This window comes from Lathyrus oleraceus, chromosome 5 (assembly GCF_024323335.1).
Source record: "Lathyrus oleraceus cultivar Zhongwan6 chromosome 5, CAAS_Psat_ZW6_1.0, whole genome shotgun sequence".
Lineage (NCBI taxonomy): Eukaryota > Viridiplantae > Streptophyta > Magnoliopsida > Fabales > Fabaceae > Lathyrus > Lathyrus oleraceus.
Window position 1 is genome coordinate 515,046,095 of NC_066583.1, and position 72,089 is coordinate 515,118,183.

The 72,089-nt window shown below is 36.5% G+C and overlaps 2 protein-coding genes across 2 annotated transcripts in view; one reads left to right on the forward strand and one right to left on the reverse strand.

The window, feature by feature from the left end:
• The first annotated feature begins 38,034 nt into the window (after positions 1–38,034).
• Positions 38,035–43,311, forward strand: LOC127082952 (uncharacterized). Its single transcript, XM_051023182.1, has 5 exons — positions 38,035–38,105; positions 38,506–38,564; positions 40,300–40,552; positions 40,774–42,056; positions 42,502–43,311. The coding sequence occupies exons 3-5, from the start codon at positions 40,305–40,307 to the stop codon at positions 42,993–42,995; spliced, it is 2,025 nt and encodes a 674-aa protein (XP_050879139.1). The 5' UTR covers positions 38,035–38,105; positions 38,506–38,564; positions 40,300–40,304; the 3' UTR covers positions 42,996–43,311.
• Positions 43,312–71,014: 27,703 nt separating this feature from the next.
• The window catches only part of LOC127082954 (uncharacterized), a 1,463-nt gene continuing 388 nt past the window's right edge, over positions 71,015–72,089 (reverse strand). Inside the window, exon 1 of the mRNA XM_051023184.1 lies at positions 71,015–72,089. This exon is cut by the window's right edge and continues 388 nt beyond it. Coding sequence (XP_050879141.1) covers positions 71,213–72,089 — 877 coding nt within the window. The 3' untranslated portion in view covers positions 71,015–71,212.

Here is a 72,089-nt window from a genome sequence, read left to right on the forward strand (position 1 = left end):
AAGAATCCGTCTGGTACGGAGAAAGTCGGCCTGAATACCGAATAGAAATGTTGACCTGGATACCAAAATAAATGGTAAGACAGGGATAACCATGGCCGGAACGCCGCTCATTAGTCTGAATACTGAGCATCAGAATATGAGAGTATTGATATCGGTCTGAATACCGGGAGATTGGCCTGAATGCCACTTCGGTCTGGATACCACTTCGGTCTGAATACCAGAAAGCTGGCCTGAGTGCCGCAAGCTGCATCAATATGAACTTCGGAAGCTTCTTCGATCTGAAAATCGGAAACTGGCCTGAATGCCACCTCGGTCTGAATACCGGAAACCTGGCCTGAGTGCCACAAGTTACATCGACCTGAGCGTCGGAAACTTCTTCGATCTGAAAATCGGAAACTGGCCTGAGTGCCACAAGTTCTTCGACCTGAACGTCGGAAACTTCTTCGATCTGAAAATCGGAAACTGGCATGAGTGCCACAAGTTCTTCGACCTGACCGTCGGAAACTTCTTCGATCTGAAAATCGGAAACTGGCCTGAGTGCCACAAGTTCTTCGACCTGAACGTCGGAAACTTCTTCGATCTGAAAATCGGAAACTGGCCTGAGTGCCACAAGTTCTTCGACCTGAACGTCGGAAACTTCTTCGATCTGAAAATCGGAAACTGGCCTGAGTGCCACAAGTTCTTCGACCTGACCGTCGGAAACTTCTTCGATATGAAAATCGGAAACATCATGCCTGTCAGCATCGGCAGAGATAAGGAATAGCTATAACTAAGGCGGCATGCGTGTCAATGACCCAATGCTGGGGATAACCAGCCATGAGCATGCTATCCTCTCTTCAACCCTAGCAAACGAACAATTTGCGCTCAGCTGGGGATTATTCTCTCTTTACTTTTCTTTTTGTTCTTTTCTTGGACCCCGAAACTTTTGTGATTAGCATTTCCATCTTCGCACGACAGAAACCCTTCCTCCAATATCGCACTACTGGGGAATACTGTTGATTCAAAATCACGATGCCAAACTCCTCGGAGTAACATCTTTACCTTCTGGCGAAACCACCTCTCAAACAATAACCACGGCTTGAGACTAGCTTATGCTTGCAATGCTTATGCATGATGATGATTTTTTAGCGTAATGCTTTATAATCATGGAAATGCCACGCAATTAGCTATGCAACATGCTATGATTATCTAAATGATGAATGCATAAAAAATATCCCCCTCAAGGGACTCCTCTGTGGAGCTCGAGGCACTCTGCTGAGGACCCCACTAACACTCCAACCTCCACCCTGCTGGGGAATAGCACTGCTACTGGGAAATAAGCCACCCTCACCAGGGATGACCTTCACTGAACCCGACCCGCCTGGGGCTTCGCTGGGGAAGAAACCAACAACGCACTCTATGGGGGAAACAACGGTCTTTGACTTGCTGGGGGAAAAAAACCAGCCACGGACACCTCCGCTGGGGAAATAGCAACCTTCAAGCCTGGCTGCTGAGGAAATATCGATCTAAAACCTGCTGGGGAGATAACCATCCCGACCCTGTTAGGGAAGACTCAGACCTTGAATCTGCTGGGGAGATAACAACTCCGCCACTGCTTGGGGAAACAAGGAAATTCTGGCACAGAACACTCGTCGACTCGTCGAGCCCTGGTATTCAACATCCAAATCCAGTGTCAGCTTTCCACTTTTGAGAGCTCCCAGACTCGTCTGGACTTTTCTGATTCATCACCTTGTATTCTCGACTTCTCCGTACTCTACGGAGATCGAACCCCTCGAATTAGTATCAACTTTCCCATTCTTCAGACTTTGAAGAGTCTTCTTGATTAATACTCAAGGATCGTCTGACGTCTTTCGCCGTCTTTTCACCATGCTTCAACGCCTTATCCCTGATTGGACTCCGTGGGGATCCTTTTGCCCAAAACTTCTCATCACAACCTGCAAGTGAGTGAAAATATCTAACAGCACCTGCAAAAGAGATCGTTAGACAAAAACGTGCCCCAGGCGTGCCAAGATTTCAACACCTGAGTCACTCAGCCTTCCAAATAAGATTTCAAGTTTTCAATCTTATAAACATGCATTGGAAGGGACCAGTATGTTTCGAAATGCAAAGATTCTTTATCAAAAATAACTGGATGTTTTTGCGATCAAAGCGGTAATGAAACAAAAACACAATTATTTGACTAAATATGCATTTTATTGATTGAAAAAGTGTGGCTCATAACTGAGCAATACAAAGGAAGCAATTCCTGAAAAGAGGTAATTGCGCACAAAAGGAAAATCTATCCTAATGGCAATGTGAACCCGCGATCTCATCGAGTTCCAACTCGGTCACACTCCATATGTCCTCAGACTCTCCGTACTTTCTGCCTTCTGAACGAGACACTTCCGACTGCTCCCGGCCAGGGATTATCCATGATGTATCCAAAGCGCAAACGATCATGCCAGACGCAGTTGTTCGTTTCAATCCCTCTTTTGCCTGGACCGCCCTTTCGGGTTTTCAGTCCACCGGGATACCCTTTTTTGCCCAGCCGCCTTTCCAGGTTTTCGACTTGCCGGGTGTACATTTTTCTCTTTTTCATCCCTAATTTTTTGCCCGAACCTTTTTCATTTTTTTTTTGGTTCGCCGGGATGCCCATTTTTGCCTGGACTATTTTATTCTTTTCGTCCAGCGGGTCTCTTTATACGAAGTATTTTTTAACTGCGTCCGCATTCACAGGGGATGGAAAATCCTCGCCATCCATGGTCGTTAACAACAAGGCTCCGCCAGAGAAAACCTTCTTGACCACGAATGGACCTTCATAATTAGGTGTCCACTTGCCCCTATGATCGTTTTGAGGAGGAAGGATCTTTTTCAGCACCATATCACCTACATGATACACCCGAGGTCGCACCTTTCGGTCGAAAGCACGCTTCATCCGCTGCTGGGACAACTGCCCATGACAAATGGCCGCCAGCCTCTTTTCCTCAATCAGGCTCAACTCTTCATACCGAGTCCTTACCCATTCAGCCTCTTGCAATTTCACATCCATCAGGACTCTCAAAGAGGGAATTTGAACCTCAACTGGTAACACAACTTCCATCCCATATACCAACGAGAAAGGTGTTGCCCCAGTAGATGTACGCACTGAAGTTCGATACCCGTGCAATGCAAATGGTAACATCTCATGCCAATCTTTATAGGTCACGACCATCTTCTGCACAATCTTCTTTATATTCTTGTTAGCTGCCTCAACCGCCCCATTCATCTTCGGACGATAAGGAGAAGAATTGTGATGCTCGATTTTGAACTCCCGGCACAGTTCTGCCATCATCTTGTTGTTCAAATTAGAACCATTATCAGTAATGATTCTTTCGGGAACCCCATATCTGCAAATGATGTCTCTCTTCAGGAATCGGGCAACGACCTGCTTCGTCACATTCGCATAAGAGGCTGCTTCCACCCACTTGGTGAAGTAATCAATAGCCACTAATATGAATCGGTGCCCATTCGAAGCCGTAGGCTCAATCTTCTCAATCATATCAATGCGCCACATAGCAAACGGCCACGGAGATGACATCAAACTCAACAAATTCGGAGGCACGTGCACCTTGTCAGCATAAATCTGGCATTTATGACACTTCCGCACGAAATTGAAACATTGAGCCTCCATTGTCATCCAGTAATAACCTGCCCTTAGCAGCTTCTTCACCATTGCATTCCCACTGGCATGGGTACCGAACGACCCCTCGTGAACCTCTTTCATCAACTGGCTTGCTTCTTTGTCATCAACACATCTGAGCAAGACCCAATCAAAATTATGCTTGTACAAAACCCCATCCTTATTCAAGTAGAACACCATGGCCAACCTCTGCAGAGTCTTTCGGTCCTTCTTGGATGCTCCCTCAGGATACTCTTGGGTATCTAGATAGCGCTTGATATCGTAATACCACGGCTTTTCATCATCAGGCGTTGTGTCAACAGCAAACACATAAGCCGGTCTATCCAAACGTCCCACCTCAACACTGGGGAACTGATTCCACCACTGCACCTTAATTAAGGCGGCCAGAGTAGCCAAAGCATCTGCCAACGGATTCTCTTCTCTAGGTACATGATGCAAAACCACCTTGGTGAAAAACGTCAACAATCTCCTCGTATAATCCCGGTATGGAACTAAATGAGATTGATGCGTATACCATTTTCCGTTAACCTGATTCACAACCAAAGCCGAATCTCCATATATAACAAGGTTCTTGATTCTCAAATCAATCGCCTCTTCAATCCCCAGGATACAAGCTTCGTATTCAGCCACGTTGTTGGTGCACTCAAATGTTAGCCGGGCAGCAAAAGGAATGTGGGACCCTTTCGGCGTAACCAAAACAGCACCAACACCGCTACCATTCACGTTAACGGCCCCATCAAACATCAAAATCCATTCGGATTCAGGGTCAGGCCCCTCCTCCGGGATCGGTTCCTCACAATCTTTCGATTTGAGAAACATGATGTCCTCATCAGGGAACTCAAACTTCATCGGTTGATAATCCTCAATAGGTTGCTGGGCAAGGTAATCAGACAATACACTCCTCTTGATTGCTTTGTGAGAAGTATATTGTATATCATACTCGGTCAAAATCATTTGCCACCTCGCAACCCGTCCGGTCAATGCTGGCTTCTCAAAAATGTACTTGATTGGATCCATCTTGGAAATCAATAAAGTGGTATGAACCAGCATATACTGCCTCAGTCGACGAGCAGCCCAAACCAAAGCACAACAAGTTTTCTCGAGCAGTGAATATCTCGTTTCACAGTCGGTAAACTTTTTTCTAAGGTAGTATATGGCATGCTATTTTCGACCAGACTCGTCATGCTGCCCCAGTACACACCCCATAGACCCCTCGAGGACCGTCAAGTAAAGAATTAACGGTCGTCCCTCCACAGGAGGCATCAGAATCGGAGGCTCCTGCAAATACTCTTTTATCTTTTCAAATGCCGCTTGGCAATCATTATTCCACCTGACCGTTTGATCTTTTCTCAATAACTTGAATATTGGTTCGCACGTGGCTGTTAGGTGAGATATGAACCGTGAAATGTAGTTCAATCTACCTAAGAAACCACGAACCTCCTTCTCTGTCCTCGGTTCAGGCATTTCTCGTATTGCTTTTACTTTAGCAGGATCAACCTCGATTCCTCTTTCACTTACAATGAACCCCAACAATTTACCGGACCGCACTCCGAAAGTGCACTTATTCGGATTCAACCTCAGTCTGAATTGTCTCAGCCGGTCAAACAACTTGGCCAGATCTACCAAATGCCCCTCCTCTGTCTGGGACTTGGCTATCATGTCATCAACATAGCATTCAATTTCATGATGAATCATATCATGAAACAAAGTCACCATGGCCCTATGATAAGTAGCACCGGCGTTCTTGAGACCGAATGGCATCACCTTATAGCAGAAAGTGCCCCACGGTGTGATGAACGTTGTTTTCTCCATATCATCTGGCGACATTTTGATCTGATTATAGCCAGAAAAACCATCCATGAAGGAAAACACCGAGAACTGAGCTGTATTATCTACCAACACATCAATGTGAGGTAGTGGGAAATCATCCTTCGGGCTAGCTCTGTTCAAATCCCGGTAATCCACACACATTCTCGCCTTCCCATCCTTCTTCGGCACCGGCACAATATTTACGACCCAAGGTGGATAATTAGTGGCAGCGAGGAAACCAGCATCCAACTGCTTCTGAACCTCCTCTTTAATTTTCATGGCCATCTCAGGTCGAGTTCTGCGTAACTTCTGCTTCACTGGAGGACAATCTGCTCTCAACGGTAGCTTGTGCACCACAATATCGGTATCCAACCTTGACATATCTTGATAAGACCAGGCAAAGATATCAACATACTCTTTCAACAATGCTACCAATCTGCTCTTAACATTTGCCTCCAAAGCAGCCCCGACTTTTACTTCTTTTCTGACCTCGTCGGTACCCAAATTCACAACCTCGACTTGTTCCTCGTGCGGCTGAATCACCTTCTCCTCTTGTTTCAACAACCTGGCTAATTCCTCCGGCAGTTCATAGTCTTCTTCGCCTTCGTCTTCGGCATGATATATCGGATTGTCGAAGTCATATGAGGGTGTAACAGGATTGTTATCAATGAGATCCGGAGAATGATCGCATCTGCATGAATGTTGATTCATGCATTGCTTTAGAACCGGAGCGAGACAAATTGAAAAAGAAAATGAAAACATTGCCATTTTTATTTTTGTTTTAAACTGCAAAAATAAATGAAAAACAGGGAACACCGCTTTTAATTGAAAAACACCCTTTTATTTATGATGCAAATATTGCAAAATGAAACATGAGGTGGCCCTTACAATGAACCATTACGTTTCGGGCAAAACGTAAGGCTTCCATGCAGATAAAATTGAAAAACAGAAAATATTACTCTTCAAGTAGAGTGACAGTGATGATCTTTTCGGCCTTCCAGTTCTGGACTTCCATTCCTGGTACGCACGGCTTTATCCATTGATCTATCTCGCAATCACTGTCAACTTCTTCACTCACCATACAGATGTGATCTGGATCCAGCATGCCAGCACTGGTGAACGTGAATGACGGACGACGTCCTCTACCTTGTCCAGACAAGCCTCGGCCCGGCTGATAACCCACTCCGAATCTATCCTTCTTGGCGGCGATGTCCATCATCTTCCCCCAACCTGGAGCTTCTCCACTCTTCACCACCTCAGCGGCCTGCTTATACGAAGAAATGGAAGGCTTCTCCTCTCCTTTGGCAAAAAGAGCATTCTCCACCTTAACGGTTTCGAATGCTTGACTTGGTGTTTCCCATATCTCACCGTCCATTTCAACATACTTGAACGATGATAGGTGGCTGACGAAGATATCCTCCTCTCCACAGACTGTGACGACCTGCCCGTCCCAGATATACTTCAATTTCTGGTGCAAAGTCGAAGTCACTGCCCCAGCAGCATGAATCCATGGGCGACCCAACAGGAAACTGTATGCCGGCTGAATATCCATGACATAAAATACCGACTTGAACACCTCGGGCCCGATCTTCACCGGGAGCTCCACTTCCCCAAACACTGCCCTCTTCGAACCGTAGAAAGCTCTCACTATCAAGTCAGTGGGCGTCAAAATTAACCCTTCACAGTTCAGCTTCTCCAGGGCTTTCTTTGGCAACACATTTAAAGATGAGCCAGTATCAACCAACACGTGCGAGAGCACGGCCCCTTTACATTCCATTGCGATGTGTAACGCCCGATTATGATTCCTCCCATCCACAGTTAGATCTAAATCAGTGAAACCCAGCCCATGGCTGGCATTGACATTTGACACCACCGTCTCTAACTGATTAATTGTTATCTCATGGGGAACATAGGCTCTTTTCAATATCTTCAATAAAGCCTCTCTATGCCCCTCGGAGCTCAGCAATAAGGACAAGATTGAGATCTTGGATGGGGTTTGCTGCAGATGGTCAACAAGCTTGTACTCTGACTTCTTGATGATCCTCAGAAATTCTTCAGCTTCATCATCAAGTTCTTTTTCCGACCCTCTAGGCGCCGGTGTCACCACAGGAGTACCTTCATTTATCACTTGTTTCCCTCTCGCCCTGGCTAAAGCCTCAGCCTTTTCTTTCTTTTCTCTCTCTCTCTCCCTCTCCACTCCTTAAAGCGTCAGGTGCAAACAACCTTCCACTGCGAGTGAAACCACTAGGTCCGGCATTATCCACCTTTGAAACGGTGGTTCCACCTGCAGTTTGATCTTCCAACTTCTCCCCATTACAATATACCTCTCCACCATAATGCCACGGCACGACGTCATCTTTGTCATAAGGAATTGGCCCAGGTACCGTGATAGTAACTGGAGCCGTGTCTGCCAGCGTTGACAAATCGACCGGGTCGAAGTAAATGGTTATGGTGGAGACATCTTCCTTCCCCAGATCCACCTTCTCAAACTTGAGGCTTCCCTCATCCATCATCCTCTGGACAGCCTCCCTCAAGAAAACACACCCATCAGGCGCAACAGTGCACGTAGCACAACAGTTATCACAACCCGGAAAGACCCCATTCTTCAACAATTGTCGTTTGACCTCAGCCAACGGAGTCTTCAACTGGTCTATACTCATCAGCCCCACTGTTCTTCTACCATCTTCAGAAATTGCATTCACCCCCATTTGACCATGCGCAGGCATGGGATTAGCATTCACATTTGGAGACGGTGCAAAATTGATTGCCTTAGAATCCACCAAGTCCTGGACCACATGCTTAAAAGCTTTGCAATTTTCTACATTGTGTCTAGGGGCACCAAAGTGAAATTCACATTTGGCGTTCTCATCAAAACTGGGAGGCCTCTGATCAGGTCTCAACGGAGCCAACGTCCTTAGCTGAACCAACCCCAAATCCTTCAACTTCTTCAGCAAGAATGAATAGGTCACAGGTGGTCTATCGAATTGACGATCATTCATTCGTTCTCTTACCTGATACCCGGCCCTCTGCGGTCTCTGTTGAAATGGTTGTCGTTGTTGTTGCGGTTGTTGATGCTGTTGTTGTGCAGGCTGATTATCAGCAGCAATGGTTACCGCAGCAGTGTGTTGGTAGTAACGCTCCCTACTCTGTCCTCTTTGAGCATACACGGCACTTGTATCACCCTCCTTCTTCCTCTGACCATTTCCAAAGGGCTTCTTCGATCCAGACGACGAAGCGTTACCCTGTATCTTCCCCAGCTTCAACCAACTTTCAATTCTCTCTCCGGCCACCACAATATCAGCAAAGTTAGTAACCGGGCAACCAACCATCCTTTCTGCAAATGTCCCCTGAAGGGTACCCATAAACAGATCCGACATTTCTCGGTCTACCAACAGTGGTTGAACTCTGGCAGCTAACTCCCTCCACCTCTGTGCATATTCCTTAAACCCTTCATTAGGCTTCTGAGACATACCCTGCAATTGGGTACGGCTAGGAGCCGTATCAGCGTTGAACTGGTACTGTTTAAAGAATGCATCTCCAAGATCTTGCCAGCTTTTGATGTCAGAAGATTTCAATTTGGTGTACCATTCCAAGGACCCTCCAGACAGACTGTCCTGGAAGAAGTACATCCATAACTTCTGGTCCATTGTATAAGCAGAAATCTTACGGACAAAAGCCTGGAGGTGAGTTTCCGGGCAAGAACTCTCATTATACTTGTCAAACGCAGGCGCTTTGAACTTTTGTGGAATCACAATTCCCTCAACCAGCCCCATATTCGACATATTAACAAATCCCGGAGTAGCATGGCTTTCCAAGGCCCTTATCTTCTCCGCCAACACCTGAATCTCTTTGTTTGGCGGTTGAACACCGTATTGGCCAAATTGTTCATTCAACATGGAGAATTGGTCTGCTTCTCTGTCCTCCTCTCTATCCTCCTCAGCCCCAAAGAAAGGAGGAAACAGACTATCCTTCATATTGTTGCCCATCGGACCTGGTCTACCACTTGTGGCAGCCCCAAAACCCCCAGCATTATTAGTCACTACACCAACAGTTGTCCTCTTTCCGAGATCTCCTCCATCCCTGGAACCACCAAGGCCCTGGTTGGAGACACCCTCCAAGTTAATACCACTGTTGGCAGCCGAAGCCCGCTCGAGCTTCTCTACTTTATCAGCAAGTGCTTTTTGCCCCATGGAAAACCCTTGCATGACATTGATCAATTCGTTCATTTTCTCCTTCAGCTCAAGAAAATCTGTGTTGGGTAGATCCATCAGCCTGGGTGTGTTGCGTCTGGTAAAGTATCTATGTGGACGGGTTGTGTGCAAGGGAATGACTCTACGCGCACGAGCATTGATTCCTGTAACAAGCAAGCACGTTAGAAACTGACACCTGCAAAATAGAAGACAAGTTATTATGATTATGCATGAATCCAATATCTATCCACATGATGAACATTCTGTCTTTCAATCCTGGCTTCATCGAGACAGATAATAATCCGGCAGCAATATTCTGATATTCATCGATTGATTTTTGACATACATTGCAAAGAATCACGATTTAGCAAAGATACCACCCAACCATGTGTGTGCTATGTGAGTGCATACAGGAAAGCAAATAAAGCTTGAAGATCGATCACTGAATGAAAATAACCATGGCATATCAAAAGTGCACAATAAGTGCGAGAGTCATACATCAAGTCTGATACAAATCACATACAATTCTCCAGGATCAGAAAGAAAATACAAGCAAGTGAATTCCGTCAACAGGCCTGACGGTAATCCAACACAAATAAGAAAGGTCTACACTAAAGAAGGTCCCACAGACGGCTCTGCATCATCAACCATCTTGGTAAACTTCACCGCGAACCTAAGCTCAGTGTTCTCCTGCTGCAATCTTCCTATCTCCTTCTGGTGAATCTTCATCTGTCTGAAGTAATGATCCCTCTCAGCAAGATAGTGATCTCTCTCAGCAATGATCTTCTCGTTTTCCGCTTCCTTAATCTTCAGCTTCGCCTCCCATTCAGCGATAAGGACTCTGACTCTGTTGTCCCTCTGATCCCTCACAAGGATTTGTCTCCTCTTCTCATCTTCGATGACCTTCGAAGCTCTAGCCAACCTCTCCTTGGTGACGTCATGCTCCTTCGTAGACGACTCCAATGCTTGGCTGATCTTGCAGTAATAGGCAGTGTCTATCTCAAAGCGCTTCACTTCCATGGCATGTCTCCTATCCTGGTCTTCTATTCTCCCTCTGATCTCCTGATTAGCTATCTGAATCCTAGCAACACTCATCTCCAATTCAGTCTTCTCTGCTTGCAGCTGATCTCTGGCTTTCTTCATCTCAAGGAACTCTTCCATACTGACAGAAGAACGTGGCCCCTCAATTAAAGGACACCAAGGATCACCTCCAGGAAATGGTAGATGTGTGAGCTCAATCCTCTTCCTAAGCCAGTCATCAAATGGAGGAAAAGACCTGCTATTAACCTTACCAAAAGGAACCTTGCCCTTTCTCCGAATGTCACGCCACTCATCAGACACTTGCCTCAACTTTGTCTGATTGCCCTCAATTGGGAAGTAGAAAGACTCCTGAATCTCTCGCCCGAGAGGAGGACCCTCCACAGCAAATCCCATATGTCTCCTAAGAAGCACCGGGTTGTAATTAATGCAACCTTGAACTCCTATAAGAGGCACATTGGGAAGACTCCCACAACTGTAAATGAAATCTCGTCCAACCATACCATTATGAGTCCAAGCTATGTCCTTGGCCCGCAAACCCATCAACCTGACTGACCACTTGACAGTAGGATCAAGACAAGCAAAGGCACCTCTGGAAGGAAAATACCCCATGAACCATTTGTACAACAGCTGAGCACAACATCGGATCAATCCCCCACGCCGCTTCTCGTTCCGATTATGGACCGAGTAATAAACATCCCCAACTAGGGTAGGAATAGGATTCCTCTGTATAAACAACCTGATAGTATTAATGTCCACAAAGTTCTTCTGATTAGGAAACAGGATAATCCCATAGATGCTCACAGCAATCAAAGCACAGACGGTCCTCCAATTACCCACAACAGCATGCTCCTTGGCTTTAGCCTCCAAGAAACTCAAATGAAAACCGGGCAACTTTCCTTTCTCCTTCAAACCCCCCTTGGTCATCTCTGGGCTCAAATAAAGAGCACGAGAGATCTCAACAGCATCAGGTTCCCCCTTAGTGACATAGAATGGAATCTGATCTCTGACCTCAATACCCAGGATGCTGGCATAGTCCTCCATCAAAGGCCCCAATAAGTAATCTGGGAAAATAAAGCACCTCAAGCCTGGGTCATAAAACTGGAGAAGAGTATGAATGACGCTCCTATCACTGCCTGTGAGCCTGAAAACCAACTTCAGAATACCACCGTATGCCTCACGAAACATCCCCACATGGTCAGGTGTAATCAATGCTATCATATCTCTCAGCACACCAATCTCTGGATCGAAGAAACTGTAGACAACGTCATCTTTCAAACCGGTCCTCATGTCTGGATCAAAGAAGTCTCTCAACCAGGATCTCAATCAAGAATGTCCCCTGCATATGGATAAACATGAGTTAGATGCAGATAAATGCAAAATGTGAATGATGCTGATGTATGAATGCAATGCACTGTGCCATCCTCCAAGTCATCTGAACATCCACTGCGCTGAGTTACAACCTCTGAACTGACCACAACCATCTGAGGTACTGAGTAACCACAAATCCGACTTGGGGTTCCGAAATAAACGGAACTGAAGGATATATCACCATCATCACTGGGAAATCACGGAACTGATAACCACAAGACCCTCTGAACCAGCCCAGGGAATCCTGAAATAAACGGATCCCCACTGATAAATACCATGGACAAAACTCCGGCGTCTCAGAAATAAATCCATAAATCCGACTTATAAATAGGACTCTGATCAATAACTGAACCATTAGTCACCATCAGAACACGCATCTGTAAGAATCAACCCTCCCCTCACAGGTGAATTCTAATCACGTCATCCTAAGGCGGATAATGGTCTCGACAATCGGGCAAAGATACTCAACGGGTTTGCCCTTTCGGGTGTGCCGTTGCAGCTCTCGTAAGATTGTCTAAGCCAAAGATCCGGGAAAGATCGGTCACCGAAGTCACCAGCTCAAATGAGGTGAATCAACCAAAGTGGATACTCCACAAAGGAAGAGCACTCTCAAATAAACCTCGTCCGACTTGTGGTATGTCACGTCGCCAAAAACATGTTGACCTAACATGAGAGGCAACATGAGACCACACTAATCCTAGGTGTATACTTGGGCCTGGGTTTTAGCCCCACTCAGAACACCCCCCCCCCAAATCAGAGGGACCACCTGTACAGAAGACAGCACAATGATAGTATGATGCATGCAAACATTTATGCAAACAATCACAGTACAATAATCATAAATGCAATAAATAGAACAACACAAGCAACCTAAACTATCCTAGAGAACGCTAGGAGTGACTCGCTTAGGGAAGATGGACCAGCAAGAGGTCAACTTCTTAGTGATCCCAAGCAGAGTCGCCAGCTGTCGCATCCGCGAAAAACAACCGGCGGGAAAAACAAACAAACAGAGCCGCCACCGTGCGTTATTTATCCCAAAAGAGGGAAAGGAAACGCTCGAAGTAAACCTGGAAAAGACATGGTCTCGCGACCAAAGAGAGATGGGATCGGGAGTCGGTTATGCAAAGGGAAGGTATTAGCACCCCTACGCATCCGTCGTACTCGACGGGATCCACGCTCAAAAGGAAAGAAGAAAGGTTGCTAAACACTGCTCAAAAGAATGCACGCACACTGGAATAAAACACAGATGGAGGAAGAGGGGGAAACGGGCTCGCTAGGATATCGCATCCTATGCCTACGTATCTCATCTGGAATGAGAATCAGAGCTACCGTAGTTCGGCTCACGCATGCCGAAACAAAACCCACACTGGAAACCGACTGCCAATCGCTGGACTTACGTCAGACTCCACACAAACAGGCAAACATGAAAACCGAATGCCAATCACTGGACTTACATCAGACTCCGAACCAACAAACACACACAAGAAACCAACTGCCAATCGCTGGACTTACGTCAGACTCCACACAAACAAACACCAATAGGATACAGAATGCCAATCGCTGGTCTTACATCCATCTCCTAACACACACAAGAAGGTTAATAAACAAACAAGTTAATAGGGAGTCTGGCACTCGAGCCTAATAACTGTAAAGCAAACACACAAAAAAAAGGGTGCCCGGAGAGATCTCGTACGATCTCCTGCCTACGTACCTCACCTGGTATGAGGATCAGGGCAACGTAGTTCCCCTAAACAGGGAAAGAACTTCTAACCTAACCAGAGACTGGGAAATGACAAACTAGAAGGGAGCCTGACTCGAGCCTAATAGTTATCATGTAATCCACAATGGTCCTAGGTTGAGGTTTCTATCTAACTTGCACAGGGAGCAAGCTATCCTAAATCGCACAAGCAAATACATACAAGCACACAAAGCAAGCACACACACTATATGCACACAGATGGGCTCATACAAGGTTAGACTGTGAAACACAAGCCAATTGGAATCAGGTGTAGTTAGCTCTTAACCCTAACATTGAGAGTTAGGGTGAAGCAGATGAAATGGGAAGCGAGGGTAAGACCTCACAGCTCTTATCCCTGGCCTGGGAGAGCTTGACTCAAAAATAGAAAATGTGGGAGTTCAGAATGTAGGAACTCTTCTCCACAGATGACTGACACAACATAGATCTTGGGCTATTATCCATAATGCATCAACACAAGGTGTGTGAGCAAAGTGAATGACACACTGAGTAGCAGGAGATGGATTACACATCTCTTTTATCTGCCAATTGCCTCATAAGAGGAATTTTCCTGCTTGGCACAAAAGTAAACATTCACAAGCATTGCCTCTTAAGGAGGGCTTCAGACAGGTGCCTGCCCACATAACAGGACAGGTCTTCCAGACTACATGAAGTCAAAGGAGTTATACCTCAGTGGTTAAGCAACCAAGCAAAGCAAAGTTCAAAGTGAACTTAAAGCAACTAAGGTACCTATGGAAACATCAAACAAATCAGTACAAAGTTCAGACAAACAGATAACAGTTAATAAGCAACAGACAATCCCAACGTACAAAATGTGTAAGCTAAAAGGCCAACTCAAATGAGTTACCATCAACCTACAAAAACACACAATGTTAGTAATCAAAGGCAAACATCAATGCTCAAATGATGGAGCATCAACAACCATGGCAACTTGATTGCTCAACCTGAAATCAAAGCTCAAAGATAAGCAACAAACCACTAGGTCAAAGCCTAGGGTCAAAGATGGAGAAAAAATCCAAAACAGAAGCTGAAAATTAACATGAATCAACTTTAAACACATCTTGAAACAATCCAAAAGGTCTCACATCAATATCATATACCAAAAGCATTTCATGACCAAATGAAGTTCAAGGCAATTTCAAAGCTCAAATGTGATCAACCTGAATGAAAAATCTCAATTAAATCAGAAATGATTCAAATAATTCCAACAAAATTCATGCTCATTCACAACATCCATAATATGCATCACACAAAAAATCAGGACAATTGGAGATCATTTGGCAAGGCAAACACATCACATAAGTTGAACAAGCAAAGGTGTGACACAAATTGTCACACCAACTTAGAACAATCATAAAACAGAAATGATAAATGATAAAAATACCAAATCAACACCAAAATGTCAAGCAATGAGTCTAGTTTCATCATGCAAATTTTCAGAATCATTGGATCAAAAACCAGCATTTCACAAATGTATAAGCAAGGCAAGGTACAAAATGGACATGTGTTCAAACATTCTAGTACCAAAAATTATTCAGCCAAGCACAACTTGAGAAAATATGATGATAAAAAACTAGAGAGAATCAGGATCATGATGCAAAAAACCTGGTAATTTTTGGATGAGTTTTCAAATTGATATGATTTTTTAAAGATTGAGAACAAAATGAAATAAAATGTGATATTTAAAATGGATTTAAAGTGAAATATTAATTTAAAATTTTGAAAAAGGGCGCCAGGCTGCTAAACGCAGCGTTTCATTAAACGCTGGCCCAGTCAACACGCATGGTCAAACGCACGGGCCAATAGGAAGCGTGCATGGGAAATGAAATCAACCAATCACAAGCGAGCCCTAAAACAAACATTCAGCAACGCTTTTTCGTGGCAAAATAAGATCAAACCGTGGCCAAAACTGAACATCATCTTCTTCATCGCGCGCTCATGAACAGTGAATGCATCAAGAACTTTTGTTTCAGAAATCAAAATTGGACATAGCATTATGTAGGTCTATCATCATACATCACGAATCCATGCGTGGCTAAGCTTAAATCAACACACATAAAGAGAATCGAGCAATGGGAGCATCATGCATAGAACTTTAAATCAACCTAACTCATTCAATTTTGCACCAAAATTCATGGTTCAAAGCTCAGGATAACCAGCATAACAAGATCTACAACATCATCATAATAATTTTGAGAAATAAAGAGATCGAGTCATGACCTCTTGAAGAGCAGATCTGGAATTGGATGGATTCAAGGCTTGTGATAGCTTCAATATTCCTCTATGATGCTTGTATAAGTGATTGGAGAAGAAAATGGAGCTTAATTGTGCACGAATCTACCAAAATTTGGAATCACCATTGTTGCTTTAAGCTTCAAGAATGCTTCAATGTGGCTCTGTTTTCTTCAATTCCACGTGCACATCTTCTTGATAATACCTCAGGAACAAGAATCAAGCAAGAGAAATGGCTTGGATGTGAAGAATTTGCAAGAAAATTTTGAGAGAAAATTTGATGATTTTAGATCTAGATCTGAAAAATGAGTTGTTAATCCCTGAAAACAGTTAGGGTTTTGGTATATATAGGTCATGTTAATCCCCCTTTAATCATGTTTAAGCCATTTGGTAAGTGGAATTAGCAAAATGAGGTGTAAGTGCAAAAATGTGATTTTCACCCTTATGCATGATATGCATGTGAACAGTGCACGAAAAATCCTTCTAATTTCACTTAAAATGCAATTTGGAGCCAATGGTGGTGGGAAAAAGATCAAGCCATGCATCAATTTTAAATTTCAAGTTTTCCCTCCAAAAATCCAAGGAATTATCAAATGATCATGTGAATATAATTCATGTAATGCAATGTAGGATTTGGAAACTAGAGGTTAAGAGAAGAAAAATGCAAAAAGAGCCATCCAATTTGGAGCTTTGGTTGAGAAGTTATGTCCCTTTGAATCTTCAAGTACACTTTTCCATGTTTTGATCATATCTCCCTAACCACACATGAGAAATTGATGATCTTGGACTTTTTGGAAATGGGAAAGAAAGACCTACAACTTTCATGTTCAACAAAATTTCATTTGAAGCTTTTTTGATGAGGTAATTTGAAGTTGAAGTTAGGCTAAAACCTTTCCATTTTTGGCAAATTCAAATTATAGGTCACTTTCTATTTTTGGAAAGTTTTGACCTGACTTTAAATTCTTCAATATTGATGTTTGAAATGTCAAATGAGACTTGTTTGAACATGAATGAAGTATTTCTAGCCACTTCCCACCTCCAAATCCACAGTTGACTTGGCAGTTGACTTTTTATGGTTAACAGATGACTTGAACATTCACTAATGATTCTGAGCCTCAACCACTTGATGAAATGGCACCAAAATGAAACCCTAGCTTATACAAGCTCAATAAAATCACATGATGATCTCCATCTCATTAAAGACCTCATCTCCTTGCAGAACCCTGACTAGAAGAATGCAACTGATTAGGGTTGACCAGAGGTCAAAACCCTAATCCCAAGGAATTTGATCAGGAATAATGAATCATGATGATGATGGTGTACCATTTCAACCAAGATAATACCCAACCTTCTTGAGGAACCAAAAAACCCTAATTGAAGCACTCAGATGATTAGTGATCAATTCATGAGACCCTCAGGCTTGAATCTTTTAACCCCTCTATCTTCTGATAAAGACCTAGGAGGATGACTTGCTTATTTCACATGATATGCAAAGATGTAATGCCTAATGCCCTAAAAAAATGAGATGCAATATGCTAAGCTAGTCCCAAGAGAGGAGGGCAAATTTTGAGGTGTTACACATGTATTTTGGGACTCAGAGCTGCTATAGACCTGAGAATCAAGTTTTTGAGTGTGTACGGAGACTAAGCCTTAGTAATCAGTCAGATCAAAGGAGAATGGGACACTAAACATCCGAATCTCATCCCTTATCGAGAGCGGGTGTTGACATTAATCCCATACTTTGAAGAGATTACATTCGAACATATTCCACGAGAAGAGAATCAGTTGGCAGACGCATTGGCTACCATGTCATCTATGTTCAGAGTCAGATGGGACAATGAAGCTCCCATGATCACCATTGAACGATTAGATGAACCAGCATATTGTTATGAACTTAATGTTGATGAAGTAGAAGAGAAACCTTGGTTCCACGAAGTAAAAAGATATTTAGAAACTCAGGAATACCCTGGAGGGGCATCCATCAATGACAGAAAATTTTTGAGGAAGTTCTCCGCTAAATTCTTTTTGAGTAATGGAGTATTATACAAACGTAATCATGATTCGACTTTGCTTCGCTGTGTGGATAAAAAGGAAGCAGAAAAGATTATGGAAGACATGCATGACGGTATTTTTGGGACTCATTCTAGTGGACATATGATGGCCAAGAAGATTCTGAGATCAGGGTATTATTGGTCTACCATGGAAGCTGATTGCCACCATCACTCCAGAACTTGTCACAAGTGCCAGATCTATATGGACAAAGTACATGTACCTCCTGCTCCATTGAACGTGTTGACAGTGTAACACCCCGATAATAATAAAATAATTATTTAAATTGAGTTAATAATGTAATTATTAATTTAATTGAATAATTAGAAATTTTATTATTATTTTTTTTGATTATTATTATTTTGGAAAATATATATATGTTGGAATAAGGAAAAGTTCTCATTTGGAAAAGCATTTCACGTGAAAACAGAACAGAGAAGCATCGTGAGAGAAAAGGGAAAAAGGGCAGAGAAGAGGAGCTGAAGAGCAAAGGTTGGAGAACGAAAACTTGAAGCTCAAAGATTTTGCCGGATTGTTAAGGTAAGGGGGGTTTATCTCGATTAATGGGTATTATGGGAGAATATGTGATGGGTAGTAATAAGCTGTTAATTCGACCCTAATTGGGAATTGTGAATGCTGAAAATTTGTTAGATGAACCGTGTTAGAAGTTGAAATTAAATCGGTAATTGAGTCTGTTGCAATTTTCCGATCGTATAGCTTTTTACGGAATCGGATTCGGAGGTCCGGAAGTCCTCCAATGGCGGAAAATGCGGAGAATTCTGCATTCTGCCTTGAGTTAGCGCAGGAACAGCTTCTGTCTTGCGTTAACCGGTTAACCCAGGGTGTTAACCGGTTAACACTGTGTTGGATTATGAATATGTGCTGTTTTGTCTGCGTTAACCGGTTAACCCAGGGCGTTAACCGGTTAACACTGTTGTCATTTCTGATATTTGGCTGTTTGTGCTGCGTTAACCGGTTAACCCAGGGCGTTAACCGGTTAACACTGTTAAAAAATTGAGACAGAAGGCGTGTTGTGCTGCGTTAACCGGTTAACCCAGGGCGTTAACCGGTTAACGCTGTAGCAGAATGGAAAAATTGTTGTTTTAATTGTTGTGTACCTATGTGAGGGTTGGCCTATGTTGCCTATGGTGTGATAGGGATTAATTCCCGCTGTTTTGAGCAGGAGATGTAATATTAGAATGTACTAATATTGTAGTGGTTGTTTGGCATAATCTGACATGCTTATGTGATGAAATATTGCTGATGTATATGATGCGGTGAATGTATATATTATGCATGATGTTGTGAATGTATGCAGTTGTGAATGGACTATTCGATGGCGTAGAGTGCGAGCATGTGTCTATTCTTGAGTTGTGGTTTATGTTGTATTGCTAGGTGATTAGCATGCGTAGTTTAGCCTTTGGGGCTGTAGCTGATTCCCATGGTGAGGAATTAGTGAGTTGTGAATTGTTGTTGATGTTTGCATACTAGATGATTAGTGTGCATAGTCTAGCCTTTGGGGCTGTAACTGATTCCCATGGTGAGGAATTAGTGAGTGAGGCATTAGATCTCAATGAGTGGGACTAGTGAGCTTAGTAGCCGTATCTGGATTTGATCGGTGAGCTTGAACTATATGTTCGAGAAGAGTCGGTACCGCATTTCATGGAGTCTCATTGCATAATGAATGCATGGCATAGCCTGTGGGGCTGTAGCTAATTCCCATTGTGAGGAATTAGTGAGTAAATCGTCGTGTTGCGTTGTTGGTGTTGAATATGGTTTGAGGATTTTACATATGATATATATTATTGTTGAATATGATGTTTGGACGGATATTGCCGTTGCTGAATGCGTAGTCTGGTTAGGGTGAATTGATGTGTTATTTACTTAGCATTACATGTTGTTCTATAATGCTTATTATATTGATTGAGGAACTCACCCTTACAACCTATTTTTCAGGTAACGAGAAATGAGTCGAGTAGAAGCTAATGCTTGGAGTCTAGAGTAGTTCTTATGGGTCACGCTCTGATAGATGTAACATCGGGCGGGAACACTTTGATTATTATTGTAGTTGTTGTTGAACTAAATTATATGTGATGTTACATGTTTTGCATGATTGAGTTGATCTCTATCTGCTGCGTAACTGTGCAAATACTTTATATTTAAATTAAATAAAAGAGCATGACTGTTATATTGGTTGAATGGTGTGGAATGTTTGTGTGACACCCTTGGTGCATTATTACTCTGATTATATGTTTATTATTTTAAATAATTTTTGGGGTATTTTAGAAGGGTGTTACATTAGTGGTATCAGAGCATAGTCGGTCGTGTCGAGTCGTAATTATTCTGTTTCCCCTGTACGGGATAGGTGTTGTGTAACCCTATCAGTACTTATTGTTTTAGTTTGTTTGGGTTTTCAGAATAGAGATGGCTGGAAGAGGTAGAGATGATGCTGCGATTGCTGAGGCTCTGGGTATGCTAGCTGGAGTACTTGGAGGAAATCCGAATGTTGTGGGAATGGGAGCTGCTCGTCAACTGAGTGAGTTCCAGAAGAACAATCCTCCGATGTTCAAGGGAGCATACGATCCAGATGGTGCTCAGAAGTGGTTGAAGGAGATCGAGAGGATCTTCAGAGTAACGGAGTGTGCTGATAACCAGAAGGTTAGGTTCGGTACACATATGCTGTCAGAGGAAGCTGATGATTGGTGGGTTGCTACCCGCACTGAGTTGGAATCTGCTGGGAATGCTGAGATTACTTGGGCTGTGTTCAGAGAGAGATTCCTGAGGAAGTATTTTCCAGAGGATGTTAGAGGGAAGAAAGAGATAGAGTTCTTGGAATTGAAGCAGGGTAACCGGTCTGTTACTGAGTATGCTGCTAAATTTACAGAGCTGTCAAAGTATTATACTCCCTATAATGAGGCTGCGGGAGAATTTTCGAAGTGTGTGAAGTTTGAGAACGGGTTGCGTCCTGAGATCAAACAAGCTATTGGATATCAGAGGATTCGAGTGTTTTCTGATTTGGTTGACTGTTGCAGAATTTTTGAACAGGATTCCAAGGCGAGAGCAGAGAGCTATCAGCAGAGGGTTGATAGGAAGGGTAAGAATCAGATGGATCGTGGAAAACCGTATGCAGCTGGCAAAGGTTTTCAGAAGCAGAGTGGGATGAAGAGGCCTAGTGGGGGAGACTCTAGTGCTCCTGTTAAGTGTTATAGATGTGGTCGGGCTGGACATCGTGTTCATGAGTGTACCAGTGCTGAGATGAAGTGTTTCAAGTGTGGGAAAGGTGGTCATTTGGCTGCAGAGTGTAGGTTGAAGACTGTGACTTGTTTCAACTGTGGAGAAGTGGGTCATATCAGTCCCCAGTGTCCTAAGCCGAAGAAGGAGAATCAGTCGGGAGGCAAGGTTTTTGCTCTATCAGGTTCTGAGACTTCTGCAGATGATCGTTTGATCAGAGGTACGTGTTATATTAATGGCTTTCCTCTTATAGCTATTATTGACACAGGTGCCACTCATTCTTTTATATCTGTGGATTGTGCTGTGAGACTTAAGTTAGAGATATCTGAGATGCGTGGAAGTATGGTGATTGATACTCCTGCAAAGGGTTCAGTGACTACTACTTCGGTTTGTTTGAGTTGTCCTTTGAATATTTTTGGTAGAGATTTTGGGATAGACCTTGTGTGTCTTCCATTAGTGCAGATTGATGTTATCTTGGGAATGAACTGGTTGGTGTTTAACCGAGTCTATATCAACTGTTTCGATAAGACGGTGATATTTCCTGAGATTGAGGAAGGGCAGAGTCTGTTTCTATCTGCAAGGCAGGTGAATGAGGAAGTAGCAGATGGGGCAGAGTTGTTTATGCTGTTAGCGACTTTGGAGGCTAAAGATAAACTGGTGATTGGCGATCTCGCTGTGGTGTGTGATTTTCCTGATGTATTTCCGGAAGAAGTGAATGAATTACCGCCAGAGCGTGAAGTTGAGTTCTCGATTGAATTGGTACCTGGTACTAGACCGATATTGATGGCTCCGTACCGTATGTCTGCTGTTGAGTTAGCTGAATTGAAAAGTCAGCTGGAAGATCTGTTGGATAAGAAATTTATTCGTCCGAGTGTGTCACCGTGGGGTGCACCAGTGTTGTTGGTTAAGAAGAAGGAAGGTACTATGAGGTTGTGTGTGGACTACAGGCAACTGAATAAAGTGACGATCAAGAATCGGTATCCTTTGCCGAGGATTGATGATTTGATGGATCAGTTGGTTGGTGCGAGTGTGTTCAGCAAGATAGATTTGAGATCTGGGTATCATCAGATACGTGTGAAAACTGAGGATATTCAGAAGACTGCTTTCAGAACAAGGTATGGACATTATGAGTATTCTGTAATGCCTTTTGGTGTGACTAATGCGCCTGGAGTATTTATGGAGTACATGAATAGGATTTTCCATCCGTACTTGGATCAGTTTGTTGTGGTGTTTATTGATGACATTTTGGTGTATTCGAAATCTGAAGAAGAGCATGCCGAGCATTTGAGAGTGGTTTTAGGAGTGCTGCGAGAAAAGCAGTTATTTGCTAAACTGTCCAAGTGTGAATTTTGGTTGGAAGAGGTTAGTTTTCTTGGTCATGTGATTTCCAGAGGTGGTGTTGCTGTCGATCCTTCTAAGATAGAAGCGGTATCTAAGTGGGAAGCTCCTAAGTCTGTTGCTGAGATTCGAAGTTTCCTTGGTTTGGCTGGTTATTATAGGAAGTTCATTGAGGGATTTTCTAAGTTGGCGTTACCGTTGACGATGTTGACTAGAAAGGAGCAAGCGTTTGTTTGGGACTCAAAATGTGAAGAAGGTTTCCAAGAGTTAAAGAGAAGGTTGACTACTGCTCCTATTCTGATATTACCGAGTTCGTCGGAACCATTTGAGGTTTACTGTGATGCTTCATTGTTGGGTTTAGGTGGTGTGTTGATGCAGAATAAACAGGTTATAGCTTATGCTTCGAGACAGCTGAGGGTTCATGAAAGGAACTATCCGACGCACGATTTAGAGTTGGCAGCTGTGGTATTTGTTCTGAAGCTATGGAGGCATTATTTGTACGGGTCAAGATTTGAGGTTTTCAGTGACCATAAAAGTTTAAAGTATTTGTTTGATCAGAAAGAGCTGAATATGAGACAGAGGAGATGGTTAGAATTTCTGAAGGATTATGATTTTGGTTTGAATTACCATCCGGGTAAAGCAAACGTAGTAGCTGATGCATTGAGTCGGAAATCATTGCATATGTCTATGTTAATGGTTAAAGAATTGGATTTAATTGAGCAGTTTAGAGATTTGAGTTTGGTGTGTGAGAGTACTCACAATAGTGTTAAATTGGGAATGTTGAAATTAACAAGTGGTATTCTGGAAGAGATCAGAGAGGGTCAGAAATCTGATATGCTTTTGGTTGATAAGCTGACTTTAGTGAATCAAGGCCAAGGTGGTGAATTCAGAGTTGATGAGAATGGTGTTTTGAGATTTGGTGATCGGGTGTGTATTCCGAATGTTACAGAACTTAAGAAGAGTATTCTTGAAGAAGGACATCGTAGTGGTTTGAGTATTCATCCTGGAGCTACGAAGATGTATCATGATTTGAAAAGGTTATTTTGGTGGCCGGGAATGAAGAAAGAAATTGCAAGTTTTGTGTATTCCTGTTTGACTTGTCAGAAGTCGAAGATTGAGCATCAGAAGCCGTCTGGGCTAATGCAACCGTTGGCTATTCCAGAGTGGAAGTGGGATAGTATCAGTATGGATTTTGTTTCTGGTTTGCCGAGGACAAATAAGAATTTTGAAGCCATTTGGGTGATTGTGGACAGGTTGACAAAGTCGGCTCATTTCATTCCGATCAGAATGGATTATCCGTTAGAGAGGTTGGCTGAGTTGTATATTGAGAAGATTGTAAGTTTGCATGGTATTCCGTCGAGTATTGTTTCGGACAGAGATCCTAGATTTACATCGAAGTTCTGGGAAGGTTTGCAGAAGGCTTTGGGAACTAAACTGAGATTGAGTTCTGCATATCATCCGCAGACTGATGGTCAGACTGAGAGGACGATTCAGTCGTTAGAGGACCTTTTGAGAGCTTGTGTTTTGGAAAAAGGAGGTGCTTGGGATTGTTATTTGCCTTTGATTGAGTTCACCTACAACAATAGTTTTCATTCGAGCATTGGTATGGCACCGTTTGAAGCTTTGTATGGTAGGAGATGTCGGACACCTTTATGTTGGTATGAGTCCGGTGAGAGTGCTGTGGTTGGACCGGAGATTGTTCAACAAACTACGGAAAAGATTAAGATGATTCAGGATAAGATGAGAATTGCTCAGAGTCGTCAGAAGAGTTATCATGACAAGAGGAGGAAGTCACTTGAGTTCCAAGAGGGAGATCATGTGTTTCTTCGTGTCACTCCGATAACTGGTGTTGGTCGAGCTTTGAAGTCGAAGAAGTTGACACCTCGATTCATTGGTCCTTATCAGATTTTGGAGAGGATAGGAGAGGTAGCCTATCGTATCGCTTTACCGCCGTCGCTTGCGAATTTGCATGAGGTTTTTCATGTGTCTCAGTTGAGGAGATACATTCATGATCCGTCGCATATAGTCCAAGTAGATGATGTACAGGTGAGAGATAACCTGACTGTTGAAACATCACCTATGAGGATCGAGGATCGAGAGTTGAAGCAGTTGCGGGGTAAAGAGATTGCCTTGGTGAAGGTAGCTTGGGGAGGACCAGCAGGTGGCAACGTGACTTGGGAACTGGAGAGTAAGATGAAGGAGTCTTATCCAGAGTTGTTCGCTTGAGGTATGTTTTCGAGGACGAAAACTCGTTTAGTGGGGGAGAGTTGTAACACCCCGATAATAATAAAATAATTATTTAAATTGAGTTAATAATGTAATTATTAATTTAATTGAATAATTAGAAATTTTATTATTATTTTTTTTGATTATTATTATTTTGGAAAATATATATATGTTGGAATAAGGAAAAGTTCTCATTTGGAAAAGCATTTCACGTGAAAACAGAACAGAGAAGCATCGTGAGAGAAAAGGGAAAAAGGGCAGAGAAGAGGAGCTGAAGAGCAAAGGTTGGAGAACGAAAACTTGAAGCTCAAAGATTTTGCCGGATTGTTAAGGTAAGGGGGGTTTATCTCGATTAATGGGTATTATGGGAGAATATGTGATGGGTAGTAATAAGCTGTTAATTCGACCCTAATTGGGAATTGTGAATGCTGAAAATTTGTTAGATGAACCGTGTTAGAAGTTGAAATTAAATCGGTAATTGAGTCTGTTGCAATTTTCCGATCGTATAGCTTTTTACGGAATCGGATTCGGAGGTCCGGAAGTCCTCCAATGGCGGAAAATGCGGAGAATTCTGCATTCTGCCTTGAGTTAGCGCAGGAACAGCTTCTGTCTTGCGTTAACCGGTTAACCCAGGGTGTTAACCGGTTAACACTGTGTTGGATTATGAATATGTGCTGTTTTGTCTGCGTTAACCGGTTAACCCAGGGCGTTAACCGGTTAACACTGTTGTCATTTCTGATATTTGGCTGTTTGTGCTGCGTTAACCGGTTAACCCAGGGCGTTAACCGGTTAACACTGTTAAAAAATTGAGACAGAAGGCGTGTTGTGCTGCGTTAACCGGTTAACCCAGGGCGTTAACCGGTTAACGCTGTAGCAGAATGGAAAAATTGTTGTTTTAATTGTTGTGTACCTATGTGAGGGTTGGCCTATGTTGCCTATGGTGTGATAGGGATTAATTCCCGCTGTTTTGAGCAGGAGATGTAATATTAGAATGTACTAATATTGTAGTGGTTGTTTGGCATAATCTGACATGCTTATGTGATGAAATATTGCTGATGTATATGATGCAGTGAATGTATATATTATGCATGATGTTGTGAATGTATGCAGTTGTGAATGGACTATTCGATGGCGTAGAGTGCGAGCATGTGTCTATTCTTGAGTTGTGGTTTATGTTGTATTGCTAGGTGATTAGCATGCGTAGTTTAGCCTTTGGGGCTGTAGCTGATTCCCATGGTGAGGAATTAGTGAGTTGTGAATTGTTGTTGATGTTTGCATACTAGATGATTAGTGTGCATAGTCTAGCCTTTGGGGCTGTAACTGATTCCCATGGTGAGGAATTAGTGAGTGAGGCATTAGATCTCAATGAGTGGGACTAGTGAGCTTAGTAGCCGTATCTGGATTTGATCGGTGAGCTTGAACTATATGTTCGAGAAGAGTCGGTACCGCATTTCATGGAGTCTCATTGCATAATGAATGCATGGCATAGCCTGTGGGGCTGTAGCTAATTCCCATTGTGAGGAATTAGTGAGTAAATCGTCGTGTTGCGTTGTTGGTGTTGAATATGGTTTGAGGATTTTACATATGATATATATTATTGTTGAATATGATGTTTGGACGGATATTGCCGTTGCTGAATGCGTAGTCTGGTTAGGGTGAATTGATGTGTTATTTACTTAGCATTACATGTTGTTCTATAATGCTTATTATATTGATTGAGGAACTCACCCTTACAACCTATTTTTCAGGTAACGAGAAATGAGTCGAGTAGAAGCTAATGCTTGGAGTCTAGAGTAGTTCTTATGGGTCACGCTCTGATAGATGTAACATCGGGCGGGAACACTTTGATTATTATTGTAGTTGTTGTTGAACTAAATTATATGTGATGTTACATGTTTTGCATGATTGAGTTTATCTCTATCTGCTGCGTAACTGTGCAAATACTTTATATTTAAATTAAATAAAAGAGCATGACTGTTATATTGGTTGAATGGTGTGGAATGTTTGTGTGACACCCTTGGTGCACTATTACTCTGATTATATGTTTATTATTTTAAATAATTTTTGGGGTATTTTAGAAGGGTGTTACAGACAGCCCCTTGGCCCTTTGCAATGTGGGGCATTGATATGATTGGAGAGATTAAACCTACTGCTTCTAATGGACATCGTTTCATTCTTGTTGCTATTGATTACTTTACGAAGTGGGTAGAGGCAGCCTCATTTGCTTCTGTCACCAAGAATGTGGTGGCATGGTTCATCAAGAATAGTCTTATTTATCGGTATGGCATCCCTGAAAGAGTTATCACTGATAATGGTACTAATTTGAACAACAAGATGATTACTGAACTCTGCACGCAGTTCAAAATAAAACACCATAACTCTTCTCCGTACCGGCCAAAGATGAATGGCGCCGTAGAAGCTGCTAATAAGAATATTAAGAAGATTATACAAAAGATGACAATAACATACAAAGACTGGCATGAGATGTTACCATTTGCTCTTCATGGTTATCGCACTTCAATACGCACTTCGACAGGGGCAACTCCTTTCTCTTTAGTCTACGGAATGGAAGTCGTTTTACCAGTGGAAGTTCAGATTCCCTCTCTAAGAATTATGAAAGATGCAGGCTTAGATGAAGATGAATGGATTCAGACTCGACTCGATCAGATAAACTTGATTGATGAAAAGAGACTTGCAGCTGTTTGTCATGGACATATATATCAGAAGCGCATGACCCAGGCATTTAATAAAAAAGTCAAGAGACAGGTGTATCAAATTGGCGACTTGGTGATAAAGCGTATCATTCTACCACAAGGTGATCCTAGAGGCAAATGGACTCCCACATACGAAGGGCCATTTGTAGTTAAGAAGGTATTCTCTGGTGGAGCCATGATGCTTGCTACAATGGATGACGAAGATTTCCCGCATCCCGTGAACGCAGACATAGTTAAAAAATACTACGCATAAAAGAGACCCGCTAGGTCGACATATCTAGGCAAAAGTAAGGGCATCCTGGGAAACAAAAGGGTTCGGGCAAAAATTAGGGATAAACATATAAAAATATACACCCGGCAAGTCGAAAACCTGAAAAGGCGGCTTGGGCAAAAAAGGGTATCCTGGTGGACTGAAAACCTGAAAAGGCGGTCCAGGCAAAAATTAGGGATTAAAGCGTATGACTATGTCCCGTTCTCGGTCAGCTTCACCAAAGTCAAAGAGACTGAACAAGCCAATCACTTCTCTCCGACAGCAAGAGATGAGATGCTTGAAGATATAATAGCAGTAGTATAATTAAAATCAATAGGACTTTTTTTTCATTAGCTGTTTTTTCTTTGCTTTCTTGACAATTTCCTCTTACTAGGATTTCTGTCTCCTTGTATTAAAATTGCTTGTTTATATAGGCCCTCTTTCAAAATCAATACAATTTTATTTCCAAAAAGATACTTTTGTTTTACTTTCTCCGTTTTGTTTGCATAAACGTCCATTGATTTAATTCGAATTAATATATGCATTTGAATATGATTGATGTTTACCGAAAATACATGCATAAAATAGAAATAGAAATTACTAAAAGACTTTAGGATCAAGGATAAGGTTTAACCATGCGTTCTAACAAATCCGGTTGCAAATCCTATTCCCCAACAAAACCAGTTATTCCCAGAAGAAATTGGCACTACTAGACAGACTGGTCATCTCTTTTATCCCCAGTCAGGTTCTGTTGAATATTTCTACCATCAGATAGAAATCAAATATCCCCAGCTAAGAAAGGGTCATCAATACAAATATCTCCAACCAGAATATCGGGATTTATTTTCCCATGGCAAAAATTTTCAGACGCATAATTCATTCATGCATCATTTCACAGCATATACATGCATGCAATGTTCACATTTATTTTCAAGAGCATAAAACATCTCATGCATCATGACATGGCATGAGGCTAACTCTTTTTTTTTCAGGTTAATTATCCTCCTGATACAGTCAAAATAAAGATTCATTCAGACGGATATCTTTATCGATTACATTCAAGATTCAGATACATCTTTCAGATATAATCCATATGAATATTCATTCTGACAAGCATTATGATATCCTCCTAATGATGGCATCTTTAAGCCCATCCTAAACATTTATTGCAAATACAACATATACAAATATTATCAGATACAACCTAACGTACGACTCATTCTGATTCAGCCTAACGTATGATTCCTTCAATTGTTCCAATACGGTCTAACGTACGACCCATTTGGATATTCATCCCCTCAGATACTACCTAGCGTACGGTACATTCTGAAATGTAGTCTAGCGTATGACTACCCCTTTTATCATCAGATACAACCTAATGGACGGCTCATTCTGCTACTCAGATACGATCTAGCGTATGATCCATTCTGATATTTTATCCTCAGATACAGCCTAATGGACGACTCATTCTGCAACTCAGATACGGTCTAGTGTACGACCCAGTCTGGCTCTTCTCATCAGATACTACCTAGCATACGGTACATTCTGAAATGTAGTCTAGCGTACGACTATTTTTTATCGCCAGATACAGCCTAACGGACGACTCATTCTACTACTCAGATACGATCTAGCGTACGATCCATTCTGATCTTTATTTCTCCAGATACAGCCTAACGGACGACTCACTTTGCTACTCAGATACGGTCTAGCGTATTCTGATCCTTATCTCATCAGGTTCAGCTCACCCTAATATCACCTAATGGATGACTCATTATACGGTCTAGTGTACGACCCAGTCTGACACCCATGTCTTCAGATATGGTCTAATGTACGACGCACTCTGAAACTCTCATCATTAAACTTTCTGGATGGCATCTTTAAGCCCATCTCCATCAAGACTATCTTTTAATTAACAAGTGCAAATTTTTGGGGCATTCTAAGTGTTCAATAATCTTCCACCTCCAGATCACGAATGGCGTACATACCATTCTAATTCTCTCGGTTTAAGAATATTGAACAGGGACAGCTGTCATACCCCAAAATTTGCCTGTTAATTTTTATGATAAATTGATTCATGCATGGCATTCATTTCACATTTGCATTAATTCATTAACATACATTCTCATATAAATTATAAATTTTAATTTATTTATTATGTGATACAGATATAAAAAATAATAATGATTTTGGTTATCTGTATGATATAAATAAATTATATATATATAAATAAAATAGTTTTAATTTAATGATAAATAAAAATAGATTTGAATTTTAATTGTATAATTAAAATTTTAAATTAATTTTATTTGTTAAAGCTCATTAAATTATAATAACTATTTTTTATAATTTAGTGACTCATGTTCCATTTATTCATTATTTATAAATAGTATTTATTTAGTAATTCACGTTTTTACTTAATAAAATTTATTTATAAGAGTAACATTTTTTTAAAAGCCCATAAATTATAAAATAATTTTGGTTGATATAAGTAAGAATAATTTTGATTTTTTTTAAATGATGAAAGTAAAAATAGGAATAGGTTTAAATTTTAATTCAATTATGTAACTAAAATTTAAATTAATTTTTATTTGTTAAAAGTCATTTAAATTATTCATTATTTATAATAATATTTGTATTTAATAAATATTTATTTATAATAATAGATATTTAAGACCAAATCCAAACCAAAAATATATAAATAATCATAGTATTATCTATCATATGATGGTTTTGTTTTATAAAAATAATTTTGGCTTTAATTTAATAACAAAAATTTTAATTTTAATTGTGCAATTAAAGCTTTAAATTAATTTTATTTTTGATTTTTATTAAATTGTATTTTATTATAATTTAGAAAAGTGAAGTTTGAATGAGTATTCCATGCCTCACGTGGAATTTGAACTTTTGAAATACCAGCCCATGCAAAATGTTAGAGCTAACTCTCCTAAATTATATGGTGGGATCCTAAAGTATAGGAAGGGATCCAAATATTTAGCCAGGTTAAACCCCAATCCACACCATTATAAATACTTCATATGGCTGCAGCGAGAGAAAAGACGGAAAAGAGGAGAGATACAGCAGAAGAAGATACACAAGGCAAGACAGAAGCAAGAAGATTCACGGGCAGGGAAAAGAGAAGTAACCATAAAGCACTCATAGCCTGAATAAGAACAACACACATACAGTGAGCAAGCTAGAAGAATCAAATCTCCAGTAAGTGTTCATTAGGGAATTTGCATCCAGCATGATTACCTTGCAATACTCCTTAATTCATACATGAATAATATTGGTTTAATATATATATTGAGATGATGTATTCATGATTTGGTGGATGTTGATATTGCTTTATTCAAGTATGCATCTGTTCTTGATATGTCATAGCATGTTGGAGAAATTCTGTTTGCATGATTAAAGAATTATATCTGCCATTTAATTATTATTATATGAGTGTTGTTTCTAGCATGATTATGTTTATTTCATATACTGTTATTACATAATAATGATGATGATATAATGGTGATAATATAAATCCTTGGTTGTCTTTAACATGTATGTGTAAGGCTTGTTTTATCATCATCACTTGCAGTAAAGAGAACTAATACATGAGTAAAATAATATAAGCTTCTTGATTTGTGCATGACTATTTTTATTATTGCATGATGATTACATATGATCTTATTTTATGTGTGTGGCTTGATATAAGATGAAGTTACAGGTTTATTATATTCACATGAAAGAAACAGCATGAGAAAAATTAAAGTAGTTTGCCGTAAGAGAGAAAGCTGTAACATGCATGGTGGTGTTGTGTCAAAAATGGAAAAATCCATGTAGAATTAATATATATTTTAATGAAGGCGAATAAATAACGAATGGACCAACATGGCTTGTTGGTAGCTCCCCTCTCACTGCAACGTAGAGGTCCTGGGTTCGTTCCCCCAGAACCTATTTTTTAGCTTTTCAGTTTTTTCAGTATGTTTACTCCTTTTCCACTATAATTAATTCACCACTATTTTTCTATTATTAAAATAAGATATAATTTAATCTAGTTTATTAATTAAATTTTCATATATCACTTAATTAATTAAAATGAGCTATTTTGAATAATAAAAATCTAATTATATTTTTTTTCTCTTTTCTTTTAAAATTTCTATCAATTTAGTCTAAGTTTTTCCATAAATTCATAAAAAAAAGTTTCTATTATTATAGACTAAAAATATTCTTAATTCATTCTTAAATTTAGTTTATTTATTTCATTTGTCATGAACTTTCTATGCCCTTTTAATTTTGTACTCGTTAATTAAGATTTAGATATTTTATATCCCCTTTTAAATTATGTACCCCCATCCCGAAGCCATGTAATAGCGTAGTCTTATTTTTTGCACTTTAATTTTTCCATACTGTGAATATAACTGTCTACATGTATGCTAATAGGATTGCATGGAAAGATAAATAATCGAACTTAGATAAATTAATTCAAGATAATATATCCGAATCCAATCATTTCCACACTTGCACCTCTAGGGTAACCCTCTCTTTGTTGCCTTACGATATTACGGTCATGTCCCGCGAATGTGGGGATACCCTTAGCAAAGACCCTTTCGATTAAATCATCATCATCCCTAAACAGATAAGTCATAGTCCCTTCGATCAAAAGGTCAATGTCCCTACAAGATAAATCATAGTCCCTCGAACGTTGCCTTCGAATATATGACCTTGTCCATCGAACGTTGCCTTCGAATATATGACTTTGTCCCTCGATGACCCTTCGTTGTAGCCTACGATTAAATGATGATCGTCCCTTCGAATGCTAAGGTATCCTTACAAATGTTTCCTTCAATGACCAATCGACGACCCCACGATGTCCCTTTACATCCAAAGGATAAGACTACTTACTTCTCAATAGTAAGGACAATTTTACCCTCCTAAGGATAGGAAATACCTATAAAGACCTTGGTTAGGTATAACTCTTAAATGCTTGCTCACAGCTTAAAATACTTTTCACACCTCACACTTTTCAAAACATATTTTAGAAAATCACCACTTGGTATACATTCGCACCAGAATCATCGCCGAGTTATATTTTTCTAAACATCTTTCAAAATCAAACGAGATGAACACTTTGTATACATTCATACAAGAATCATTACAAAGTTAAACTCTCCTTTCAAAATATTTTCTAAACACACCATATTTCTCAAACACTTTCTCAAACAAGGAAAACATAAGTGAATTAAGCAATTAAGAGCCCATGGATAACCATGGATACAAAGGGTGCTAACACCTTCCCTTTGTATAATGTACCTCCCGAACTCAAAATCTAATCAAGGTCTTTCCTGTTCTTTTCCGCCTTTCCTTATTGGATAAAAGAAAAGTCGGTGGCGACTCTTGCTATCCGCAACATTGCTTTTAAAAGCAAAAACACAAAGTCAGTTCACCGTATCACAGGAGGTGAGTACAATTCTACAGAGTTCAGAAGGTTGTGTGAGGAGAATGGAGTTGAGCATGAGGTTACTGCTCCATACATTCCTCAACATAATGATCTTGCTAAAAGAAGAAACATAACTTTGCTTGATATTACAATGAGCATGCTGAAAAAGAAGAAAATCCCTCACACCTTATGGGGAGAAGTTGTTGCCACTCCAACATATGTGGTCCACAAATGTCCAACAAAGAAGCTGAAGGATATTGTTCCTTTGGAGAAGTGGACTGGAGATAAGAAAAGTGTGAGTCATCTGAAGGTGTTTGGTTTTGTTTGTTGTAAACATATTCCAAATACTAAGAGAAGGAAGTTGGATGACAGAAGCATAATCATGTTGCTTGTAGGGTACCATAGTAAAAGTGCTTATAAACTCTAATGTCCAGTCACTAACAAAGTTTAATTCAACAAATATGACATTGTGAAATAATTAGAAGTGTGGGATTGGAACAAGTCTCAACCAAATTCTTATTTAGTGTTAAAACCTGAGTTAACTTCTGAAGACATCTCACTTCGAAGGAGAATCTTCCTCTAAATGGGATTCTACCTCTGAAGATGAGTCAGAGTATGAAGGTGATTCTGATGCTAAAGTAGAGTCTGAAGACGATTCTGACTCTAAAGTTGAGTATGAAGGTGAATCTAACTCTGAAGGTGAATCTGATTCTTATCCATATTCTGATGATGATCTAGACTCTGGTGGAAATCATGCCTCTGAATATGGTCATGCATCTGAAGTTAGTCCAGCCTCTAAAGGTGGCCTAGCATTTGATACTGTTCCAGCATCTGAAGAAGATCATGAACAAGTTCAAAGGACACAAATAATTAGACAAATACCAAGGAGATTTGAAGAGTTTGACATGTTGCAAGATACTGAGATAGACACTGAAGGGGAAGTCATTCAGTGTGCCATGTTGGTTGACTCTGAACGATTAAGTACTGAATAAGCTCTCAAGAAAGTGTGGCTGAAGGCCATGAAAGAAGAACTTGAGGCTATATAAAGAAACAAGACTTGGGAGTTAAATGAACTTCCAAAGGACAAGAAATCCATCAGCGTGAGATGAGTTTACAAGGTGAAACTGAATCCAGATGAATCAATTGGAAAACACAAAGCAATGTTAGTAGCTAGAGGATTTCTACAGAAATCTGGATTAGATTAATTTGATGTGTTTGCGCCTGTAGCTAGGCATGAAACAATCAGATTGGTGATTACCATAACTGCTAATAGAAATTTTCCTCGAATACATCTGGGTGTGAAATCTACCTTTTTGAATGGTCCATTACAATAAGAGGTATATGTGTCACAACCTCATGGATTTGTGAAAAAGAAAAAATAAGGGATGGTGTACATGTTACACAAAGCATTGCATGGACTTAAACAATCACCTAGGGTTTGAAATCTAAAAATTAATTCATTTTTCAAGAAACAGGGGTTCATAAAGAGTGAGATAAAATACGGTGTTTATGTTCATCATACATCTTATAGCAATGTGACTTTGGTGTGTCTCTATGTTGATGATATATTGCTATTAGAGAGTTTTTCAGATGAGATAGCTAAGTTCAAGAAGGTGCTGATGAATGAATTTGAGATGACTGATCTAGGAAATATGACATATTTTCTAGGGATGGAGATTGTGCATTCTAAGAAGGGTATAATCTTGCATCAACTGAAGTATAAACTTGAGCTTCTGAAGAGATTTGAGTTGAGGAATTGCAAGTCTGCAATCACACCTGCTGAAACAAATCACAAGTTGGATTATGATGTTGAAGGTGATGATGTAGATGTTATAAATTTTAAATAGTTGGTTAGCTCATTGAGATATCTCTGCAATACCAGACTTGATATTTGCTATGTATTTTGAATGGTGAGTAGGTTTATGAATAAACCAAAGTGGTCATATTACCAAGCTGTTGTCATGATACTGAGGTATATTAAGGGGACTCTGAAGTATGAAGTTATGTTCCCTTCTGGTGTTCAAACTGAATCAGAGTTAATGTGCTATTCAAACTCTGATTAGTGTGGAGATATAGTTGATAGAAGAAGTACTTATGTATGTTTTTTTTATGTATCTGGGAGGTCCTATTTCTTGGTGCTCTAAGAAAAAACCAATGGTTGTATTGTCAGCCTGTGAAGCTGAATAAATTGCAGGTGCTTTGACTGTTTTTCAAGTTGTGTGGATTCTGAACATGCTGCGGGATCTGAAGATCAAGGTGAGCAAGTCTGTGAAGTTGATGATTGACAATAAATCAGCTATAATCCTTGCCAATAATCTAGTGATGCATGGAAGAAGCAAGCATATCGACACAAAGTTTCACTTTCTGAGAAACCAGGTTCAAAATAGAGTGCTTGAAGTTGTTCACTGTAGCAGTCAGAAGTAGCTGACAGATGTTCTGACCAAAGCAATCAAGACTGAACACTTTATCCATTTGAGGGATGGAATTGATGTTGTTGATTTGGATTAGCTGAATATGAATTAAGGGATGCTGTTAGATTGTATTTGGATTGAATTAAGGGATGATGTTAAGTTATATTTTATTTTACTTTTATGAAAATTAAGTAAAGAGATTTATTATTCTTATTCTTATTCTTATTCTTATTATATTACTATTATTATTATTATTATTATTATTACTATTATTATTATTATTATTATTATTATTATTATTATTAACTCTGAAAATAATAATTACTTTATTATTATTATTATTATTAACTCTGAAAATAATAATTACTTTATTATTATTATTATTATTATTATTATTATTATTATTATTATTATTATTATTATCATTATGATTATTATTATTATTATTATTATTATTATTATTATTATTATTATTAACATTGAAAATAATAATTATTTTATTATTATTTCAAGTAGCTAGGAATAAAATGAGCCAGTTTAAAATTACAAAGTCAAACCTTTATTATTAAAATGACATCTCTTAGATAAATTAAAAATGCTATAAATTAAGAAAATATCTTGTATTAATAAAATCATTATTATTAATAAATGAAAAATGAAAAAAAAATGAATATCATATTAGAATTATATTCTTTTTGAAAAACTATTTTAAAACTAATTTTTATGTTTTAACAGAATTAAATATTTTTACTGACTTCAAATCAAGTTATTCAAATACACATTTAGATATATATTATAAAAACTAATCTAAAATTTATATTATATACTTTTTATAAATTGTTTTAATCATTTAAAATTTTATTTAATCCCTAAAATAAATGTGTTGATTTGGTAAAAAAAAACTCTTTTTCCTTTTTTAATAAATAGAAAGTATTTTTTTCCTTTTAATTGTATAATTTATTTAAAGAATATATGGTATTTGTTATATGGTTTCACTTTGGTTAATTTCAATTTTTTTATTTATATTTGTAAAATAAAGTTTGTAATGATATATTTGTGAAGGGTTCATAATATTTGACGCCACTTTTTAAAATATATTGTTTATTTTGGGATAGCTCACCCAAAATAGAGAGTGACGAGTCTTTAATCCACAATGGTGTGTAAAAAATAAGAGAAAAATTAATACACTATATGCTCAAAGTTTCTATAAATATCTCAACCCCGAGATTGAAAATGACAATCTCATATTAACACGAATATTAGATACATAGAGTTTCTTACTCCTTTACGTGGACTATCTTTAAACCTTATAACAAATTTTAAAGCTTTTAACGATCTTTAATTAATAAGGATTGTTAGGTATTATATTTTAACAAGTACAAAATTTAAGTTAAACATGCATAAACTTTTTTTAGTACAAACTTTTTTTCTTTTAAAGAAAGCAAACTTTATATAAGATTAAAATGAATTATTAGTCTCGTTAAATCAGTTTAATTGATAGATATACAAAGACATTAAATATAGAAGTGCATGTTCGAATTTGCAATGTCTTACTTATTCATTTGTAAAATATGAATTTCAGTCATTAAACTATTTAAAAAAAATAAAATACTAAAATCACCACCTCTTTCGACTTTGGTTTACATTAAAATTTATTATAACTATTGAGGAATTTTATTTCATAGTTAAATAATTTTCTTAGCAATAGTTGTTTGACTTTTCTATTTAGTTTTATTTTCATATTTATTGAAAATTTATCATATGAAGTTTATATTATTTGTTTATTTTTTTTAGACTTTTGTTTCTTTATTTTTTACTTTTTGTTTTGGTATATTCTAGATTTACATTAAAAAAATGTATATTATACAAATTAAAATAGAAAACTATTTTCTTTATATTAGATTTTTCCTTACCACCCTGTCAAATGATAAAGTAATTTTTCCTTTTTTATAAATGAAAAACCTTAAAAAATCTTATTTTAGACAACTGTAAAATAATGCTAAATATTTTTCAAAAAATATATATAAAATAATGCTAATTTTTTAATTATAAGTTATAATTTTTCTACCCAAATTTCTTGCAAAATTCATAAAAAAATGATTTATGCAGGTAATAATATTACAAAAGACTGATATAAAAAAGAAAAAGTTGTAAATAAATATTTTATTATAGTTTATTAATGTATTCTATAATAAATGGTCAAGATTTCATCATCAAAATACTCATCCTGATCTTACATGAGAAGGAAAATCTAAGTACTTACCATATCTGCATATCATTTTGGGTATTTAAGAATAGCTTTGGTACTTCACTCACAACAATTTCTATCCATTTCTATTTTCCATTCTTATTTCTTGTCACTCTTTCTCAACTCAACCATTTATCTATCTCATCCATCTTTGTGGTACATTTCTTTACTCATGCTTTTCAATCTATTTTTTTCTTTATGCTTTTCAACTTCTTTTATAATCAAAGTAGACTGTCTGCAAGGCGACATACTGCACAGTAGTTTACTGGTTTTAAGATTAAATTATGGTAAAAAATGGTTTTTACACGTATATTTCACGGTTAATTTTCGATTAAATATATATATTTTTTAAATTTTACAATTCAACTAAAAATAATTTAATGTTCTTGTTGTTTCTCAAAAGTTTGAAAATGATTTGTCTATAATTTTATGCTACTAAATTTTACGACAATGTGTTTTCACTTTTATTTATAGTTTTTTATTATTCGCTATATATGTTTATCGATTTTATTAATAACAAAAAAAATTAAACTTGTCTGTATCATTATTAATGCAGGCCTGATATATAAACTTCAAGAAGAAGTTTAGATTATAATCGGATCATATAAAATATATGTAAGTGTAATTTCTTTTAATTAATAGTGAAGTTTTAGAGTTGAGTTTAATGGTAGTGCATTTATAAAAAAATATTATACATGTATTCAATCAAAATACTTTAAAGTGTCAAATTATATAAATAATTTAAAATTTAATATCTGACTTAATAGATACATGATTGTCATTGATTGACAATGTAAAATAATTTATACTGTCAGTGTATCATCCATTTTCTCTTTAGAGTTATTCACGTTTATTATTAAAATGACACCTTTTAATATTTTTGCTCACAATATATTTATTTTTTCTGTCCGTTTTGGCCTCTGATTTTTTTTTCTTCATAATTTTGATTCTTTCATTTCAGTTAATTATATTCTTCCAAGTTTATGGGAGAAATATAATTCATGAATTGGATTACTTTTTTTTGTATTATTCAACTTATCAAGTTAATTAAAAACTTAAGTAGCTAGTTTTATTTATTTTTACTGAAATAATCAATAGACAAGTTTTAATCAAAACATTATAATATTTCAAAACTATGGATCAATATAAGGAAAAAAATAACTAAAATAGTCAGAAATATATGAGAAAAAGTCTATTTAAGTAAGTTTAAAAAAAAAAAAAAAGAGTGTATTTAAGTTTATTTTATTTTATTATTAACATTTTCATTATTATTATTGACAATTAGTTTTATTATTATTTGATAAATTAGTTTTATTATTATTTGATAAATTAGTTTTATTATTATTTGACAAATTATTATTATTATTATTATTATTATTATTATTATTATTATTTAACAAATTATTATTATTATTATTTGACAAATTATTTTTATTATTAGTATTTGACAAATTATTTTTATTATTATTATTTGAATTTTTTTATTTTTTATTATTATTATTATTATTATATTATTATTATTATTATTATTATTATTATTATTATTATTATTATTATTATTATTATTATTATTATTACTTTTTGTTGACTTTTTGATAATCCTCACTTACAATGATCAGTTCTTTAAGAATAATAAGTCACACGAGTTATGTCTCCTAATCCTTAAGAATTTTATTCACATTAATTTTACACTAGTAATATGATATATTGATTATATCTTTTTAAAAAAACATGTGTTTTATTCGTCTATAAATTTATTATTAGAACAAATAAAATTATTGGTGGAATAATTATTTTTCTTCGACAAATTTAATCTTTTATTTTTTACGAGAATATATTATTTTACTTATTAATTTTTAAATTTTTGAATATGAATCTCTAAATTTAATACCCATTTTATAAAAAATGTCTTATTTAATTTATACATAGTTCTTAAAAATAATTAAATATGTTGATTTTTATAGTAAAGTTAAAATTTTCTTTTAGTTTTTATAATAAAAAACTTCATTTTTTAAATATATTGAAGAACGAATGTATTTAGACTCTATATTGACTAAATAAATTAGTTATTCAGTATATAGATTTTATTTCTTATAATAAAAACCGAAAGAAATATCCTTTATTAGACTACTTTTATTAATTATAATTAATTGAGTAGTAGAATAGATAAACCTTAATAAACATAAAAAAGTGTTAGTAAAAAAAAATTATAATAATATTTTAAACAAACAATTATTTGAAAATAAGAGACTTAAAGAAGGAATACTATTTTTTGTTTTATCTCTTGTAAAATTTGATATTATCTTGTGACATGTATATTGATTTTTTTTTTTTGTACATTATTTCATAGAAGCAATGAATCCTAAGGTTGGTAACGGTTACCCTTCAAATGGAGAAGCCTCAAACAATCCAAGACAAGCAAAGGGAAAAGAAGTAGATGATGAAGAAAAAGAGTTAACTATTGAGGATCTTGAGACAAGGATATGGAGAGATAAAATGCTACTAAGGAAGATGAAGGAAGAGAGAAGACAAGGTGACAAATGCAAATCATATGAACAATTGAAAAGAAAGACAATGACGCGTGCGCAAGATGGTATCTTAAGGTACTATATACTTACTAGTAGCAATCATTCTACAACTATTATTGAATAGATTTGAATTTTGTCTATAGATTTTGAATTTGTTGCGATCAGAAAATTCATAAAATATATGAATTTTCTGACCGCAACAAATATATATTGATATTTTCAATATCGTTTCAATGAAAACGATATTGAAAATATCAAGTGACACTTGCTACTGAGCTGACATCTGAAGTGGACAGACACATGTTAAAGATGATGGAAGCTTGTGATGTTCGTGGCTTCATCTATGGGATAGTACCTGAGAATGGAAAACCAATGAGTGGTTCTTCGGACAATCTCCGAGGTTGGTGGAAAGAAAGAGTGAAATTCGACAGAAACGGTCCGGCTGCAATTGCGAAGTATGAAGAAGAAATTGGAATATCAAGAATGAAGGAAGTGTTGAATGGTGATTCAGCAATACCTTACTCGTTGCAGGAACTACCTGACACAACGTTAGGTTCGCTTTTATCATCGTTAATGCAACACTGCGAGCCACCGCAGAGACGATTTCCGTTGGACAGAGGAATTTATCCGCCATGGTGGCCAACCGGGAAGGAATCATGGTGGAACGAAATGGGATTTAGCGAAGATCCCGGTCCACCACCGTATAGAAAGCCGCATGATTTGAAGAAAGCTTGGAAGATTTGTGTTCTGCACGCTGTCATCAAACATATATCTCCGAATATTCAGAAGATTAAGAATGTTGTTCGGCATTCGAGGAGTTTGCAAGATAAACTCACTGCTAAGGAAACCGCTATTTGGGTTGCTGTTATTAATTATGAGGAAAGAATGGCTAGAAATAAGTATCCTGAGTTGTTCGCAAGTCTTAACTCTTGTGGCACCGGAAGTAATTGTCTTCTCGTTGAGACGAACGATTATGACGTGGATATTGTAGAGCGTAGACGAGCAAAACTATTATCTTTTCCGAAACCTCCATCGTCAAGCGATGGTGCTAATAGTCTTCGGGTTGATGGAAGTGCTTTTGTTGGAAATGGTGGAGAACTGAACCAAGTTCAAACACATTTGAACAATGTGAATGTGTCTCCAATGAATAATCTTGATGAAAATGGTGCTAATAAGAGAAAAGCTAAAGAGCTTGATGAAAATCATGAGGGTTATAGTTCTATTAATCCTCAATTCCAATACCGGAATCATGGAGGTTCTGCTGTTAACAATTCACCACCCTCCTCCAATGTTTCTGTTATGCTACCTTTTGAGGTTTCTCACAAGAGAAAATGTGATCTTGGTAAGAGAAGTGCTTCTACTAGCACTACTCATAATTATGAGATTTTCTCTTTGCAAGAAGATAAGAATGCAAGCAACAATCACCATTTTGCAAGCAACAACAACAATCGCTTCCAAATGTTTGGAGTTGGATGCTCGAAAAATCGTCAGATTGTCAAAAATGACAAACCTGCTGCTGCAGCACCTCTTGATCAAAATGTGAAACCTGCTGTTGCAAATCAGATCAACCATCATAGAGGTAATCATAGTTATCAGTATGTTACAATGAAGCACTAACACTTCTAAGTCCGACACTAGTTGGCGTCTGATATTTGTATGACACCGGCATATGATACGTGTCACTAAAGTTAAACAAGTGTCGGAAAAGTCAGAGACATGTATCCCTAAAAAAGTAGTTTTTTTTTCCTTATATTTGACACTCTTCAAATCGATGTCGACATCTGTATGACACTCATACAATACCGTACGTGTCAGACAACTCAGATAAGTAATTCAAGAAAAAATTGGTTTTTATACATTTCTTCAACAAATTTCATATCTTATAAGTGTCGTCGGAGTGTCTGTCTGTGTTCGTACCTGAGAGTCTATGCTTCATAGGTATCTTACGATTCATGATTCGATTCATACTTAAGAAAATAGATCTTCGGATTGACAATTTGAATCTCGATTTGATAAACATACAGGTAATAATTACTCAGAAGGAGAAGATGTTTCTGATTTGATGGACATCATTAACTCAGGTCTTGAGATGAAGAACACCACCATGAATGTTATGTCAGCTGTCAACATGAATCCTCCTACACATGCTGTCAACCAAAGCTTTGAGCCTCAAATGTACCCTGCAAGTGTTGAGCAGAAGAGAAACAACAAGAGGAATAACAGTTCAATGCCTGTTATGAACATGATTCCAACTCCTGGATTTAACCAAACCATGCAGTCTCAAATGGACAACAATTTCTATGGTCAGCAAGGGGGTGCAAATAGCAACTTTAACTACAAAGTTCCTATGAATGATGAAGTAGCCAATGTTCCAATGCATGCAAATGTCTCCACAACAACAGCAACAACAGCCTTTGATTCTCAATCGGATGATGATGCTTATGACAGCTATGACTTCATTGATTCTCCTATTGTAGGAACACCAAATTATGATTTATCTATGCTCTTTCATAAGTGACTTAATTAAAGGTAAAATCATAAATTGCTCTTTTTAAAACTTTTCACCACTCTTTCACAAATACTCCTTTTCTGGTTTTGGTTTTGGACTATTTGTTAAAGAGAGTGAAACTTAAAATTGGTAATTTATGATTTTATTGGAGAAGGAAACTTTGTGTTATGTGTTGTTTTTGTTAGTTTTGTATTGTGCTGTGTTCTTTAGTCTTGAGAAATTGTCTCTCTAGTATGCTACATAGTACTATTAAACATATATATGTAAAGTTAATAAGAGTGTCTCACTAAATAGTACTAAATTAATAAAGGTATACTTTTTTTTCTTTCAATATTTTAATACTTTTATCTTAGAATCCATTAATTTGAGAGATTAATTCGTTCAGTTATAGGAGGACAAATGAACAACAAAATAAAATATTATGGTTTATGCAAATAAAAAGATATAAATTTAGTTATTTTAAATCACTTTTTTTTACAGGAGGAGTTCAAAATGGGGCCAAAATAATTAAATTTTAAGTTTAATCTCTACTTAATTTAAATTTAAATAATTGCATAAATTTTTAAATAAAAACAAATATTTAAAACTTATTTTAATATTTAACAGGGTTAGTAGCAAATTTCTTCCTATCATATTAGTGGTTTACCCCCTAATAGAAAAACCAGATTCCAGCTTGTAATATGAAAAAAATAAATTATTTTGTCCTTTTTGTGACATATGATACACCAGTTTAATTTGTGTGGCATGCCACTATATAATATTTTTTTGGGTTTTTAATTTTTTTTAATTCCATTTGGTTATTTAATTCCATATCAATAATTAATTAATTATTAAAAAAAGTGCTTCAAAACATACAATACTCTTCTTAAAACAAACCAAAATTCAAAAAAATTATCTGTTCATCTTTCCTAAAACAAATCTTAGAAAATATTGTCAAAAATCAATCTCATAATAAAAAATAACCCAACAAAAATCAAAACTCAGAATAAAAAAAAACAAAATCAAATGCCATTAAAAATTCAAACAAAAAAAATTCTAACTTAAAAAATATGTCATTAAATAAAAAAAATTGTCTCTTAAAACATTTAGCGACACTTTGGTGATCGCTTCTAAATAAATCTTAATTATTTTCATCCACTTTTTCATATTTTTATACTCAAACCAAATAAAACTTGAGAAACCCAAAAAAACCAATTTTGATTTAATCACCACATAAAACCCTTATATTCATCCTGACCCATTTCAACATAGAAAACTTCAATCATAGTATTCTACACGAGAACGGGTTAAAGATCAAAGTAAATGATTTGGCAGCAGATATTTGGTTCTGATGTATTGGATGAAGTCAACTACAATATTATTACTTCAACACTCAAGTTAGTGTATAAAGTGAATAGGAAATTTTGGAATGAGAATTAAGTTATCTCAAAATTGTGTGCCTTACTTTCTTTTATAGAGGAGTTTGTTCTAACTGAAATGTGAAGTGAGTTCGAAAAATGCGGATGGTCGTAAGATGGATTTGATGGATGTGATCGTTTCATCTCGAGGAGTCACGAATAGTCATTTGGTATATATTTGCCATTTTTGGCTTTCCCTTGGTATTGGGTCCTGCTCTCAACTGGGTCGTCGTAATCGACCCAAAACAGTTGCCTTAAGCCCTTGTCTTTTATTGTAAAAAAGGGAGAATATATTTGTCATTGCTGGTGTTACATGTCGAAAGGAGAGGTAATAACTAACATGTGCCCCTTACTCGGATCGTTCACATGAATTCTCTAAGGCGCTATAATGTCATCTCAACGGTTGCAAGTGAAGGAGAAGGGCGATCCAAAACGCAGCGGAATTTAAAATTTCTCCTTTAATGATCCTTACGAATGGGCATGATCAATGATAGAATCGTTACTTCTTGTGGCGATCACGAACGTTGAACGATGACAACGCCTCTACTCAGTCCACACGAACAGATTCCTTCAATCTCAGTGCTAGCTGCTACGAATGAAGGCTTTGAGTGTGAGAGAGAGAGAGAGAGAGAAACGAAATTGCAAGTGTGACAATGCTTCTACACAAGGGTTCTATTTATAGAACCACTTGTGTGGGCTGCAAGCTAAAAAAGCCCACTCAAGTGTATATGACCCATATTTTATAATATGCCAAAAACCACTTAAGCGCGTGGTACCTTACCATATTCGTATTCTACTTAAGTACACCGTACCTTACGATGTTTTATAATTCACTTAAGGGCACCGTACATTACGGTATTCCTTAATTACTCTATCTCTCATCAATCTGTCCTTTGTGTGTGACCCTATAGGTTTTCGCGGCATTGGCAATTATATTAAATCACGTATTTAACATAATAAACAGTGAGCGGTATCTAGCAACACATCACTGCTACCCAAGACACGAAAATGTCATGTGATCTGAAAAATCCTTCTGTGATAATAATTATGTGTATAATTACCCTTTTGCCCTTATGTCTATATTGAACACAAGGCATAGACTATGTCATCCTTGTCCAGTTCAATATTGGGCCCATAGACATTTATCATGTTACGCAGGATGGGCAAATTCCATCTAGGTCACTCATGTCCCTTAGCATGCTTCGTGGAGTACCCATCAACTGTCTTTATGGTCATCCAATTACAGACAACGTTTGATCAGCAATAAGGCACTCGACTCTATATCTAGGGTCCATAGTGGTTTCAGGTCGAAGGGTGGTATACACCATTATCACTATGAGAATAACTTATGACACTTTGCATAACATTCTATATAGTATTCTCATAGCGGGTCAATCCAGTATAAATATTACTCTTAATATTCATACCTATGTTTGAGACTTGATAACTTCATATCCATGATCCATGAGATGTGATCATCAGTCTATAAACATAATAGTCTTCATGCTTTAATGTTATCCCACTTCATAATAAAGCTCGACTACGGATACTTTAAGAATAGTGTCCTTCTATTTAACGTGATCTCATGATTAAGTCACACTTGATACATTAAACGGACTATCTATTCCAGGGACTTTATTAAACAAACATAATAAAGAAAAAGCCTTTTATTATTAATAAATAATTCGATACAAGTACCAAAAGTATTGGCCTCTAGGGCTTACACCAATAGTAAAGGGATCTCGGCCGTTGGTGGTAGGGTACAATTATATCTTGTTCTAGCTTTTGCTGTTGCCATCCATGAGAAAGTTTTTCTTCCTGACCACTTTTGCAGAGAGATAGGGAAAAGTTGAAGAATAAGGTTGGCGATGTTGTCCTTGAGAGGGATAGATGATTAAAGGAGGTTCTGGATGTTTCCAACTTCTTCCTTGCCATCAAAATTACCTTGAAACTTTAAGATATTCTAGTTCTTTGCTCAAAAAGCTACAGCGGCTAGTTCAAGTAGTAGTTGACAAGGACAAAAGCTCTAATTGGGGAGAAACGGTCCTTGGAAGCTGCCCAAAATAGGACTGGGGAGTTGGATAAGACTTTAAAGGAATCTCAAGATGATCATTAGAAGACCATGGTCAGACTTACGAACAATCGTGAATAAACCCCTTCTCTTTCTAAAGAACTGTCTAAGTCTTTATAGGAAAGTTTCTCTGTGCTCGGGAGGCTTTTGAAAATGCTCTTCAATAAGTTGAACATTTTTTCTCAACCGGCCCCATTTCTCGAACTCAGGTCAGTTTCAACCAAATGATTATAGACGGGAAAATGGTCATTTTGGATAAGTAGTTTACCTCCCCCTATATGCTTATTAACCTGAGTTTGGCTTATGTAAACCTCAACCTCCAATGTATAACTATATTTTATTTATTTGTTTTTATTAACTCATACCTTTGTTGATAGAAGTAGAACTCTATTCCGCGAGATTCAAGCTAGTGTGTTTATTGGACGTCTCTGAGGACCATGCCCAACCAAGAGTTGGTTCCCTTTTCCATTCCCACAGCTATAGATCTAGTTCGAGGTTGATGTATTGGCAGACCTATCATTTCCTCTAGAGTGGCTAGCTACCAACAGGGGGTAGGTCAGTTATTTTCCAACATTGGGTGTATCTATCATGCTTGTGGGTCGTTGTTTTGGTTGGCTTAGCTGTTTGCTTTGACATTTATGCTCAAAGGGCTTTGATCCTTCTGGATGTTGCCCAAATTTGCCTTTACCTTTCATGATAAAAAGGAGAAGTAGTTTAGTGATAAATTTCTATTTTATTTCAATATTCTCCTAGTGGAGTACATTTGATATCTTTCTTTCTCAATAGCAGGGAATTGAAAGGAATTAATAGATAAAAAGGTATTAACAAATAACATAATCATGTAGTTTATGCCATCACTTATTTGTTTCATGGGGCTGGATCATCTTTTCGTCAGCCATTTTTGTTTACTGGTTCCACTTGAGACATCTTCTTGGTTGGAGGTTAGACTTCCATCTATGTTAGTTGCTTGACCATTGAGGCCACGCTTATTTCCATGGTGGTGGCTTCACCTTATTTTTTCTCTTGTTGCAGAGCTTGATAAATCCTTTTGGACCCTGTCAAGTTGGCACATGTTTTGACTATTTCGTTATGTATATTGTAATAGTTCATCTTTAAATGAGAAAGGGAGGCTACTGCGTCCAGCATTGATGCAAAGGGACGAACTAAGATGCAATTATAAACACTTCGGCATGGGACGACCAAGAATTGGGTGTCTAAAATTCTAATGTTTCGTCATTCTCCCATGGTGACCATTAGCTCTACATATCCCCACGAGCGAGTTACTATGTCGTTGAAGGCTTGTAGATCTGACCCTTCATATGGTAATATATTTTCTTTTTTTGGTCCCATTTTTTCAAAGAGGTCAGATACGTCAAAGTTGGCTATAGTCACCATTATTACCAAATGAAATATCTCGTTTGAGATTCCCCCATCTTTCTAACTGTCTTGGAATTCGAGGATAGGTCTTCCTAGATTGGTGGCTAAGTTATTCCCCTCTTTTTTTGCATACAACCATTAACTCGACAATTTTCCTTTTTATTGTGCCTTTAGACGACACTCTTAACCTTGGGCCTCTCTCGATTATGGAGGTGATGCACGAACATTTGCCTTTATGTCCTTCGCCTTTTTCTCTAACGACATCTTTACTTTCCCCCTCGACCGCAACTTAAATTGCCTTTTTTGGGAGAATGCCCCTTTTTTGCGATTCTTCCATACTCCTCTTCCCATCTTTGATATACTTAGATAGTCTTCCTTCTTGATAAATCCTTCGATCACATCCTTGAATTGAATGCAATCTTTATACTATGGCCATTGCTTTTATATAAGCATCAATACTTCAACCTATCAGTTGTGGAAGACTTTAACATGATATGGATTTCTTACTCTGACTTCCTTTAGTTCAATATTAGCATATTCCGTAAGAATAATTTCGTGGGAGGTGTTCAACGGGGTGTATGGTTCAAATTTTGAGTGAGGTCTTCACTAGTGTTCTTCTCTTGATTTACAGGATTCTTTGTTTATTGTTCGCCCATATCCAGGGATACTCAGCCTTTGGCCCCCTCCGTCGGCTAATATATATTCATGTTATGGGCTTCGTTGTGGCCCAGTTTCTCTTAGAATATGCTATCAGGTCAGAGTCCTCTTTTGAAGACCCAACATTTGAGGCTTCCACTAGTTCCTCATACGGTTATTGCTACTTTGGTAAATCAATCGATGTATGTACGCAAGGTTTCTTTCTTGCCTTGAATTATTCCACCGAGGGAGGCCATACTTACTGGATGTCTTTTTCTGGCGGTGAAGTGGGTCGTTAAAGTTTGCAGAACTCAGACCACAAATCTATGCTCTCATTAGGGAGGGATTTGTACCAGTCTCTGGTAGATTCTATTAGAGTGAGCGCGAATAGTTTACATTTGATGTCCCATTCTGCATGTTAGTAGTCCAAATGATCGTCTACATCCTTGATGTTCTCTTCAGGATCCCCGTCCCGATTGTAATTTAGTAACTGAGAGTTTTTCCAAGGATCACGTAATTCTTCCGTCCAGGATGTGAGCGCTGAGAGTATTCTTCTTCTTAGGTGGAGTGTGTAACACCCTTCTAAAATACCCCAAGTATATAATTAAAATAACACATATCAATCAGAGTAAATATGCAATCAAGGGTGTCACACAACATTTCACACCATAATAACTGTCATGCTCTTTATTTAATCAAAATAGCATTTTTGCATAATTCGCAGCGGATAGAAATCAACCAACCATTCAAAACATATAACATGTTACAGGTAAAAAAAAGTTCAACAACCAACAATAAAACATTTAAAACATCCCGTCCCGATGTTACATCTACCAGAGCATGACCCACTAAGGAGACCACACTAGACTCCAAGCACTAGCTTCTACTCACTCACTGCTCGTTACCTGAAAATAGTTGTAAGGGTGAGTTCCTCAATCGATATAATAAGCATTATAAATCATCATGTAATGCTAAGTAAATTTACACGTTAATCACCCTAATCATATCATGCATTCAGCAACGGCACATCAACTCAAATATCATACTCAATAACAACGTAAAATGCAACTCAATAACAACATAAAATGCAACTCAATAACAACATAAAATGCAACTCAATAACAACATAAAATGCAACTCAAATGAGACTCGACTCGTCATGCATGTGGTACCAATCGGAGTAAAACTCCCAACTTAAATCATTGCCATTTTATTGGGCATCAAGGCATAAGCCTTCAACTTTCAACTTAAAATTTGCCAATCCAGGCCAACGTGGTGTGAGCAAAGCTCCGACTTAATGCATATGAATGTACATGGCATACACGACTTTACAATTCCGACAACATAATAATAATAGCAACACAACAAGGTTTTCAACATAATCAACTTATAATCAACTTTGGCTCATCAAGCCTACAACTCAGTATTTTCAACAACTTTCCGTACACGGAACAACTTAACAACTCAGTCATACTTGCATCGACACTTTATAACACAAACCCAACAAATTTTACTCATCAAAATTGACTACAATATTACTTCATAACATAACTCAATCCCTACTATGTCACATACCAACCTAGGCAAATCACCAATTATGTTCACAACATTAAAATATCAATTTTCCACTTTTCCAACAGTGTTAACCGGTTAACGCCCTGGGTTAACCGGTTAACGCAGGACAAAACACATTTTCTGGCAAAACGCAACAGTGTTAACCGGTTAACGCCCTGGGTTAACCGGTTAACGCAGGCAAAACAGCACATTTCCACAAAATATAACAGTGTTAACCGGTTAACGCCCTGGGTTAACCGGTTAACGCAGACAAAACAGCAGTTCCTGCGCTAACACAAGGCAGAATGCAGAGTTCTCCGCATTTTCCGCCGTTGGAGGACTTCCGGACCTCCGATTCAATTTCCGTAAAAAGCTATACGTTCGGGGGAACACGACTCACACAATTACCGATTCAATTACAGCTTTAATACAACTTATTCATCATAATTTTCTCAGCATTCTAAATCCCAATTAGGGTAATTCAACGGTTTATCACTACCCATTACATGCTATCCCATAATACCCATTAAACGACGATAAACCCCCCTTACCTGAGATAATCCGGCAATCTCTAAGCTTCGAGCTTTTCCGTTCTTCAACCTTTGCTCTCTAGCTCTTCCTCTTTGCCTTTTCTCCACCTTTCACCTTTCAGCCGCTTCTCTGTTTCACGTGAAAACTCTTTACCAATACTGAAAACCCTTTTTCCTTATTCCAACTTATATATTTTCCAATAATTATTATTCCAAATAATAATAATAATAATAATCCAATAATTCAATTTATTTAATTAAATTAATAAATATGTTATTAACTTAAATAAAATAATTCTCTTATTTTATTCGGGGTGTTACAACTCTCCCCCACTAAAAGAGTTTTCGTCCTCAAAAACATACCTCAAGCAAATAACTCTGGATAAGACTCTTTCATCTGACTCTCCAGTTCCCAAGTCACATTGCCACCTGCTGGTCCTCCCCAAGCTACTTTCACTAAGGCAATCTCTTTACCCCGCAACTGCTTCAACTCTCGATCCTCAATCCTCATAGGCGATATTTCAACAGTCAGGTTATCTCTCACCTGTACATCATCTACTTGGATCACATGCGACGGATCATGAATGTACCTCCTCAACTGAGACACATGAAAAACCTCATGCAAATTCGCAAGTGACGGCGGTAAAGCGATACGATAGGCGACCTCTCCTATCCTCTCCAAAATCTGATAAGGACCAATAAATCGAGGTGTCAACTTCTTTGACTTCAAAGCTCGACCAACCCCAGTTATCGGAGTAACACGAAGAAACACGTGATCTCCCTCTCGGAATTCAAGTGATTTCCTCCTCCTATCATGATAACTCTTCTGACGACTCTGAGCAATTCTCATCTTCTCCTGAATCATATTAATCTTTTCTGTAGTCTGTTGAACAATCTCCGGTCCAACCACAGCACTCTCACCGGACTCATACCAACATAACGGTGTCCGACATCTCCTACCATACAAAGCTTCAAACGGCGCCATACCAATGCTCGAATGAAAACTATTGTTGTAGGTAAACTCAATCAAAGGTAAATAACAATCCCAAGCACCTCCCTTCTCCAAAACACAAGCCCTCAACAGATCCTCTAGTGACTGAATCGTCCTCTCAGTCTGACCATCAGTCTGCGGGTGATATGCAGAGCTCAATCTCAGCTTAGTTCCCAAAGCCCTCTGCAAACCTTCCCAGAACTTCGATGTAAATCTAGGATCTCTGTCCGAAACAATACTCGACGGAATGCCATGCAAACTTACAATCTTCTCAATATACAACTCGGCTAATCTCTCTAACGGATAATCCATTCTGATCGGAATGAAATGAGCCGATTTTGTCAATCTGTCAACAATCACCCAAATAGCTTCAAAATTCTTACTTGTCCTCGGTAAACCAGAAACAAAATCCATACTGATACTATCCCACTTCCACTCTGGAATAGCCAACGGTTGCATTAGCCCAGACGGCTTCTGATGCTCAATCTTTGACTTCTGGCAAGTCAAACAGGAATAAACAAAACTCGCAATTTCTCTTTTCATTCCCGGCCACCAAAATAACTTTTTCAAATCATGATACATCTTCGTAGCTCCAGGATGAATACTCAGGCCACTACGATGTCCTTCTTCAAGAATACTCTTCTTAAGTTCGATAACATCCGGAATACACACCCGATTACCAAATTTCAAAACATCATTCTCATCAACTCTGAATTCGCCAGCTTGACCTTGATTCACTAGAGTCAACTTATCAACCAAAAGCACATCGGATTTCTGACCCTCTCTGATCTCATCCAGAATACCACTTGTTAACTTCAACATTCCCAATTTAACACTATTGTGAGTACTCTCACACACCAAACTCAAGTCTCTAAACTGCTCAATTAAATCCAATTCCTTAACCATTAGCATAGACATATGTAATGATTTCCGACTCAATGCATCAGCCACTACGTTTGCTTTACCCGGATGGTAATTCAAACCAAAGTCATAATCCTTCAGAAACTCTAACCATCTTCTCTGTCTCATATTCAGCTCTTTCTGATCAAACAAATACTTTAAACTTTTATGGTCACTGAAAACCTCAAATCTTGACCCGTACAAGTAATGCCTCCATAACTTCAGAACAAACACCACAGCCGCCAACTCTAAATCGTGCGTCGGGTAGTTCCTCTCATGAACCCTCAGCTGTCTTGAAGCATAAGCGATAACCTGCTTATTCTGCATCAACACACCACCCAAACCCAACAATGAAGCATCACAGAAAACTTCAAATGATTCCGACGAACTTGGTAATATCAGAATAGGAGCAGTAGTTAACCTTCTCTTTAACTCTTGGAAACCTTCTTCACATTTTGAGTCCCAAACAAACGCTTGCCCCTTCCTAGTCAACATCGTCAATGGTAACGCCAACTTAGAAAATCCCTCAATGAACTTCCTATAATAACCAGCCAAACCAAGGAAACTTCGAATCTCAGCTACAGACTTCGGAGCTTCCCACTTAGATACCGCTTCTATCTTAGAAGGATCAACAGCAACACCACCTCTTGAAATCACATGACCAAGAAAACTAACCTCTTCTAACCAAAATTCACACTTGGACAATTTAGCAAATAACTTCTTTTCTCGTAGAACTCCCAAAACCACTCTCAAATGTTCAGCATGCTCTTCTTCAGATTTCGAATACACCAAAATATCATCAATAAACACCACAACAAACTTGTCTAGGTACGGATGGAAAATCCTATTCATGTACTCCATAAATACTCCAGGCGCATTAGTCACACCAAAAGGCATTACAGAATACTCATAATGTCCATACCTTGTTCTGAAAGCAGTCTTCTGAATATCCTCGGTTTTCACACGGATCTGATGATACCCAGATCTCAAATCTATTTTGCTGAACACACTTGCACCAACCAACTGATCCATCAAATCATCTATCCTCGGCAAAGGATACCGATTCTTGATCGTCACTTTATTCAGTTGCCTGTAGTCCACACACAACCTCATAGTACCTTCTTTCTTCTTAACCAATAGCACTGGTGCACCCCACGGTGACACACTCGGACGAATAAATTTCTTATCCAACAGATCTTCCAACTGACTCTTCAATTCAGTTAACTCAACAGCAGACATACGGTACGGAGGCATCGATCTCGGCCTAGTACCAGGTACCAAATCAATCGAGAACTCCACTTCGCGCTCTGGCGGTAATTCATTCACCTCTTCCGGAAACACATCAGGAAAATCACACACCACGGCTAGATCGCCAATCACCAGTTTATCCTTAGCCTCCAAAGTCGCTAACAACATAAACAACTCTGCCCCATCAACTACTTCCTCATTCACTTGCCTTGCTGATAGAAACAAACTCTTTCCTTCCTCAATATCAGGAAAGACCACAGTCTTATCAAAACAATTGATAGAAACTCGGTTAAACACCAACCAGTTCATACCCAGAATAACATCAATCTGCACTAGTGGAAGACACACTAGGTCCATCCCAAAGTCTCTACCAAAAATACTCAAAGGACAATTTAAACAGACCAAAGTAGTAGTCACTGAACCCTTCGCAGGAGTATCAATCACCATACTACCAAACATCTCAGATATCTCTAACTTAAGTTTCATAGCACAATCCAAAGATATAAAGGAATGAGTCGCACCTGTGTCAATAATAGCTACAAGAGGAAAGCCATTAATATAACACGTACCTCGGATAAGTCTGTCCTCACTGGAGGTTTGAGTTCCGGTCAATGCGAACACCTTCCCCGTCTGAGATTTCTTTGGCTTCTGGCACTGACTTCCAATATGCCCTTCTTCGCCACAATTAAAACAAATCATTTCCTTGTGCTTGCAATCAGCTATTGCATGACCAGTCTTACCACAACGAAAACATTTCTTTACTTCAGCAGTGCATACATTACTCTTATGACCAGCCTGACCACATTTGAAGCAAACTATACCAGCAGGAGCACCTCCCCTACTAGTCCTCTGAGCCGGAGCAGCTCCTTGTTTCCCTTTTCCCACTGGGGCATCATACGGCTTGCCACGATTTTGATGTTGCTTGCCCCTGCGGTCACTGACAATCTTGTAATGAGCATTATTGTCTTCTTCAAATATCCTGCAGCTATCAACCAATTCAGTAAAAATGCGTATCTTCTGATACCCAACAGCCTTCTTAATTTCAGAGCGCAGTCCATTTTCAAACTTGATGCACTTTGAAAATTCAGCACCAGCACCAGTGTAATGAGGATAAAATTTGGACAGCTCCACAAATTTCGCAGCATAATCAGTGACAGACATGTTTCCTTGCTTCAGCTCAAGGAACTCAATTTCCTTCTTACCACGGACAACTTCCGGGTAATACTTCCTCATGAATTCCCTGCGGAATACATCCCAAGTAATGACTTCACCTGCCACGGTCAACCTCTCGTGAGTCTCTAGCCACCAGTCATCAGCTTCGACTGCTAGCATGTGAGTACCATACCGAACCTTCTGAGCTGGAGTGCAATCCATAACACGGAAGATTCTCTCAATCTCTTTCAACCATCCCAAGGCTGCATCTGGATCATGCTTCCCTTTAAACACCGACGGATTCTCTCTTTGAAAAGTCGCCAAGCTACGTGATCCAGCATCTCCACCAGCATTTGGCAAGTTCTGCACAGCTTGTGCCATCGCTTGCATTGCGGCAGCCATTGCAGCGTCATTCCTTCCAGCCATTTCAACTTAACAATACAACACAACTTAAAGTTAGATTAGTAACAATACACAATTGTTAGACAGTAACGACACGACAACTGGCCGGACAGACCGACCTGCTCTGATACCACTAATGTAACACCCTTCTAAAATACCCCAAGTATATAATTAAAATAACACATATCAATCAGAGTAAATATGCAATCAAGGGTGTCACACAACATTTCACACCATAATAACTGTCATGCTCTTTATTTAATCAAAATAACATTTTTGCATAATTCGCAGCGGATAGAAATCAACCAACCATTCAAAACATATAACATGTTACAGGTAAAAAAAAGTTCAACAACCAACAATAAAACATTTAAAACATCCCGTCCCGATGTTACATCTACCAGAGCATGACCCACTAAGGAGACCACACTAGACTCCAAGCACTAGCTTCTACTCACTCACTGCTCGTTACCTGAAAATAGTTGTAAGGGTGAGTTCCTCAATCGATATAATAAGCATTATAAATCATCATGTAATGCTAAGTAAATTTACACGTTAATCACCCTAATCATATCATGCATTCAGCAACGGCACATCAACTCAAATATCATACTCAATAACAACGTAAAATGCAACTCAATAACAACATAAAATGCAACTCAATAACAACATAAAATGCAACTCAATAACAACATAAAATGCAACTCAAATGAGACTCGACTCGTCATGCATGTGGTACCAATCGGAGTAAAACTCCCAACTTAAAATCATTGCCATTTTATTGGGCATCAAGGCATAAGCCTTCAACTTTCAACTTAAAATTTGCCAATCCAGGCCAACGTGGTGTGAGCAAAGCTCCGACTTAATGCATATGAATGTACATGGCATACACGACTTTACAATTCCGACAACATAATAATAATAGCAACACAACAAGGTTTTCAACATAATCAACTTATAATCAACTTTGGCTCATCAAGCCTACAACTCAGTATTTTCAACAACTTTCCGTACACGGAACAACTTAACAACTCAGTCATACTTGCATCGACACTTTATAACACAAACCCAACAAATTTTACTCATCAAAATTGACTACAATATTACTTCATAACATAACTCAATCCCTACTATGTCACATACCAACCTAGGCAAATCACCAATTATGTTCACAACATTAAAATATCAATTTTCCACTTTTCCAACAGTGTTAACCGGTTAACGCCCTGGGTTAACCGGTTAACGCAGGACAAAACACATTTTCTGGCAAAACGCAACAGTGTTAACCGGTTAACGCCCTGGGTTAACCGGTTAACGCAGGCAAAACAGCACATTTCCACAAAATATAACAGTGTTAACCGGTTAACGCCCTGGGTTAACCGGTTAACGCAGACAAAACAGCAGTTCCTGCGCTAACACAAGGCAGAATGCAGAGTTCTCCGCATTTTCCGCCGTTGGAGGACTTCCGGACCTCCGATTCAATTTCCGTAAAAAGCTATACGTTCGGGGGAACACGACTCACACAATTACCGATTCAATTACAGCTTTAATACAACTTATTCATCATAATTTTCTCAGCATTCTAAATCCCAATTAGGGTAATTCAACGGTTTATCACTACCCATTACATGCTATCCCATAATACCCATTAAACGACGATAAACCCCCTTACCTGAGATAATCCGGCAATCTCTAAGCTTCGAGCTTTTCCGTTCTTCAACCTTTGCTCTCTAGCTCTTCCTCTTTGCCTTTTCTCCACCTTTCACCTTTCAGCCGCTTCTCTGTTTCACGTGAAAACTCTTTACCAATACTGAAAACCCTTTTTCCTTATTCCAACTTATATATTTTCCAATAATTATTATTCCAAATAATAATAATAATAATAATCCAATAATTCAATTTATTTAATTAAATTAATAAATATGTTATTAACTTAAATAAAATAATTCTCTTATTTTATTCGGGGTGTTACAGAGTGGATGTGGCTTCCTCCTTTCCTTCTCACTTTGTCGACCTATGAGCTTCTAGAGGAATGTGGCTATAGTTATTTCCCTCAACATTGGGTGAGGGTATGCGTTGTCTAGGTTCCCGACAACGTGAAGATTTCTAGAGTTCCTCTCATCCCTTCTTTGAATGGTGTAGTCTTTCAGTACATCATTTTGTAGACTCTCCTCTATCTGAGTCGGTCTTTCAACGATGGCTTGAGAATTTTGGTCCTAAATTGGCTTCCAGTAGCCAGAAACTAAGAAGTGCTTCACATTTGAGGGCTATGGGGGTGTATCTGATTGGATGAATGGTCCTTATACATGGAATTGCTTAGTATTGAATGTGAGTGGAAAAGGTTAAGGAGCTCCTCAAATCATTTCTGCCTATGATATGTATTATATATAATTTGGAAGAAATTAAAATTTAAAAATGAACGAACATATACAAAATTTTATAAATTAAAGTCTATTGTGATCATATTAAAAATATGCGATCTGATGAAAAGTTTGATTTTATATAAGTTATAATATATATATATATATATATATATATATATATATATTATATATATATATATATATATATATATATATATATATATATATATATATATATATATATATATATATATATTTATGAATTTACTTTAAAAGTATTATTTTTTAATTTATCCAAAATCATATCATTTAAATTGAATTTAAACTAATGGTCAAATTAATTTCTTTACTTAATTTATCATTAGATTAAGGGCCAGTTTGTTTTAGCTTTAAAAAAATAGATTTTTTCTTTGTATTTTTTAAAATGGATTTTACAAAAATATTTTTTAAAATATTACAAGTTTTTTTAAATTTATTTTGGATATATAAACGATTGAATTGTTCATTGTATAACATAAATATACATTATTGAAGATTAAAACATAGTCAAAATCACAATTTTTTTAAAAAATTGTATCTCAAAAATAATTTTTAGAAAAAGCTATTTGAAATAGCTTCAAAATTAAGTGATTTTTTGAAATTTTGATATCCAAAAAAAGTTTTGATAAAATGATAAAATACCTAAAATAACATTTTAAGAATAACTATTCAAACAAAATTTTCATTTGAAGCTTTTATGAAAAGTTTCTTTGTAAATTTTTTTTACACTAAAATATATAACACTATAAAAATCATTTTAAAAAAAAGCCAAAACAAATGGACCATAAATTCAATTCAAAGGTCGTGGTTTAGAGTAAACTAAAAAAATTTACTTTGAAATAAGTTTTGCCATCTTTCAATTAATTTTATCTCATATTAAAATGAAATAGTTGTCTGATTAATGTGTTTTTTAATCTAAAGAACATTTATTATTATAGCTATTATGGATAATACATATAATTGAGAAGATGTAAGTAGAATATTTTAAGTTTGTCATTAGATAAATATTTATAATTAAAAATAGTCTATATTTTTTCTTAAATTTAGAGTTAATTAGTATTATTTATAGTGCATAACTTAAAATATATATATATATATATATATATATATATATATATATATATATATATATATATATATATATATATATATATATATATATATATATATATAAAACTAGAAACATTGATAGTTTCAAAATTAATACATTTATTATTTGTATTATTAAATTTCATAACATTGTTATATTTTCTTTTTTTACAAAATAATTCAAAATTTATTTTCCCATCTTTCAATTAATTTTATCTCATATTAAAATGAAATAGTTGTCTGTTAATGCGTTTTTTAATCTAAAGAACATTTGTTATTATAGCTATTATGGATAATACATATAATTGAGGAGGTGTAAGTAGAATATTTTATGTTTGTCATTGGATAAACATTTATAATTAAAAATCGCGTATATTTTTTCTTAAATTTAGAGTATATATATATATATATATATATATATATATATATATATATATATATATATATATATATATATATATATATAAAAGTGATGATGAATCTACTTTAAAAATATTTTTTTAATTTACTCCAAATCATTGTCTTTGAATTGAATTTAATCTAGTGATTAAATTAATTTTATTACTTATTTTACCATTCGATTAGATTCAATTCAAAGACTATGATTTGTAGTAAATTAAAAAAACTTACTTTAAATAAATTTATCCCCATCATATATATATATATATATATATATATATATATATATATATATATATATATATATATATATATATATATATATATATATATATATATATATATATAGTCAAAATAAAATAGTTGTTTGATTAATGTGTTTTTAATCTAAAGAACATTTATTATTATAACTTTTATGGATAATACATATAATTGAGGAGGTATAAGTAGAATATTTTATGTTTATCATTAGATAAATATTTATAATTAAAAATAGTCTGTATTTTTTCTTAAATTTAGAATTAATTAGTATTGTGTATAGTGCATAACTTAAAACATTTATTATTTATTATGATTAATAACTTTTGTAAGAATTTTAAATATTTTTTCAATATAATTTTCTGATAGCCATCATATACTTTAATTATTTTATTTTTGAATGGTGTGTTTATATTTGTGCTAGTCTTTTAATTTAATAAAATAGTATTATTGATATTTTTTAAGATATTAGACTAAAAAATATATATGCATCAGAGTATACATAAATATGAGAATTTTGAATGATATAATTGAAAGATAATGAAAAAATTATTAAAATTAAATTAAGAATTTAAGGGATGATAGTTTTATGAGTAATTTTTGTGAGGATAGATAATATTAAAGTTAGATTGTGCAATATCAATGTTTCTAATTATCAAAATTAAATTTGCATAATTGTTCTTCATTCTTATCTATTGTTAGTAATGAAAATTCAAATTTTCACCCTCAATTACTCTCTCTCTCTCTAATTACAATTATCTCTCTCACTCTCTCTCCCTCTCCCTCTCCACACTCAATTTCTCCATTATTCATTAATCTTTTGGTTCCAAGTTCTAACATTTGGCATCAAGAGACTGGTTTTGATCCAAAAATACCTAGTGTGCAATATGAATTTTATTTCCAATGAAAGAATCAATGCAAATCTACTCATCATTGATGCGAAGAATTATGATAAATGGTGCAAACAAATGAAGGTGTTGTTTGGCTACTAAGATATTCTTGAAGTGATTAAGAACTGGGTAAATCCTTTTGTCGAATGTGCAACAGATGCACAACAAGCAACACATAAGGAGGAGAAGAAGAACGAATTCAAGGCGTTGTTTTTATCCATCAATGTGTGGATAATGATAACTTTGAGAAAGTTGGTGATTGAGAATCGTCAAAGCAAGCATGAGAAATCTTAGAGAAGATATACGCATGAGCTGAAAAGACGGAGGTTGTGAGGTTACAAACTCATAAACGTCAACTCGAATTAATTCAAATGGAGGAAAAGGAGACGATAAATGATTTTACAGCGAGAATCACTCTATTAGTGAATCAAGTGAAGGAATATGGAGAAATAGTCACAAAGTTGTATGTTCTCGCGAAAATCTTGGATTTTTTAACGCCAAGATTTAACAACATGGTTATAGCGATTGAGAATCAAAGGATCTTGCAACGATGAGCAAAGAGGAGCTACAAAGCTCTCTTGAGACTCATGAAAAAATGATGGAGGAGAGAAATAATAATAATAAGGCAAAGACGGAGGTTGCTTTTCAAGATCCTTTCAACGAGAAGGACAAGAGACCGAAAAGAAAAATGGTCCATGAAGAGTAAAGGTGATTTTCAGGATTTTGGTGGAAGAGATTCCCAAAGTTCCAAGAATTTGACTTGTCTAAGGGGTGAGAGCAGCTGCAATAAAAATGATGGTCAAGGAAACTTTAGAGGTGAAAGTAAGAGGATTTACAAAAGTAAGGTGCAATGCTTTAATTGTCAAAGGTTTGGTCATTTTACAAAAGAGTGAATGCAAAACAAGAACAAACTTCAAGGGGATGAAGCCAATGTTGCAAGACAAGAATTTGGTGAGGATATTAGACTTTTGGTCATGATCACATATGGGGAATACAACGGAAACAAGTTGTGGGACAACAGCAACAATAGTTTTGGTAATGCTGCAGAAACATGTTGTAACTGGTTATATAAAAGCTATAATCGATTACAGGTATAAGAAAATGTCATGATGAGTATGAAAGGTCAAGTTCAGTGCTTCTAGGAATGGTATTTGGACTCCATGCGTTCTACTCATATGATAGCGAGGAAGGATTGGTTTGTTAAAATCAATTGTGCCATGAAGAACGGAGTGAAGTTCACATATGACACCACTCTAGCGACCGATGGGATCAGTAATGTTTTTATCATGAGAAGGGATGGTGGATATTCCTTGATCAAATATGTATTGTACATTCCAGGAATCAAATGTAACCTTCTAAGTATTGGCCAATTTCTTAAGAAGGGTTACAAGATTCACATGGAAAATAAGAGGCTACGTGTTATGGATGCAAACAGGGATTTGGTCCTTAAAGCTCCTATGACATCCAATAGAACTTTCAAGATTGAGTTGAAGGCCATGTAGCATAAGTGTCTTGCTACAGTGGCGAGTCGAGAAGATTTGAAAATGGAATGGTAATTGGGTTGCCACTAATCAACATACCAGATGATAAATGTTTCCACCTTAAAGGTTGAGTTAAAGGCCATAGAGCATAAGTGTATTTCACTTCCTATTCACATTTCTGGTACGTAAATGTTTCCATCTTTCACTTCATCTTCACCTTTTTGTTGATAAAATTTGTATGTTGCTGATGATTTTGTTTTTTTTATATTTGATAAAAGTTATATGTTTTTTAGGGTATGTTGTTGATGATAAAAGTTGTATGTTATTGATGTTTTTGTTTTTGTTGAGTTATGTCATATGTTGTTATTGATAAAAGTTCTACGTTGTTGATGATTTTGTTTTTGTTGATAAAATTTATATGTTGTTGATGATAAAAGTTGTATGTTTTTGATGTTTTTGTTTTTGTTGAGCTATGTTATATGTTTTTTAAAGCATGTTATTGTTGATAAAAGTTCTATGTTGTTTAGGGTATGTTGTTGATGATAAAAATGGTATGTTCTTGATATTTTTGTTTTGTTGAGCTATGTCGTATGTTGTTTAAAGTGTGTTGTTGTTGATAAAAGTTGTATGTTATTGATTTAGTTTTTGTTGATAAAAGTTGTATGTTGTTGATGATGAAAGTTGTATGTTGTTGATGATTTTGTTTTTGTTGACCTATGTTGTATGTTGTTGATGATTTTGTTTTTGTTGACCTATGTTGTATGTTGTTGACGATTTTGTTTTTGTTGACCTATGTTGTATGTTGTTTAAGGTATGTGGTTATTGATAAAAGTTCTATAATATTGTATATTGTTGTTTTCATTATGTTCAGTCAACTTGTCATAGAATATGAATTGAATTAAAAAATTATAATAGAAGATATTAAGTTATATTAGAAAAAAAACTTACACTTATCAATATTTTACGAACTTTTTACAGTCTATTATTTGTATCTTGTTCTTTAACATTTAGAACTTGATTCAATGTTTTTAATTCTTCAGCTATCACTTCCTTCACCTCTAATTTTGTTTACAAAACAAATAATATTTTGTAAAATGAACTAGAGGTGAAAGAAATGTTAGCAGAAGAATTAGAATCATTAAATCAAGTTCTAATTTTTAAAGAGAAAAATATGGATAATGAGTTGTATGAAACTTGTACAACATTGATTAGTTTAACTTGTTCTTCTAATAAAATTTAATTTTTCATATATATTTTTTTAAAATCAGATTAAAAGGTTATATATTTAGTGAGCAGGTGAAATAAGTACTTCACATAAGTTATAACAAATTCAAGTAATCATATCACCATGGTTAGAATTTAGGATCGTGGTGAAATGTTATGCGCTAAGTCTTTCACCACGGTTAGAATCTTGGACCATGGTGAAACGTTTTAAAATTTGCAAAAATTCAAGCACTGGAATCGAACCCCTGACATCAACCTTTTACTATAGTTATTTTATAGAACCGTAGCGATATGTTACGCGCTACGGTGTTTTTACCACGGCTAATAGTCTGTGGTGGCAAAGAGGGCACATATAACCACACCTTTTTTACCACAGACTACCGTCCGTAGTAGAATCTTTCTCCCAACTGTGATAAGATATATAATCCGTAGTAGTGAGTGAAGTTCATCAATATCCTCTAAAAGAGCTAAAGAAATTGAATTATAATCATCAAGAGTTCAACCATCCATGCACATAAGACGCTCAAGAGGTATTTCATACATTAACTCTTATGGTAATGCTTTTTAAAATGGTCAACAAATGTTCAAATTTAAAATTCCCCTTAAGAAAAGGATTAATCCTACTAGACATATATGAGGACAACTGGTGAAACGAATTACTTAATAATCAATTTGTTGAGTAACCGTATTCTTGTAAAATAGTCTAATTATTTATGTGTCACTAAAACTTCGTCTATTGCGATGATATTCGTCTAGATGTTGGGGTCGCAGCGGACGAAGTGAGTTACTTCGATATCAATTTTTTGAGTAACCATAATTTATAAAAGTCATAATTTTAGACATGTTTATCATTGTTCAATCATAGGTTTCTCACATAAAATGGTAGATGATTCTAAGGAGAACTTAATAGCATTCATCATTACTCCCTCCGTTCCACAATGAGTGATCCATTTGAAATAAAAGAATGTTTCAAAATGAATGATCCATTTCAATTTTCAATGCATTTTTTTCCAATTTTACCCTCTAATTAATATTACTGTCATCATTCTCAACACATGATAAAGGTAATTTAGTAAAACTATCATTCTCTCTCTTTCATTTATTCATTTTTCTTACTATGTGTGAAATTCATTGTTATCATATTTAATTATTTTTAGAATTAGTTTACAACCAAATCAATCGCCCTCTGCACATCTCTCGTTACATTTACGATTATAATTCCCAAATCTACAATACAAGTACACTCACTCTATCTTTACATGAAATTAACACAATCCTCGTGGATATAATAATTTACTCACCGCCTCAGAGGTCATACATAGTATTTACTATTTAACAATTGAGACAATTTATATCTTTTCCCATTGACAATCAACACAAAATTGTCCTCAAAGTGCTTAAATACTTGAAGAATTCAGTTGGTTGTGACTTAATGTTCTAACACAAGTTTTAACAATAAGTTATAGGCTTCAGTGATGTTGATTGGGGTGGATATTTGGACTATAGGCTATCCATTTCATGATATTCCTTCTTTCTTGGCTATTGTCTCATATCATAGAGGTAAAAAAAAAAAGTTGCATCATGTTCTTATGCTAAGAGGGAATATCGTGTCTTTGAAGCAGCCACTAAAAACTTGTAGTGAATTTTGTTTCCGCTTCGTGATTTGGCTCAAAATTGTATTAGACATTTTGTTCTATATTGTGTTATCCAAAATTCTATGTTTTATGTTATCAATCATTTCTTCAACGAGCAAACTAATCACTTGAGACATTGATTATCACATTGTGCGTCTCAAAATGCATAAGTGTCTCATGAAACCTTAACATGTTTCCATCTATGTCTCAAGTCGAAGATAGTATTTTCACCACTACTTCTAATCCTCAATCATTCCATTCTTTAGTCACCAAATTTTGATTGATTGACATTTTCACCCTCCAACTTGTGAGGAGTTAATTAGAGGTTGTTGAGTTTATTATTGATCTTCTAACTACCTTGCCACGTGTGAAGTGAACTCAAACAGTTACATAGGATTCTCAACTACTAAATAATTAGTTCATTTATTTCTTAACAAGAATCAATTTCTCCATTCATACTTTGTACTGATGTTTGTTGTGCGATGTACTCAATTATTTTGTACAACAGTTAAGGTCTTGTTGTGACTTTCGCGATTTCAGTCTATATAAATGTTGTGTTGCAAATAACCGTCGTGGCAGTGTGAATTTCTCACACCATTCCACAAAAGTAGAATTCTTATAAAAATAGTACGATTCTTGTAAAAATAGTGTGATTCCAATTTTAAGATAAAACAAAATTTTAGTTCAAAATTTCAATATTCTAATTCCTGTAAAAGTCATTTGATTTATACTTTTAAAATTAAAAAATTCGTTAATATCGGTGTATAAACAGTTGTAAAGGTGTTTTGTAGGCGTAACAGCGTTTTGTCGCGGTCGTAACGGCGTTGTTGGAAATTGTTTTGCAATATTAGTTCCAAAATGACAAAAGAGTTAAATAGCATTTAATGCTTTGAATTCAATTTTTTAGTTATTGTTTTGTTTGAATTTTGAATTCAATTTTCATATCTTTTCATGAAATAGTGTCATATATGAAACATTGTGTTTTATGGTGAAATGGTGTTGTTTCATCAAAGGTTGCAAACTTTTGAAACAACATCCATATCTCCTATAAATATATGATTCTATTCAGAAAAATAAAAACAAGAACTAAAACGTATTTCTCTTCCAAATTCCAGAAAAACCTTCCTTGCATTTCGGGTTCTTCACTTGTCTTGTGCAGACTCGAAATAAGGCTGACATTATCCTGAGTGTTCTTGCATTTTCCAACTCTAAGACATAATAAAAGAGTGCTTGAAATACTTTTAAGGAAAGTGATTCTCAATCACGATTCAGTCCTGGATCCATTTAATTTTACCGAACTTACTAACAATCTTAAAAGTATTTGAATAATGGCAACCGGGACTTATATTTCAAGCATCAAAGAATAAACAGTCATGTCATGGACACATTCTGAATACAAGAAGATTTTACATCATGAATACGAGTACGTTTTTATTATTTCTTATAGAAATTAGAACATTGTGAAAATCATAATATCAATATCCTAAATATAAAAGAAAAAGAATTTATCGGTTAATATCATACCAAAGTTCATGATTTTATGATTTTCGATAATGCATAAATAATATGAAAATATTTTGAATTAATTGATATTAATATATGATTATATGAACCTTTTATAAATATACCATGCTTTAAAAAGATTTAGTAATAGTATGGTATATGTTGTAAATCATTTATGCCATACTGTTTGAAACATATCCCGCCATGCATCTGCGTATTTGATGATATTCTTTTATAATATTAATGACTATATTTTAGTTTAATTATCAGACAGAATTTTATGTATCATATGTTTGGATATGAATTTTAATTGATATGGTGTATGGTGTTATGAATGTTCACGTATTGAAATCCGTTAACTATCTATGTGCATATGTGTTATATATATTACACTATACATAATATTAAATTAAGAAAGTTATGTTAAGTAATGTATGTACCACGATCCAATAATAAATGTTCTGGAGTGTATATGTTAAGCTTTGGATATTGAATAATAATTGGTGATACATGTACGTAATATATGAATGTGATTTATTAAAATGCAGAACTCTATTTTTTTTTTGTATAGCATGATTATAATTACACATATAATATAATGATTATCCGAAAATGGATCATGACTTATAAAGACTTCTGAATTTAGAGTCTAATTTCACTATTGAATCATGAGATGTGGAATTTTGAGAACCTTATCACAGAGGATAAGAATTTTGAGATTTCCACAAAAGAAGAATCTCGTGAGGAAGGTTCTCCACGGATTGGAAAAACACAAACTGAAAGTTCGTCACTAATGAAGAATCTTGTGAGGAAGATTCTTCATGGATTTGTTGAAAATAACTCGAACTTAGAATAATCAAGAGAGACCGAAAGACTAAGGATCGAGCACCGAACAAAATTGATAGTCAATTTATTTCTTTGATCTAATTTAAGGAAATAGTAAGAATTTTGTTCGTAAGATTCCTATTACTCTTGTTTAGAAGGAAGTATCATAGTGTGATGGTACACTGAACACCTACAAGTCTAGATTAATGACCAATGGTGTTTTTAACAAAAGAAGGTATTTATCATTTGATACATATGCACTAGTGTAGCAAGGGCAACAAAATTAGTGCATCGTTTGCATTAGCTTCTTTGCATAACCGTATAGTTCCTAAAATGAATGTCAAAATAACATTCATAAATAGAAATCTCGATGAGGGGATTTATATGGAGCTGCTAGAAGGTTATGTCGAAATGAACAAAAGGTGGGCAAGTTTGAGAAATCCTTGTATCGAATTCAAACAAGCACCGAAACAATGACATCAAAAGTTTGACAATGTCATAGTAAGATTCACCAATTAATTAGGGGAGACACACAACTTAAGAGGAGACAATATTTTGTCATCATCAAAAGGGGGGAGATTGTGAGGAATAAATCTTATATCTAGTTTAATTTTGATGAAGACAAAGATTATCAAAGGAGAAAAGGTTCAAAAGGTTCATGCACATCAATGATGAAGTTGACTAAGAAAGTTGAACATAGAATTCAAGTGAAGATTTGAGACAAGTGAACATAACTAAGGTACTCGTTGAAATTTATACTAATTTAAATTGCTCATAATTTCATTTCTCACTTCATCTAAAAACCTTCTTACATCATCATGCATGATTATCTAAAAATATTATTCATCTAATTCTTGTTACAAGTGTTTGTACACAAAGTTGTGTGAGAATATTGTGATATTCACTCGTATTCATATTGATTATATGATTGATCATTAGTAACAAGATGAATGGAATTTTAGAAACAAAGAGGTTTCAAACTTTCATATTCAAGATGAATGGTCTTGGACTAGTTGACACATTTTTGGGGATTAAAGTAAAGTGAAATAGTGGGGGTTATGAACTTAGTCAAACCCACTATATTGAGAAAATGCTTGATAAGTTTAAACATCTAAACTTTAAGGAAGTAACCACTCCATTTGATCATGCCAACAAACTTCAAAAGAATAATGGAAGATCAGTGGCTCAATTGGAATATGCAAGTGCAATAGGGTGTCTAATGTACCTAATGCAATGTACCAGACCCGACATATCATTTGCAGTCAGTAAAATGAGTCGATTTACTAGTAATCCAAGTAATGAACATTGGAAGGCAATTACAAGGATTTTTGGCTATCTACTGAAAACCAAGGACCTTGGTCTTCACTATGGAAGGTTCCCTGCCATATTAGAAGGATACACTGATGCGAGTTGGATATCTAATATTGGAGACCATAAATCTACAACTGGATGGATATTTACACTTGCTGGTGGAGCAATTTCTTGGAAGAGCAAGAAACAAACATGCATTACACTTTCGACCATGGAATCAGAGTTTGTGGCTCTCGCTTCCGCCGGTCAAGAAGCGGAATGGTTGAGGGATCTTCTGTTGGAAGTTCCATTGGCTAAAGACAATGTCTCAAAAGTGATGATACATTGCGATAGCCAAGCCACATTAGCAAGAGCATTCAGCGAAGTGTATAATGGAAAGTCTAGACATATAGGACTTAGACATTCGTTCGTAAGAAAATTGATTAAGGATGGAATCATTTCACTCACCTACATACGAACATGCTATAACTTAGCAGATCCGTTTACTAAGCCACTGGCCAGAGACTTAGTACGAACAACCTCGAGAGGAATGGGGTTGAAACTCCTTAAATAAAAGTTCCGACAACGGCAGCAACCCAATCTTATGTTAACAAAACATTAACTTCAAGATTCAATGGGTAACAACAAGTCGTTGAATTGGATGTAAGTCAAGAATTTGGGAAATAAGGTTGACTGTGTTGAATTGAGGGTTGAGGTTTCCAAAACCTCTTAATGAAGTTCATTAACGAAGAAGAGTATCTATTGGAAAGGATGCTATATGAACCTCACCTATGTGAATTTTGAGATGGTGCCGTCTCAAAGTGAGAGTTGGAGTTTCTCTCATGAAAAATTCATGAAAAGGATAGCATATGGCCATAAATAAGTGCTAAGCGAGATATGTAAAGGAAGAACCTTTAAAGAGTGTGTGTAAGGTAACGCCGGTCTGATCCCATGGATTAATGGTTTAAAAGCTTTGCTACCAAACATTCCGATTAAACTTTGCGTTATCCTCACTAAGGTTAAGTTTAAAATCGAAAGATACCTAACTGTATTAACACTTTTTATATTTCACTATCTGGAATGATTTTTGTCATTATTAGAACTAGTGGGGGATTGTTGGAAATTGTTTTGCAATATTAGTTCCAAAATGACAAAAGAGTTAAATAGCATTTAATGCTTTGAATTCAATTTTTTAGTTATTGTTTTGTTTGAATTTTGAATTCAATTTTCATATCTTTTCATGAAATAGTGTCATATATGAAACATTGTGTTTTATGGTGAAATGGTGTTGTTTCATCAAAGGTTGCAAACTTTTGAAACAACATCCATATCTCCTATAAATATATGATTCTATTCAGAAAAATAAAAACAAGAACTAAAACGTATTTCTCTTCCAAATTCCAGAAAAACCTTCCTTGCATTTCGGGTTCTTCACTTGTCTTGTGCAGACTCGAAATAAGGCTGACATTATCCTGAGTGTTCTTGCATTTTCCAACTCTAAGACATAATAAAAGAGTGCTTGAAATACTTTTAAGGAAAGTGATTCTCAATCACGATTCAGTCCTGGATCCATTTAATTTTACCGAACTTACTAACAATTGTTGGAAATTGTTTTGCAATAATAGTTCCAAAATGACAAAAGAGTTAAATAGCATTTAATGTTTTGAATTTTAGTTATTGTTTTGTTTGAATTTTGAATTCAATTTTCATATCTTTTTATGAAATAGTGTCATATATGAAACATTGTGTTTTATGGTGAAATGGTGTTGTTTCATCAAAGGTTGCAAACTTTTGAAACAACATCCATATCTCCTATAAATATATGATTCTATTCAGAAAAATAAACACAAGAACTAAAAACGTATTTCTCTTCCAAAATTCCAGAAAAACCTTCCTTGCATTTCGAGTTCTTCACTTGTCTTGTGCAGACTCGAAATTAAGGCTGATATTATCCTGAGTGTTCTTGCATTTTCCAACTCTAAGACATAATAAAAGAGTGCTTGAAATACTTTTAAGGAAAGTGATTCTCAATCACGATTCAGTCTTGGATCCATTTAATTTTACCGAATTTTCTAACAGGCGTTTCATATATGATTTTTTTCTTAATCTTAAAACGGTGAATAACGCTATCGGAAGAGTCCAATACCATTTTGTCGCGGACGTATTCGAGGTCGCCGGCCATTTTTTAAAGCCTTAGTCAATAGCACTTGTGAGTTGTCACAATTGTCAAACTCTAGTATTATCATATTGTTTTGCAGTGCATGCTTATGTTAGCTTCTTTTGCTTTCACTAACAACAACAATAAAATATTGGCTTTTTTTCACTTCTGAACAGCACAACAGTCCAATTCTGCGGCTTCAAGCAACACACATGTATAATTGCTTCTGACACACTAAGGAAGTGACATGCCAAATTAATCAATTTTCATATATGCCAATCTGTCAGGGATAAAGAATTCTCAATGAGCAGAATGTAGTTGTTAAAGTCCTATATAAGATTTGAATTTGATGCTTTCACATAATCATACTATCATTGATCTAAACTGTGAAACCATCATCAAATGACTCATTGTAATTTTGTATTAAGAATTTGATTTACAAAAATTAGAACCTGGATTTTCCGATTTTGATTTGAGAGAGAAAATCGCGTGATTGGACCAAATATATGGTTCTGTCTATTTAGAATACAGATAAATTCCGTTAAAGCAGATCAGTTAGTAGCTGTATAAGAGCATTAGATTGCAGGAGTATGGGTTAGAACATACGACATCTCACTCATTCACCTTTAAAATATACAGAAAAACGTATCAATATTCTTTCAATAAACTAATAATACAATTTAAGATTTAGCCTATAATAAATTCCATGGAATGTGATATTTAATTTTACAAAACTGATTAATTAGTAACACAGTAAAATGGTTCGCTATAACTCTGTCAAATTCAGCGTCAATCCAAATATGTCATAAGCCTTATCAACGAGCGCGCTGAGTTATATAGTCATGTTGCTCAAGCGTTGGTGTTGTTCTAGTTCCGGGTGCCATCGGAGCTCTCACATGTCCAACCATTGAAACCTGAAGAGCTTCTTCTTCATAAGCCCTTCTCTCCATTTGAACCATTCTTGACCTTTTCTTAACCCTAACAAGCATTGCTACAAGAAGCAAACCTAAAAGAAAAGCGCCTAAAGCAGCACCAATAGTGCTCCCTACCGCAACTTTCCATCGACTTAGTCTTATAGGCTTTGTGAAATCATCATCTTCTTGCTGTAAAGACTCAACAACCAAACCAAAATGTCCATGCATTTTAGCAACACAAACAAGTGTTGCCAAAGGTTTTGTTTTCGCAAGTGTCATTCTTCCGTTTCCTTCAAAACTTGCACATAAGGGATTCACTTTGATACCCTTTTCTTCTTTGTTGTTGAAACTTGTAGCATTGTTGAAATCAATTGTGATGAGATTTTCACCAGCTTCAATTCCAAGTTGAAAAGGGTTACTACTAGAATTCGAATCTTCATCAGCATTGTAAGCTAAAATTCCAACAATTGGAGAAACAAGTTGATACTTAGATAGATCCTTATAGTTAGCATAATATATAGAAGACCAATTATTATACTCTATGCTTTGTCTAATCAACATTACTCTTTCAATACATGGATGAATAGTAACACCAATACCAAGATGAAACTCCTTTAGTTTTGCCCCATACCTTGTTAAACTTCCACATCTAAACCTCACAGTATCTACTTTGATGCCTGATAAATTTGGAGGTAGTTTCACTGATTGTGGTATTCCTGTCTTGAAGTTTTTGTCTAATGAACTGAATGTGTGATCTCTTATGAGGAGATCAAGAACA

Excerpts from the sequence above, each read along its gene's own strand:
- LOC127082952 (XM_051023182.1), top strand. The coding sequence starts at position 40,305 with ATGAATCCTAAGGTTGGTAACGGTTACCCTTCAAATGGAGAAGCCTCA. Across the intron at positions 40,553-40,773 it reads GCGCAAGATGGTATCTTAAG|ACACATGTTAAAGATGATGG; the intron begins GTACTATATACT and ends TGAAGTGGACAG. Across the intron at positions 42,057-42,501 it reads TCAGATCAACCATCATAGAG|GTAATAATTACTCAGAAGGA; the intron begins GTAATCATAGTT and ends ATAAACATACAG.